The sequence below is a fragment of the Euprymna scolopes genome, chromosome 1 (genome assembly GCF_053919585.1).
Source record: "Euprymna scolopes isolate OS-2025 chromosome 1, ASM5391958v1, whole genome shotgun sequence".
Lineage (NCBI taxonomy): Eukaryota > Metazoa > Mollusca > Cephalopoda > Sepiida > Sepiolidae > Euprymna > Euprymna scolopes.
Genome location: NC_136482.1, coordinates 61444088 through 61516176, shown reverse-complemented (window position 1 = coordinate 61516176; position 72089 = coordinate 61444088).

Genomic DNA, 72089 nt, shown 5'->3' with positions numbered 1-72089 from the left:
TGCTTTGAACCATTCAGTGGTTTCATTTGCGTACTGTTCAGGAGGGAGAGAAAAGATAATTCGCCATGGGGCGTCTCTAATGAGATTCCTGACGGATTCCCAGTCAGCCTTTTTATAATATCTCGTTGTTTTGAGCAATGGCTCTTCAGTTTCGGCTTTAGAGTTTAGAGCGATTATAACCCTTATCACTGCATGATCAGCGTTCCCAAGTGGGCTGTGGGCATTGGTTACGCAAGTATCGAGAACTGTAGTCATAAACAGATCTAGAAGTAATGCGTGTTCGTTTTGCTGATCTGGGAAACGGGTTGGAATCGTAACCATCTTTGATATGGAATGAGATAATGAGAAGCTATGTGTTGTGCTAACAGCTTTGTCGGTGTAGGTAGAAAATCCAAGCCAGTTGCTGTGGTGGACATTGAAGTTATCAAATGCATGCACATGTGCGCTAGTGTCGAGGGAAAGTGCTGTATCTCTGCTGACAGAGACTTAGTTTATTAGGGAAGAGTCCTGGGTCGAGGGAGAGTGGCAAAGAAAATAAAAGTAACTAATGTTATGTTGCATGTAAAGTCTAAAACCTTGATCGTCCCATTCTAGTTTTGTTCCTCTAGTCAAGGGAGGGTGTTTCGAATAGACTCCAAACTCGTGCACATGTCTATCAGAGTCCTTACGTCAGAGTGTGAGATATCCAGGCATATTAATTTAGTTAAAGGCGATGGAGGAGTGTAGATTTGTCTCACTTAATGCTAAGATATCCGGGGTGTTTGTATGGAAACTGCTTCAACATCATTTAAATTTGTTTTAAGCCCACGTATAGTCATAAATGCAAGCCTCAAGGGAGGAGACAAGTTGTTGTTTTTTTTTAGTTGGCCTGGTTTAAGCGTAATTTTTTATTGTACTGTAATTTTTGTAAGAGTTTCAGTTTAGGTAAGGGGCAATGAACAAGAGGTTATGCAGACTACCAGACATGAAACACAAGTAGACCATCAGCTGACATTTCATCTAATAGGATTGTGACCACAGGAAAGCCCACCGGGAATGAGTTCAGAGTCCCTTTCCATGCGCGATATTGCACTACACACATTCAGATATTATACAACGTTTGATGGAGCAGCCGCTCCAAGTTCCACCAAGGGGTTAGGGCTTCTGTACTACCAGTTGACCAGGAACTGTCAATGCGCTACTCTCAACCCATCATACGATGGTCAACCCAATCTACGTGTACTGCCATTATTGCATTCAAGCATTCCCAAGTGTCCAGTTTAGAGGGATGGGATGTGTCAGAAGTGTGGAGGACATCATTCACTGCCCAAGTCATGAAACAAGATCGACAACTGAGTATTTCTGTCGAATGCCTTGGTTCGACCTTTACGCCTGGCTAATAGGCAAAGAAGGAGTATGAAGGCCGGGTGAAAGACAGTGCCTATCTACTCCTTAAGCAGATTAGGTTTTCAGACCAATAATTTGTTTGAGTCACCAGCTCTAGGAAAGTTGTCATCCAAGACTTAAGAGGCCTTCCTCCCATTAGGTTTTGCTTAAGAGTTTTCCTTCTCCTAGACGGATGACCTAGATAGATCTCCTGGTCCATCAGCACCGAGAGGGTTTGGCACGTACCTGACTCCTTAACTAGGTGCTTCTGCGACCACGCCTTGGTAGTTAATGTTACTGGGTGAGTTTGTAAATGTCATATATATACGGAAATATTACACTTCTCAAAGTGATCAAGGGACGTTGCTATTTCATTTTTACTGGAAGAGGGTGTGAGTAATTATATGAATTATTCTTTTTCTTTAAGAATTATTGAAAACACTTTTTGAAAATCTTTTAAAATTATTTTGTGAATATTATGTATTCGATACGTTTTTATGTTTAAAATATTTTTATTTTGATTTCAATCATTTTATTTTCATATTTTCATAAACATATATTTATTATATAATTTCAAATAAAGTTTTATTTTTGTTTTGTTTTTTTCATAAGATGTATACGGTTAATATTGGCTTCGTCTCGAAGCTCGTATTTATTTAGAAAGCTGTCCATAATTTGTTTGGACGTATACATAACATTTTTATTATTTATTATTTTTAAAGCAGTAATCTACGTACAGCGTGTTCCGAGTTAACTAACTCTCATCAGCGTAGCTCGACTATTTTTTAGGGATCGAACTCCAGACTGGTGTTTACCACAGTTCGGCGCCTTAACCGTTAGGACACGACCCCTAGATGACTTTACTGTTCATTTTTATCGCTTATAAATTTACATTTGTTGTTGTTGTTGTATATATATATATATATATATATATATATATATATATATATATATAGTGTTATAATGGAATAATTCCAGAGGAAATCCGGGTATGAGAGCTCAATGTGGTAAACAGAGCAATAAGATAAAAAATATAACACGGAAATTACATAATTGTCGATGCAATAATTTATTTCAACCTTATGGTATTTTCAAGCATCTAAATCAAACAATTACATTTTTGATACTGAAAAAAAGGAAAGAAAAGATCGGGGTTCGACCCTCAAAAAACAGAGGTGGTGGTAGTAGCAATCCACTTAATACATTTTATAGAGAGGGTGGTAGGGATTTAAAAAAAATAAAAATTAAAAATAACAAATAAAAATATTAGATTAGACACTTATAAGCGGCAGCTCGATGTAACCATAGATACACACACACACACACACGCAACACATATACATACACCTACACCCACATACACACACACACGCCTCTAAAATGTACGTTCTTACACATAAATGCCTTGACACGCGTTTACTAACCTAGGAAGAAAGGGGCGAAAGTATACGGATATATAGTGAAAGAAATAGAACAGCGCGTAATGGAAAAAGAAGAAAAAAAGAGAGGAAGAAAAAAGAGGAGACAGTGATCAAATGTTAACTGTCATATTAGTCTAGAAACTCTGAGAAAGATAAGGGAAAGAAAATGGATGTTATACACGCGTCCTATAGTTAATTGAGTCATGGAAAGTAGGTCTATTAAAAGATAAATAAAAAATAAGAAAAAAATAAGAAAATAAAAATAAAAATAAAAAGAATATTATATACAAAGTTTTAAAACTATCTGTATGTTATTATGTAAAAAATCAGTTAGAAATTAATATTATCTTATAATTCATTTAAATATTGTATTTGTAATATAATACTATGAATTTAAAAGAATTGAGTCTTATGTATTTAATATTTTATATATTTTCATGTAAATAATTTTATTGGTGATTATAGCGGTCGTTGTAATTAATATTTCAATTCTTAATTTGATTAAGAAGTGGAAAATTGTAATATTGGCCGCCCCCAATTCGATAGGACGTATCTAGTTTCGGTTAATATATACTTTTATTCACTCCGTACAACAAAAGTATTCTCATGCACGCATAAAGAAATAAGTAAAATAATTATATTTTTGTGTTGATTTGTATCAAATCTAATAATATCTACAGACCAAATACTAAAACTAGATATTATTAGATTTGATACAAATCAACACAAAAATATAATTATTTTACTTATTTCTTTATGCGTGCATGAGAATACTTTTGTTGTACGGAGAAAATAAAAGTATATATTAACCGAAACTAGATACGCCCTATCGAATTGGGGGCGGCCAATATTACAATTTTCCACTTCTTAATTAATTAAGAATTGAAATATTAATTACAACGACCGCTATAATCACCAATAAAATTATTTACATGAAAATTTATAAAATATTAAATACATAAGACTCAATTCTTTTAAATTCATAGTATTATATTACAAATACAATATTTAAATGAATTATAAGATAATATTTATTTCTAACTAATTTTTTACATAATAACATACATATAGTTTTAAAACGTTGTATATAATATTCTTTTTTATTTTTATTTTTATTTTCTTATTTTTTTTTCTTATTTTTTATTTATCTTTTAATAGACCAACTTTCCATGACTCAATTAACTATAGGACGCGTGTATAACATCCATTTTCTTTCCCTTATCTTTCTCAGAGTTTCTAGACTAATATGACAGTTAACATTTGATCACTGTCTCCTCTTTTTTTCTTCCTCTCTTTTTTTCTTCTTTTTCCATTACGCGCTGTTCTATTTCTTTCACTATATATCCGTATACTTTCGCCCCTTTCTTCCTAGGTTAGTAAACGCGTGTCAAGGCATTTATGTGTAAGAACGTACATTTTAGAGGCGTGTGTGTGTGTGTATGTGTGTATGTGGGTGTAGGTGTATGTATATGTGTTGCGTGTGTGTGTGTGTGTGTGTGTATCTATGGTTACATCGAGCTGCCGCTTATAAGTGTCTAATCTAATATTTTTATTTGTTATTTTAAATTTTTATTTTTTTAAATCCCTACCACCCTCTCTATAAAATGTATTAAGTGGATTGCTACTACCACCACCTCTATTTTTTGGAGGATCGAAGCCCGATCTTTTCTTTCCTTTTTTTCAGTATCAAAAATGTAATTGTCTGATTTCGATGCTTGAAAATACCATAAGGTTGAAATAAATTATTGCATCGACAATTATGTAATTTCCGTGTTATATTTTTATTTTATATATATATATATATATATATATATATATATATATATATATATATATATATATATATATATATATGATTCGCTTAAGAGAGTTTTTCTTTCGGAGAAAGACTTTATTCTCGCCTTGAATTTACACGTCCGTATCCTGCTACGAGAATTTCCTTCCACGACCGCGTGGTGCCTCTTCTTTTCATCAAATATGACGTTAATTTTATATAGGTTTATATATATATATATATATATATATATGTATATATATATATATATATATATATATATTGTCTGCATCTCTTTCCGAAGTATGCGCGCTTATTTTACTTTACATTTCTCTACTCTTATGACCGATAGGCCCTCTGCTATTTTAGAAACTTATTTATGGAAAGCTATTCCTAAATTATTGTTAGCTATATTCTTTTCCACTTATGTCAAATTCAAAATTCGTTTATGTTGCTTGATACCCAATTCTCTTACGACTCAATATGTAATTATTATATTTTCTTAATACTTGTTTTCTAATAAACATTTTCTCCGAAGAAATGTATCTCGGACATCTACATTTAAAAAACAACAATAATTATAATATTGATACTACTAATAATAATAACAGTTATTATCATAATAGCCATAACAAGAACACTAATAAAAATAATTCTGATTTCGCTTATGAATGTCTCTCTGGTAAGGGATGGGATTCTTTTCCAGAGGATTTCCCTTAATCCCGGCTTCAAACCAGGAGCTTCAAAGATCAAGAAATTTCCTAAGGATGTTGGTGGTACCTATAATTGCAGAGGTGTGATGGCCGCCTAAAACATCGGGGATTTGTAGTTTTTTTCAATTGTCCTTACAGACGACTTGATACTACTCATAGTGTACCAATTACGACCGGGAGTATTTGTGTTTTAACCCCGTGTATACGCCTTATCTCCAAAGCCAATGGAGCATAATTGCTCAACTTCCCATTTTCCTTATCTATCATATTCCTGTCCCAGTTTTTTGAAACCGTGTCAATGACGACCAAATCCGAACGATTATGTTCCAATTGCTTGGTCGTTATGACACTTTGTCCCACCATACCTCTATCTTGCCATCCTCACTTGTTCTCACTTCATCAGGCACCTCCTCAAACGATTTTCCAGCACACTTCACCACAACCCTCTTACACACCTCCCAATATATCCGGAGTCCCATGCGATCGTGGCGTTTTGCAGTACTATCTCCATGCCAGCCCACTGCACCCTGCTGCAAGGTGCGCAATTGATTCTGAGGTCTTACCACAAATCCGGCATTCTGCAGCAATTTCCTCTCCTAGAACCAGTTTTTTGACCAATCGTGTTCCTAATGTCTGCTCATGTGCTGCACAAAGAAAAGCTTCAGTACTCTAAGCCAGATACCCAGCTCTAAGCCATTGCTATGATCTGAGCGTAGCATGGATCGATTACAGAAAGGCTTATGATGAAGGTTGCTGAGAATGTGGTAGGGATTCTGGAGATTAGTATGGCTCAATGGAAAACGGTGCTGACAGTAAACAGAGCAGAGATGGGACAGGTTAGCATTAAACGTGGGATATTTCAAGGAGATTCGTTATCGCCAATTCTTTTTGTAATGATAATGATGCCACTGGGCATCCTCTTGAAGAGAGAAAAACTGGGGTATAACTTTGGATCTGGTGACAGACGCCTCAATCATCTACTGGTTATGGATGATTTGAAAATATTCGGTAGAAATGAAAAGGAAATGGAGAGACTGGTAGAATTTTTCTTGTTTTGATATCCATGGCATGCAAATCCTTGTCAGGCCATTCTAAAATTCCCACACTGTTGACCACTTGTAGGGCTGTTTAATGATTTTCTTTAATTTTGTTCGTTCGTAGGCTTAACTTCAACTTTGATGTCACAACCCTATGATGAGTAGACACACCATAGAACTGCTATAAGTTTCACAGTTATGAGAGGTATTGATCCACTTCTTATTCAGATAGTCCAGCTGTGCCTTGTCTTGGATCGCATTGGATGGGCTACATTTAGTATGGACTTTGGGACTGGCTGACAAACTGAAAAGCCAGTTTTTCAGGGCAGTGGTAGAGTCTGTCCTTATTTACGGTGCTACAACCAAGATACCCACCAAAAAATTGGAAAGAAAACTAGACGGCACATACACCCGTATGCTAAGAACAACATTAAATATATCTTGGCAAAATCACCCCACCAAGCAGCAACTTCATGGCAACCTAGCTGCCATATCTAATACCATGAGACAAAGACGCCTACGATTTGCCGGTCATTGTCTGAAGAGCAAGCATGCATTGGTGAGTGATGTATTGCTATGGACTCCACGACACGGACGCACAAGCATAGGACGACATAGATCCATGTACATCCAGCAAATAGCACACAACGCCAACTGTGAACCTGAAGATCTGAGACAGCTGATGGAAGACAGGAATCTCTGGAGAGGAAGAGTCACATTGGTCCAGGCAATGAGCACGTCATGATGATGATGATGATGATGATGATGATGATGACGATGATGATGATATAAACATATAAATACAAAATCAATATTAAAATATTTGTCAGTTTCTAATTAAGTTCCAATTTACTCGCCACGCAACGAAGACAGACACAAGGTCAGTTAATATGAGGGAAATCCAGATTCCCTCAAAACATCAATCTGGATAGAAACAAACATAAAACTTGTCTCGGTCATGAAGGACTTCTCCTTCACTGACAAATACAGAAAAGGTAAAGTGACGCATCAGAATATCACACTGTAATCTTGGCCTAAAGTCCAGGGAAAGAAATAAAAAACGTCTTAAACTGGAAAGTTTAACAAAATAATGTGTCACTCGGACAAGAAATGTAATTGAAAATAAAAACCAACATTTGTGAAGGATTTGTTAGCTTAACCAATTTTTTTTTTATATTTAAATAAGTGGACAAAAATACTTAATACGTTTTTCAAACGTCACGTTTTCTGTTAGTGACGTCACTCGTTTTAAATGAAACTCAGTTTTGTTAAGTTTCACACCCCTTAAGAATTACAACAAACAAACAAACAAAACTAAATGTCATATTTAAAAGTAATTTGATGTCAAAAATCTAAGGCATAACATTTTCAAAAGCCAATAATTATGACCCACTTACCGTAAATATGGGGTCAAACGCCTTAACAAAAAGAAACTCCCTTAATCCTATCTCTAACCCTAGGTACGACTTGAAAGCCTCCTCCTCTTAAAACTGTTTTTGCCCTAACAATAACACTAAGTCTAAGTGGAAAGAGTTCATTGTTAAGTATCTAAAAAAACCCTTTCTTAAAGAAAGTGCACATTATCATTCATAAAAAAATGAAGCCATCTGTCCTAAAACGCTAGAATGGTCTCGAAATGGTGAATTATTTTACATTAAATTTATGGTTTACTAACTTTCATTTTAATTTCTAAAATTATTTTGTTTTGTTTCTACCAAGTCTTCAGGTTGTTCACACATAATTTTCCTTAGCTCAAGCATTAACCCAAATCAGAGTGGCAACCTCCTCACCCCCTCATAATTGCACAAAGACCCTTCTAAAATTACCCATAATCGTATTCAGAAAAAAAAGCGCACAGGATTTATCTCTGAGAGAAAAAAATAGTTAACTGCCCTAAAACGACAGAATAGCTCAAAATGGGGAATCGTTTTACATTAAAATCTAAAACAATACTTTTATCTTTCATTATTAATATAATAATATTCATTAATACGTTTATCTTTCGTTAAAGTAGTTTAAATGTATTCACACGTAATTGCTTGCAAAAGTAAACTAGCATATTTTGGAGAGGTTGTCAGATGGGGGGGGTAACGGGATGTATTAATCTACAATAATACCAAATAAATATTGCAGTATATTCATTTTTAAATAGTCCTAGATTTCGATTTCAGTTATTTGTACATATAATGCATTACAATTCAGCTTTGAGTTCTTTAACTTTTTTTCTTTTAATAGATACATGGCATTTTTAAGGAATTGCAACATATTTATGTGTATTTACTGCAGATTATTTGGAAACGATTAATGTTTGGAGATTTTCAGTAGCATATTCTAATTACTAGCACAAAATACACTTATATGGTATATTTTATTGCTTAATTTTCTTTTTTAACAAAGATACAGCACATTTACTGAAGAAGTAGTGTAAAAAATGTGACAAAACGCAAATGATCTTAAGGAGGGGAAAATATCAAAACATGTCAGACGCAAAAATAGTCCTTAATTTTTATTGGATTTAAAACATTTAAAAATATTATTTCTTAGCTCATCAAGCTCTTTCTATAGACACCCATATATAAAAATTTTAAGCTATTTCAATTTTTTCGTGAGTATTGCTTTTTTGTTTCGCTCTTTTTTAATGTTTTAAATCAGATTCTAATACTTAAATATATAACTTTACTTTTTCTACTGAGTAGAATATTGAAAAAAACAACTTGTTACATACATGCAAAATCACATTCATTTTTTTTTAAATCCAAATTATTAACTTAAAGAAAATGTAATCTTAAAAAGAAAAGATACCAGTTAGAAAAGCATTTCATCCAAGGCATGAAAATTGTTAAAATTGTTTAAAAATAAAGGTACAAGATGCAATTTGCAATTTATTTATCTTAAAAGTTCACTGTATAAATTTTACAAAACAGGTATAAAAATTTAATTTAAATTGAATCAAAAAATTACCTTCAGTTTGTTTTATGTAATGTACATTTTGTTGCACTTTAAAAACATTATCTTTCATCTAGCAATTAATGATATAGATATAAAAGTTTCAATGAGTTTGTTTGTATGAAAGCATAAGTGCATGTGTGGTTTCTACACACATGGCCAATATAGAACTTGGATGCAAAAATAGCTTCATACAAGGCTATTCACATAACAAGTGGAGATACATAATATTTTGTAAGCTTTGCTGAAAACACTATTTCCAGTAAGAAAGTATTTCTTATCTGGTAACACTCTAATTGCTTCGATAAAATTCGGTAAGACAATTCTAACACATCAAATTTATTTTACATGGGATTAACAGACTATAAAAAGTTTTCGAAATCTAGTAGGCGATATTTTGTCTATCTTTGAGGTGTATTTGGTCATAATAAAGATTTGCTATATAATAACTACCGGGTATATCTATACTCGATTGTTATTTTTATAGCAAATGCTCGATTGAGCTTCGCACTATCAGTAGTAACCATTTCTATTCTCTATATGTGCCGAAAATTCTGTATACCACGTAGCAGCATCCCACCTTACATCAACATGTTTTTGTCAAATGTAATTTAAACATATTCCTGATGAGCTGTGTTCTTAAATACATGTTTCCCATCCAATTTTCATCACGATCGTTTATTATGGTAATTTTACCCGATCTATTAAAACCAATAAAACCCATCAAACCTAATCGTCTATCAGCATTTGGGCCTTGATAGGGGATTTCGTGTAGGAAATAAGTAATTATTAAAATAATATTTTATGGCCGTATTTAATCTTTATTAAATTATTATTGGCCGTATTTAATCGAGATTACTAACCTTAGTTTTCAAGAGACGTGTTCAGTTTGCTGGACATTTTACATGTGCCACAGATAAGCTTGTTCTATCGTTTTTGCTGTGGAGTCACCCATCATTTCACACTCGATCACAAAAGTTCACTTTCCAGATAGGTAAAACTAGATACATTCACCTCCATAGAAAGACTATAATAAGGAAAAATGATTATATTGTACAGAGAATAATATTTCTGTATTCAGTTTCTACATTAATCTAACTCAAAGATTCATCCCGTTTTCCAACCTCAATAGCATGCATCAGTGTAAGGCAAGGGCCTTTTTAATGAAGAAGAGGTGTCTATAAAGAGAAAATATTTTAGACAGAAAAAACTTAGTTAATATAAATATCATATCACTGTAAGAAAATATTCGAATAAAAGTGCTATTCGAAAGTCAGACTATGATAAATACTTTGGTGTAGTTTGCTTGAAGCATTGTTAGAGAAGAAAATGCATTTTTAGACGGATAGAACAATGCAGAAATGTACAGTCATTGTAAGAAGATGAATAAATAAATGCATGAATAATAAATGATTTAATATTAATGCAAAAATTTCTGCAATTTACATCCGATATATATGATTCATTTCTCCACTGAGGAAAGAATCTTGGGAAATAAATACCACCCACAGTTAAAGGTCAGGTAGATAAATGAATAAATATATATTAAAAAATGTAAAATATAAAAAAAGAAAGAAATTTAATTATTTATTATTCATATATTTATTTATTTATCTATATAAAAAATATCCAACGTCAGTACTTTACTAATTAAATTATATTTTTCGTAAAAAAAGCATGCACCCAGGAGAAAACATGGAAATAATGGCGAGTTAAGCGCAGATTTCTAGTATTTTCATATAATGGAAATAGATTAACGATCGTAATTTTAAATTTGTAAGCAAGATTCGATTTCCAGATCTTATCCATTTTGTATAAACCATGCCTCTTTTAATCTTAAAGCTTTTCTCAGAGCTCCTTATGTATGACCCTTGATACGTCTTTTAAGAAGATTACTTAATCCATCATTGCGAAGCACCCATGATATATGAAACCTGATCGAGATTACTAACCTTAGTTTTCAAGAGACGTGTTCAGTTTGCTGGGCATTTTACATGTGCCACACATAAACTTGTTCTATCGTTTTTGCTGTGGAGTCACCCATTATTTCACACTCGATCACAAAAGTTCACTTTCCAGATAGGTACAACGAGATACATTCACCTCCATAGAAAGAATGTTGGATGATATGACAAATAGGGATCATTGGAAGCGTGTAGATGGTTCTATCTGGGTGGAGGATGGAGGATAAGGATGATGAACGATCGTAAAATAAATCAATATTCCGATGCAGTCTATCGTTAACTAATCAAAGCTTTTAGGAATTCGCGTGGCCGGATCTATTACGCCATTAATCTCAAGATGTATATGCGTATGTCTCTGTTTCCTTGAAGAGTATATTTTTAATTATTATCCAAGAATATATTTAAGGAGTTAGTTCTTACAGCGTAATAAACAGCGATTAATTTGTGTAATGTTTATTTTCTATTTTTGAACATTGGACTGCATATTAAGAACTTCCATGCGTAATCCCTTTTAAACATTCCCTGGTAGATTGCAAACTATGTTGCAATGGGCGTATACTCAGCAAAATTCAATCCTTCAAAGACAAGAGAAATATCCAGGTTGTCTTTGATGGTCGTACATAGAAAAACACGATATAGTTGCGGATGTGCCACAGGCGTCAATCTCTGGGCGTCAATGAGTACTAATATTCATAAATGACTTCCCTGATAAAACTTTCAATGATGAGAATATTTTCTGATGATACCATACTCTATAACAGACATGAGGTTAAAACAAATGAACACAAATCTAAAAAAAAATGTTAAAACTCTAGAGGAAGATCTCCAGTTTATCATGGAATGTGGCCGTAACCGGTTAGTAACGTTCAATGGTTTCGAGGAGTAAGCTTATTTCCTTTAATAATTACAAGACATCTATTTTTTACCAATCATTGCTTTAGCTAAAAATACACTTCCTGAAAGCACTTCCATCCAGATCGTAGGGTTAACATTCACAAACAGCATTAATTAAAACTAACATATTGAGGCATTTGCTATGGTTGATACGAGGATATTGGCCCGTCTCTACCGAGCTTAAATCTACTCACACCTGAGAGTATCCTGCATTAATACAAGGCAATAGTTTGCACATGCAGGGAGTGTTGTTGCCAGATTTCGGTTGGCGCATCCTCCTCTACTCTTTCGCTCCTAGACAAAGTTAAAAAAAAAGGTGCGCCAACCTGTTAGATCCTGATCTATCAACTAAAATCAAACCTCTTTCCCATCACCGAAAGGTAGCATGCTTCTGTTTAACAAGTATTTCGATGTCGCCATAATTCCTCAGTCATTTAAAATAATTATCCCAGATGAAAGATATTGCTTTTTAAATCTCATTCATAAAACGTACTGTCTGTTTGTCTGCCTCTATATGTTTAAACTTTATCTCTCCCGGAACTAAAAGTCGTAGAACAGCGCTAGATACCTCAAATAATTGTATTTTCATGGAGCGTCTTTGATGTGTCTTTAGCCGTTTTAAAAAGATTTTTAAGGGGTGAAAAGGGGGGCAAAATGTAAAGCATCCTTAACTATTTTAAACGTTCATCCTAGTTTATTTGTCATCAGTTTATATGCGTGTGTCCTTGGTATTGTGGTAACTTCACCAGCTTTGAATGCTCTAGTTTTGATTTCGCTTTTTATTCTAGCTAATGGCACCCAAATAATTTATTTTACTTTTGTAATTACGACGCTATCATAGTATGTATTAAATGTAGAAAAATAAAAATATCATTTTAAGCGTATTTTACGATCGCGGAAAGCACCTTAATAATAAAGGCTTTTTTTTCTGAGATTGGATGCTGGTGCGTATTTTGATTATAACGCAGCCCAATTAATCTGAAAGAAAGAGAACAAGACGAATTAGGTGTTAATTTAATACTTGGTGCTCACTTTTGAAAATATTTGTCTGAAAATCTGATTATAAGTAATATAACAGTACCAGAAATTGCCAGTGCTTATCGTTTTCGGTCACTTTAAAATTCATTTTTTCTGAGCGAACTAGGATAGTGCTACGAGTGGATAAATTTACTTATGTATATAGTAATGATTAGATGGCTGTGACAATTTGTATATTAAATTATAAAGATCCCAATATATATATATATATATATATATATATATATATATATATACCCAATATATATATATATATATATATATATATATATATATATAATGTTTCGGAGTAATCACTTATGAAGTGCCGAAGGAAAAGTGTTAATGAATGTAGCATGGTAGTGTAGTAATAGTTAATGGTGTAATTTGGGTATGTATCGGGAAGGCTCAACAAGAACTTGTTTACATTAAATTCGAAATTTTGGGCGTTTTAATCAATCAGGAAGCAAGTCATCAGAACTGTGTTCATCAGATGGGCAGTTCTAGAAATAAACAAATGTTTGTTTATGAAATGTGCGTTTAAATTAAGACACAGGTACAGAGTAGAGGAAATCCTATGCAATGGTTTTAGCTAACCGGGTGTTTTGTGTAAACGTTTGGTAAAAATGGACCATAGATTGCAGGTTAGACGAGTACTTCCCATGAAATTTACTGTGGAAAAGAAGTCGCAGGGAAGTGAAACGGGCATCACTTTTTAGATTGTGTAGCCGTTTTTACTCTGTCAAACAATGATAGGACTCGAAGTGCAACGTCAGCCTAATTGTGGCAACAGATATCCATTTCAGGGCGTATCTAGCTTTTATACAGGTAGAGAATTGCATCGACTTTGAGATACTTACTAGAGCAGTAGAGTGATCCAACCATTTTTCCATGGATCTTTACAACAGAATTGATGTAGGTGTTCCATTTAAGATCAGAATTGAAGGCAACTTTTAGAAGCTTATCAAAGCTATGCAATTTAATTGGGGCGTAGTGATGGCTCAGGACAATTATGGTGAAATGGATCCTTGGTTTTAGATGCATTAAAATTAACCAGACAGTTTTTCCCGTCGCATAACGTTCTCAAGTTCACAAGATCAGAAAAGCATGGGTTCTTGCTTAACAAAATTAAGAAGATAATTATTGTACCCAAATATTTAGTATTATTTTTAACATAAAATACTTACACCCTAAATGTGATTATTTATATATTACTTTAATCCTTACGCTTATTATTACAACATATTAATCAGAGAATTAGTTTTGAGGACATATAGAATGAAGGCTTGTATGACTTTTACAGTACTTCTCCCAGTCTGCATTATAGGAATGTTCTACGTGTCCACAAATTATACAAAAGAGTAGTGCGAAGTCAGTATAGTGTTTATATATTTCATGTATACCAGTTACGTCGAAAATGAGGAAAAAGCAGAAGGTTTGCGTAGATTGTGACCTTTTTTATCAACCACCACACTGAACTGACAAAATCTGCTACTTGTAGTGATTAGTTTAGTTGTGTGTAATACATTTCTACGTTTAACAATTTTCTTTTGATACATCATCGTATTATTGTACGATTACATCTTGATATAATAGACATATCATGCAATTTATTAGTACATAAAACAGGGTGAAACTAAATACATCTGATTTTTAGACATTGTGTGGCTTTAGTGTTTTGAAATTAACTGTCACCAATCGTGTTGTGCAAAGTAACAAACCACACGCGCAACAGGATTCTAATAAACAAATGTAAACATCGATCGCATTGTTTTATATAAATGCCTTGGAAATGACAGCTTTTTTGTTTAATGTCGATGTCTTAGAGATGATGCCATAAAATAATTTGGGAAGAGACGACCTCTGCACCTAAATATGAAGTACTATTTTGATGCGCAATATATATTAAGTTCATAAATTAAAATATCATATTCTAAGCACTCTCCTGGTCTTTGTCTTATAAAGGTTTGGCGTGCACATGTATAATTTCATTGTAAATTCCTATTGTATATGTATACGTTAAACCATATATATATATATATATATATATATATATATATATATATATATATACATATATATATATATATATATATCACATTTCTGCGGATAATTATTTTACCTAAAATAAGTATATACACAAATATAAATATGCATATATATATATAGTCATCCATATACAGTACTGTGTCTCTCTTTCACAGCTCATCAGTTCGGCTAGACAGGCAACTACCTCAAGCCAGGATTGAAACCCGACCGTCTGTACGACTACCAAAGCTCCTAACCATTACGCTAATCGGCTGCTCTTGATCGAATCGTAAATAAACGATGATTTGAAAACGTCCGAAATACCTAAGCTCGATGTGTTTACACAAAGAGCGTCGCTTTATACGCTAATGGTAGTTCGTGTATCATTTATCAACATGCTCAACTGAAGATGAGGAGCATCATAGTCATCCACATAGAATATATAAAATTATTTACTATAATAATTAAGTACCTTCAGATAATAGTGTTTCATCCTTTGGGAATCATCAGATCAGTGTGTCACGATGTACGCCAGTCGAGAGATTCGAATCCCAGAAACAGAATCATGTCTGGCTTCATTAGCAAGGACCGAACCATTCGGCTACCGCCAACCCTAAGAGATACAGTTGAATTAAACACTTATTCTTATTAAAATCTTTTAACGTCAGTCAGGGTTATCTAATCATTACCTGACGATCTACGTATATGGGCTAAGTTGACCGACTTATTACAACTAAAAGTGCTAAACGATAAGAAGCAATTTTCTTAAAGGGTTGACCTAATTATTTACTATAATAATCGAATACGTACAGACACTAGTGTTTCATCCGTTCGGAAATCTTAAGTGCATGGTGTCTCGATAAACGCCAGTGTATATATATATATATATATGTATATATATATATATATATATATATTTATATACTAAAAAAAGTACCCGTCGTTGACTGGGTTCAAAAATAGCCTACAGAAAATGGACTCCGATTTATGAAAGTATGACAGGTTATGAAAAGGAAGGGTTGTAAAGAGATAGCTTCGAATTTGGGGGTATCAAAAGAAAGCAAAATATGATTAAAGTAAAAATAAAATAGATAAATCGCATAATTAATTATAACATACCTGCTCACACTGAAACACTTATCACAATATTCTGTGGATTTATATTAAAAAAAAAAAAAACATGTTAAACTTTGTGACATATTTCCATTCTATGGAGGTCAGACGCGAACGAACACCCTATAATTTTATTGTACCATATTTCTTCAAACTGAAACATAATTAACAAAGTATACTTACGCAGATAGATATGAAAGGTCTTTATTAAAGTATGTGCCTATTTCCATTCTATTCAGTCCAGAAGCGAAAGCAGACCCCACAATTTTATTATACCGTCCCTATTTAAGTTAAAACATACTTATCAAATTATTCTTATGCAAATCTATATCAAAACCACTAGTAAACTTTTTTTTAAAATTCTTTTTATTTCCATACTTTGTGGACCATGCCGGAACGCAGATCCCACAATTTTAGTGAACCACCGTTCTGCCAGATCAAAGATACCCATTACTATGTCTCGATACATGTTCTATCATTATATGTAATCATTTTTTTTTAAATAGTCAACCATATAGGAGCCTATTCGTGACCAGACACACACGCAGACATTCAGCTTTATAATATAATATAATATAATATATATATATATATATATATATATATAATTATTATAATAAAAAATAATCATTACAGACCCTTAAAGAAATTCGTTTCTTATCGTTCAGCACTTTCAGTTGAATAAAAGTCGGGCAATTTAGCTCTTATGCATAGATCATCGTATAACGATTAGATCACTGTCTGACTGGCGTAAATGAACATTAAGATGTTTAAATTCAACGTTATTTCACACGGTTAATATTAGCCGAATTGATTAGATCTTCGCTAATCGAGCCGGAGATGTCTCCTGTTGCGGGTTCGAATCGTTCGACTGATATTAATCGTGACGCCTTGCACTGAAGGTTCCCGAAAGCATTAAACACTAGTGTCTGTAGGTATTTAATTATTATAATAAAAAATAATTATGACATCCCCTTTAAGAAATTCGTTTCTTATCGTTGAGCACTTTCAGTTGAATTAAAGTCGGCCAATTTAGCTCTTATGCATAGATCATCGTATTACGATTAGATCACTGTCTGGCTGACGTAAATGAACATTTAAAATTAAGATGTTTAAATTCAACATTATATCACACGGTTAATATTAGCCGACTTGATTAGGTCTTCGCTAATCGATCCAAAGGTGTTGCGTGTTCGAATCGTTCGACTGGTATTAACCGTGACACCCTGCACTGAAGATTTCCGAAAGGATGAAACACTAGCGTCTGTGGGTATTTAATTATAATAATAAAAAATAATTATATATATATATATATAAATATATATATATATATATATATATATATATATATATATATATATATATATATATATATATATATCTTTTTCTTTCCCTTTCCAAGCTAACTTTTGGTTTTTATGGCATACGGTACTTTAGAATTTAGTTTTCTTGTCTTGGAGTCTGTAAGTTAAGAACCTTAGCGATGGTCAGCTAAGTACTGGCCGGTGCCTTTTAATCTACATCCACCCACACACACATGCAACACACATACAACACACACATACACACACATATTAATACGTATATCCAAAAGCGAATCCATGCTGTACGCTTTTTTTTTTCCAACACACATACTGAAACTAGACAATAACTCTGAAACTACGTAGGAATAGAGCTAAGAATTACATTAAGGTAAAAAAACAAGACAAAAATAAATACAATGAAATAAAAATAAAAATAAAATTAAATTAAAACAAATAAAATTGAAACAAATAAACAAACAAACTATGAATAAATATAAAACATGAAAGTTATCTAAATACCACATGTACCTATATACATATATCAATATACTTATAAATGTCTAGATTTTGCCAGACCCGCGCATATATACACACACACACACATTACAGACATACAGAGACGAATAATAGCGTTTTTCTTTACTCCTGTAGCGTGGTAACCCCTTCGTACATTCAATATTATGCTATCACAGTCCAGACGGGTGTACATATATATATACATACATACATATATACATATATATAGATATAAACACACACACATATACACACATACATATATATATACACACACATATACATATATACATATATACATACACACATATACATACACATATAACATATATATAAACAACATTCGGACATTCATACACTCTTGCAGTCTATATTGTTACAACAATCATATACGAGACAGCCTATTCTAATAGTTCAGAAAATATATATGTATATACATACATCTACATACAATACACACAGAAATACATCCATATCCAAACATACACACAGATATATAGATACACATATCTATAAAAATATACAAACATACCAGCATACCTAAAATACACTTATACATACATACTCATACAAATATAGACATATACATATATATCTGTACCCTGCCACCAAATGATACATCTAAAGTAGAGACAGACATGAATACATTTACCATATAAATTCCCTTTTTCTATCAAACTCTACACGCATAGTTATATTTCATAGCCCCACCCGCTTGTTACATTTTCCTAAGTTATAGGTTTTTTCGTAAAAATTTACACTACGTAAAAGTTTATATTGAATTCAGCATGAAGTTCATAGGCCTATCCTCATATTAAGCAAACACTCTTTCGATGGTAAGGCAGATATACATAAGATGTATCACGATACAATAATAATATATAATGACACATGACAGAAATCAGAGTATTTAGGTTATACAAACCGAGTATATAGGCTTATATATTGTAGTACTTACCTTCATCTTTGTTTATTCACCCTAATTTCCTTTTTCTTTCATTCACACTTCATTCCTTACTTTCTTTCATCTATATATTTCTTTTTTTTTCTTTTTTTTTATAAATTGCTTTCCCTACCCGGTTATACAAAGATCCTATATCCATACATGCACACATCCAAAAACATCGATATGCATGCATTATTACGAGGTTCACTCAAAAACAATCTATTACTCGTTTGGTCACAAATATACCTTCATACAGTTACTTGCCTTACCATCGAAAGAGTGTTTGCTTAATATGAGGATAGGCCTATGAACTTCATGCTGAATTCAATATAAACTTTTACGTAGTGTAAATTTTTACGAAAAAAACCTATAACTTAGGAAAATGTAACAAGCGGGTGGGGCTATGAAATATAACTATGCGTGTAGAGTTTGATTGAAAAAGGGAATTTATATGGTAAATGTATGCATGTCTGTCTCTACTTTAGATGCATCATTTGGTGGCAGGGTACAGATATATATGTATATGTCTATATTTGTATGAGTATGTATGTATAAGTGTATTTTAGGTATGCTGGTATGTTTGTATATTTTTATAGATATGTGTATCTATATATCTGTGTGTATGTTTGGATATGGATGTATTTCTGTGTGTATTGTATGTAGATTTATGTATATACATGTATATTTTTTGAACTATTAGAATAGGCTGCCTCGTATATGATTGTTGTAACAATATAGACTGCAAGAGTGTATGAATGTCCGAATGTTGTTTATATATATGTTATATGTGTATGTATATGTGTGTATGTATATATGTATATATGTGTGTATATATATGTATGTATGTGTGTATATGTGTGTGTGTTTATATATATATATATGTATATATGTATGTATGTATATATATATTTACACCCGTCTGGACTGTGATAGCATAATATTGAATGTACGAAGGGGTTACCACGCTACAGGAGTAAAGAAAAACGCTATTATTCGTCTCTGTATGTCTGTAATGTGTGTGTGTGTATATATATGCGCGGGTCTGGCAAAATCTAGACATTTATAAGTATATTGATATATGTATATAGGTACATGTGGTATTTAGATAACTTTCGTGTTTTATATTTATTCATAGTGTGTTTGTTTATTTGTTTTAATTTTATTTGTTTTAATTTAATTTTATTTTTATTTTTATTTCATTTTATTTATTTTTGTCTTGTTTTATTTACCTTAATGTAATTCTTAGCTCTATTCCTACGTAGTTTCAGAGTTATTGTCTAGTTTCAGTATGTGTGTTGGGGAAAAAAAAAGCGTACAGCATGGATTCGCTTTTGGATATACGTATTAATATGTGTGTGTATGTGTGTGTTGTATGTGTGTTGCATGTGTGTGTGGGTGGATGTAGATTAAAAGGCACCGGTCAGTACTTAGCTGACCATCGCTAAGGTTCTTAACTTACAGACTCCAAGACAAGAAAACTAAATTCTCAAGTACCTTATGCCATAAAAACCAAAAGTTAGCTTGGAAAGGGAAAGAAAAAGATGTTTATTATCTTCAAAAGACCTCGCTCATCCTTTTACCGTATTTTATGACTCCCACCCAGGTTGCATGCTAACTTGATAAACGAAATAGGAAAATGTATTTGGTGGAAATATCACTTTCGACGGTAATTATTGGCCTGAAGACGTAATCCCCCAACGTGGGTGATTACAGAAACATGTATGCACATATGTAGCCATTAATGTTTGTATAAATAAAATTAATATACCTGCTCTGTTCACTCATTGAGCACTATTTTGGTAGACACATGTTGTTTCATTGAATGTACTTCTAGGAAACTAAACTCTACTGGCTATATATATATATATATATATATATATATATATATATATATATATATATATATATAGCACTTAAATGTATCCCGAACTCTGTTATCTTTCTCTTATGTACCAACTGACATCACGAGACAAAATGCAATTTTTATTTAAACAAGATGGCTCTAGATGCCACACATCTCACAGATCACGGACACGAGATTATGCCATGTTTGTGGAAGAGAGAACAATAAGCAAATGCGTGTAGGTCATCAGGTTCCGCGGACATGTCGTTTTTAAAACCGATGGTTTATGCAAATAACAATCACAATCTACGCTAACTAAAGGAGAACCTTACCAACGCCATCAGGAGAATGACCAGATAAAATCAACAGGCAAGCGTTGTAATACGTGTTAAAAATTTAAGGATGCCAACGAGAAGCACTTCTAGGATCCTTTCTAACACTACATGTAATTTAAACACTGCCACAGTTTATTTTAAAAAAAGAAACGTCCTCCTCTTTACTATATTTTCTAGGATATTTTAAGAGGTCGACCATATAGAAGGGGCGTACAAAAAGTACTGCCCCTGTCCCACTTTCAGGTGTCTGATCGGGCTGAAATTTTGCATATGCAATACTTTATATCTCTACAGGTTAGGTGACAAATTACAGCTTTGAACAAATTGTGTTTTCTGTTTTACAGGTTTTTGAAGTAAGTCAGGTGTGAAATGGAGATTGTTGAATGTCGAGCACTGATCCGGTTTTTGTATTTGAAAGGATGCACACCACAGGAGACTTTTCATGAAATGAAAGAAACTTATGGTGATAACGCCCCATCATATGACCTTATAAAACGCTGGCATCCTGAATTGAAACATGGCCGGAAGTCTGTGGAAAAAGCTCCCAGACCTGGTCGTCCCCCTACTTCCATTGATGAGGCATCTGTCCGTCAAGTTTAGTCTGCCATTTTGGAAGATCGGCGAATTACTATTCGCCAAATAGCCCAAGATGTCAAGATTAGTACAAGGTCTGTGGAAACTATCATTCATGACCATTTGCATATGCATAAGTTGTCTGCCAGTTGGATTCACAGGTTGCTCACACCTTTCCAGAACGAGAACGCGTCAAGTGCTCGATGATGAATTTGGAGATATGCCAAAAAGATGAGTCAAAATTTTTCAAAAGACTGATTACACAGAATATAACCTGGTTCCATCACTATGATCCAGAGGCCAAAGTTCAGTCAATGCAGTGGCAGCACTTGGACTCACCACCTCCAAAGAAGGCAAGGGTGCATCCCCCCGCTGGCAAGGTCATGCTCACAGTCTTCTGGGACTTGGACGGCGTAGTGATGACAGATTTCCTGGCAAAGGGTACCACGATTACAGGAGCCTATTATGCTTTACTTTTGAGGAAATTAATGAAAGCTTTCAAAATCTAGAGGCGGGGCAAGGTCAGCAAAGGTGCCCTCCTCATGCAGGACAACGCTCCTGTCCACAACTCGCATGCTGCCAGATCAGAAGTACGGGCGTGTGGTTATGAAATCCTTCCCCATCCTCCATACTCACCTGGCCTTGCCACCTCTGACTTTTACCTCTTCCCAGCCATGAAGTTGTTTTTGAAAAGAAAGTGTTTCCCAGATGATGCAGCTTTTATTTCTGAAGTCACATCGTGGTTGGTGGACCAACCTGGGGTGTTCTACAAATACGATCTCCAGAAAAGTTAATCGGTCGATCTATCGATACTATTTAGTTCATCTGACTGACAGTAACATTTATACTTTAAACCTTATTTTATCAGTCAGTTGATATGTAATATTTTAATTTAAAGGCATATTTTGCAGCTACTGGAGGTTTTCTTTTTACTTAATTGAATTTCAAACACCGTTTTAACAGTTCGACAGCTGTGATTTTAAATCATTTGGCAAGCTGTCATGGGATAACGTTTATTTTGAAACATTTTATTAGGGCCTGATTTCTCATGCTTCACGTTAAGAAAGTGTGTGTGTTTTTGTTTTTGCTCCCGATCAATCAATTACATTTTTTTCTTTTGGAATATCATCATGACAGCTCTATAAACCTATAAAATACTATTTTAAATAAAAACAAGTAATTTTGAACACATATTTTCACCAGTTTTATTTTGTGTTTTACTTTATAAAACAGTATATTAGCATAATGATTTGTCACTATTTATCTGATGACAAAACATTATCAGCATTTCACTCTTGAGACAAAATGTCATAAACGACCGAATCCTTCCTATGATGAATTGGCGATATGAAAGAGTTGAGATTAAATACAATAAGAGTGAAAACAACAGATAAACAGGATTATATACAAGTCTACGTGATAAGACATTTCCAACATAACAATATATTACGTTTGTTGCTCGCTTGATAGTTTTGTAGTATTGCGAACGGGCATTTCATTATTAATACAACTTTTTATAAATTCTGTATTTCACATTTTCGTTTTATGAGCATTTTTTCAGTTTGCTGCCAGTTAAATTTTAAGCAGGAATATATATTTTTTTTTATTCTTGATGAGTATTTTGTTTAGAAATATAAAACTCGGTAATTCCATATACAAAGATCTTAACAAGCTCACCTTTCAAAATATATGTAAATTAAAGTCTCAACTTATTATTCAATTGTCTCCAAGCTGAGCTGTTTTGTTGTATTATTAAATTTCATCCCCAAACAAGACACAGTGACCCTTTAAATACCTTAGGCAGGATAAAATTTCTGAAATTAGCACAAACATGGATTTGTTTTATCTACCTTCGAAGCAAAAAGAACTAAAAGTTAAAAAAAGTAAAATTAACATATACACGCATGTGCCTTGAATTCGAAAGATGAATTTATCTCCTATAAATAGTTACCAAATATGGTTATCCGTGTTGCTGGAACTGCTGTGATGCTGGTGTCAATATGAGTGTTATTCTAATTCATCCTCGTTCTAAAAAATACTAACTTTGTTATTTCTTCTCTTTTAAATTTCTTATTCCATTTTGTAATTTGTAATTATGTGTATTTTAATAATTTATATATGCAGTTGTCTTTATTTTTGGTTCCTTACTAAGGAGTAAATTCTCACCCAGCAAAGCAATGTAACGTTCTCTTTCAGCTTAAATAAATGATTAATTCCACGCTCTGTACTAAGGAAGGTTAGAAATAAAAATAACTTAGACAGGATAAATTTTCCGAAAGTAGCACAAACGTGGATTTATTTTTTCTACCATAGAATCAGCAAAAATTTATTTAACTAATATACTTAATATCTACAATTACCATATGCCCTCTTGTATTGATAAAGAGGCATCGTTGATATCTGTACCAAACCACTGGATATAACTTATAATTAACTGTTACTATAATTGTAACTGAAATCTTCAGTGACTTAGCTGTGTCACTAGGACTATTTTCTGTATAGATACAATATTTTGTCCATGACCTTAATGACTGGCTATAAATACGAATTCCGAATCACCACGTAATAATTGTTTTTCCTTACCTCCAAGACGACTGCCTATGTCTAACCTGCATTCTAAATAGGGGAAACGAAGGAAAACAAATTTTCTTTTCTCCCAAGCTAAAAAATTACTTGAAACCATAAATCTTAATGAAACTCTACCGTATTCTGTAAGTTAATAACCCCTTCCCTTGAAAGCTTACAGTCTGCTCCCCACCCTAGCCTTCACTAATACTCTACATTACACACACCTTAGTTGTGGAGTCCTTAGCCTCCAGCTCCTAACCTTCACATGCTAACCGCCTAACAGTCATCACTTAACATCTATACGTTTCTACCTCTAATGCATGCATTAGAGTTCATTCTTATCCAGTTTGGTACATACCAACCAAAGTACGCACTCAGATGCTAAGCGATCTTCATTACAAAATGCCTCTTCCTAGATGGTTTTGAAACGATCAATACAAAACCAAATCTGATACTCCCTGTTATGTAAAACGCTCGATGACTCTTAAATGAAAACTGAAATTATCTTCCTTTAATAGTAGAGAAACACTAACACCTACAACTTCTCTCAATTCGCATCTACTGAAAACTTGCCCAAATATATATTTACTTAATTATATATACGGAATACGCCATAATTTAAAATTTGCCTCCAGTTATACCCGTACTGTACTGCACCTACATCTTAACCCTCCTGTCATCTACAATATACAGTGACTGGGAAAAATTATCAGCTCAATTCCTAGTACCTACTGAAACTATAACGTTATCCTGTTCATAAACTAACATATAAATTAAAAAAAACGGAAAAATAAAAAAAATAAAAGTCTTAATCCACACTAACGCCTTTCTAACAAGCCTGCTCACATAGTTGCTTCCACTTTATGAATTTTTTTATCATTAGTAACAATGATATAGCAATGCCCCTAAATCACTTTGAGGAGTGTAACTATTCATTAGATATATAACCTCTACAAACAAAGTTGTAACATTAACTAACCACGAGGGATCGCAGAAATACCTGGTTTAGAACCCAGGCGCGGAGCAAATCCTCTCAGAGCTGATGGATCCTGTAGATCTTCTCAGATCACTCGCCTAGGAGAAGGAAAACACTGAAACTAAACCTAAGGGTAGGCAGCCCTCTCCAGTCTTGGATGACAACTTTGCTAAAGCTGGTGACTCAAACAAATTACTGATCTGCAAACCTAAACTGCTTAAGGATTAGAAAGGCTCTGTCTGTCACCCGGCTTCCATACTCAGAGACGATATCGCAGTGATTCGACAGAAACACAGTGGTGGATCGTGTTTCTTGTCTAGGCCAATGAACGCCGTTTTCCCAACTTCCGAAACACCCCACCCATAACAACTGGGCACTTGGGAGTGCTTGAGTACCACATATGCCTGTGCAATTAGATTGGGGTGATCTTCTTCTGTTGGGTTGAGGGTACCGGATTGACAGTTTCTGGCTGCTGTTTCCGACTGGTAGTACAGAAACCCTAACTCTTTGGTAGGGCTTAGAGCGACTGCTCCATCAACAGTTGTATGATATCGGGATGTTTGTAGTTCCATGTCGCCCATGGAAAGGGACCCTGCACTCATCCCCGGTGGGCTTTCCAGAGGCCTAAATCCTAGTTGAAGAAAAGTCAGCTGATGGTTTACTTGTGTTGCATGTGTTATACTCTGCATAACCTCCTGTTCAGCTCGTCTTTACCTAAACTAAAATTCTTTAAAAAACATGATGGCAGTGCAATCTAAAAATAAGCTAAAACCAGGCTTAGGGTCAAACAAATCCTATCTGCCTCCTCCCTTGAGGCTTGCATTCACGAACATCCGCGGGCTTAGAACTAATTTAGCTGATGTTGAAGTATTTCTCCTAACAAATACCCCGGATATCTTAGCACTAAGTGAGACTAACCTACACTCCATCCCCTTTAACTACTTTAACATGACAGGATATCTCCCACGCTGCCGTAAGGGTACTTACAGATATATGCACAAACTTGGAGTCCACATTCGTAATACCCTTCCCTTAACTAGAGAAACACCCCTATAATCGGACGATCAAGCCTTTATGTGCTTTGCCCTTATCATGCAACACAACATTAGCTACTTTTATTTTCTCTACCGCTCTCCCTCGACCCAGGAGCGCACCATAATAAACAAAGTCTCTGACAGCATAGACACTGCACTCTCCCTCGGCACTAGCGCACAAGTACATGTATTTGGTGACTTTAATGTCCACCACAAAAAACTGGCTTGGATTCTCTAATTACTCAGATGCAGCAGGCAGCACAACACATTGCTTCTCTATATCTCACTCACAACTGGTTACGTTCCCAACCCGTTTCCCTGGCCAGCAAGGAGAATACGCATCGCTACTAGATCTGTATTTTACCAAAGCTCCCGATGATTGTATAACGAATGCCGAGAGCCCACTTGGGAACGCTGATCATGCAGTGATAATGGTTGAAATCGGCGTAAACCCTAGACCCAAAACTGTAGAGCCAGTTCTGAAAACAACGGGATATTATAAAAAGGCTTACTGGGAAGCCATCAGGGACCTTATCAGAGATGCCCTATGGGAAAATATTTTTTCTCTTCCTGCTGAACAGTGCGCAAATGAGACCACTGAATTGTTCAAAACAGCAATAGAAGCACATGTCCCCATGCGAAAGTTTTATAGCAAGCCCCACTCTCCTCAATGGTTTACTTCGACTTGCGCAACGGACATTGCTCAAAGGCAGCATGCATACCGCAGACTTAACTGACATAAGTCTAGTTACAACAGACAGAAGTATATAGAAGCTAGAAGTGACGTTAAGAAAGAAATAGCGACAGCTAAAAGAGAATTTACTGAAACCACTAAAAAACGCATCGAAGCACAAAAATTAGGAACTCCTGACTTCTGGAAAATTTACAACAATGTAGTAAATAATGGGCAATCAACAATTCCCCCACTAACCAACAATCACGAGGTTGTTTGCTCAGCGACCAACAAGGCTAATATACTTTCCAGTCGGTTTGCCTCAAACTCCACACTGGACCCTTCCAATTACATTCTTCCGATCTACATGCCACCATAAAAACCTTGATATTTCAAAAGTATCTGAGCCCTATCTTATCCCAGCTGTGCTATTAAAGTGCTCCGCTGAAGTAGCTCCAGTTCTTTCCAAACTCTACAACAAATGCTTTAATTAATCTTGCTTTCCTGCCTGATGGAAAACTGCTTCTGTGGTACCAGTATTCAAAAATTCTGGCGAAAGAACTGACCCAATAAATCATCGCCCAATTAGCCTCCTCCCACTTTTTGCCAAAATATTAGAGACCATAATTAAGCATGCTCTAGTCCGTTATCTTACAGATGCTAAAATTCTGACTGAGAAACAATATGGATTTAGACAAACCCGTTCCACAGCAGGCATCCTCACTGTAATCTCTGAACGTATATACCATTCACTGGACAAAGCGGAGGAGGGCAGAGCGGTAGCTCTAGATATATCCAAGGCTCTTGAAAGTGTATGGCGTGAGGGTCTCCTCAGGAAAATTAGATCATAGGGAATCACTGGTAGAATACTTAACATAATTAAATCCTTTTTAGATGAGAGAAAAATCCAGGTTGTGCTCGACGGTCGTGCATCTAAACAATGTTATAAATGTGGGAGTGCCTTAGGGGTCTATCCTTGGACCGCTATTGTTCCTAATATTTATTAATGACCTCCCCGACAAAATTTCCTCTGAGATGGGTATATATGCTGATGACACCACACTCTATAACAGGAATGACAGGAAAACAAATGAACACATATCTAAAGAAATGGCAGAAACACTAGAGGATGACCTTCAATCTGTAGTGGAATGGGAACAAAAATGGAAGGTCACATTCAATGCTGCCATGACTAAACTGGTTTCCTTCAATAATTACAAGAAACCTTCCCTGCCACCAATAGCAATGGCCAGTGACTCTTTATCTGAGAGCACATCTTTCAAACTGCTTGGCCTATCGTTCACAGGAAACATGAATGGGTACAATTATATTGTAAGCATTGCCAGGGCCGCTGTGAATAAGTAGGTACTCTCTACCGTGCTAGGAAACTACTAATACCCGAAAGTACCCGTCCCTCTATAAGGCCACCATTCGCCAATGTATGGAGTATTGCTGTCACATTTAGGCTGGTGCATCTGCTAATAGTCTGTCGTTCATAGACAAGGTTCAAAAGAGAGTAACCAATCTGATAATCTTGAACTGGCATCTAAGCTTCAGCCTCTGTCCCATCGATGAAATGTCGAATCCCTCTTATTGTTCTACAAACATTTTAATGAAGAATTCTCTGGCGAACTGCAGACACTTGTGCCCCCACGACACCCTCGATAAACCTGACAGTCAGCTAAATCCCACACCCACACAGTAGAGTTCCCTAGATGTAAACCATATTTCTGCTCCAGTAGTTTCTTGCCCAGAACCGCTGACTCTGGAATTCCATTCCAGGTCCGTGCTTCCCAAACTGTTCTGACATGCAGAAGTCCAAGTGTAACGTAAACCGACATGCTGCTGCCCAAATCCCAACATAGTGCCCCAGTAGTTGTTGTCCCTGATAGTAGCCCCCTACACCACAGTGGCAATGTGCCTTATTTGGGGTAAAAATTAAAAAAAGGGCATTAGTTGCAGGGATTCTATGTAGGGAGCTGGCAGCAAGATGTCTGTTCACATTACTGGAACTCATGCATGTAAGTACGGTTTGGGAAAGATGAACCCGGAAGAGAATTCCAGAGTCTAGAAGTTATAGGGGACGAAACTCCTAGAGGTTTTCCTACATCTAGATATCTATACTGTGTAGAGTCGGATGTTCTGCTTGTCGGCTCTGTCGGGGATATTTTCGTCGAGAGTGGTACAAGGGCTAGTAGTTCGTCGTACCATCCACCATTAAAATACTTGTAAAATAGGCAGAAGGGTGTAACAGATCGTCAGATTGACAAAGGCTTACGCTTAGACTACAGTTCAAGACCTATCAGGTTGGCGACTCTCTTTGAACCCTGTCCAGAAGTGAGAGATTAGTAGCAAAATGTGACAACTATACTCCATACATAAGCGAATGGTGACCTTTAAGATGAAAAGGATATTGTCAGGCGTAAAGTAACTTTCTAGCTCGGTAGAGGAGCCCAAATTCTTTGCGGTAATACTCTCGATGTATTTGTTTCAATTCATGTTCCCTGTGAACATTAAACTGGACGGTTTGAAAGAAGTACTTTCATGTAATGTATCTTTAGCAATAGCTATGGGCGTCCAATATAGACTTTGAGGAAAACCGACTGGCAAGCATGTAAGCCTTCTTGTTTGCCGTTCAAACAACTTCATGATTGTTGAATAGTAGGGTTATCCTCGATTGCCATTTCTTCCTACAATGTTGTAGACTTTCCAGAAATAACGAGTTCCTAATCTTTGCGCTTCAAAGTGTTTACTGATGGTGTCGGTGTATTCTCTCTTGGCTGTCTCTATTTCTTCCTTACAATTATTCTAGCTTCTATAAAATTTCGTCTGTTTGTACTTGATATATGTTAGATAAATCTGCGATATGCATGTTGCCTTGGAACAATTAGAGAGACTGAGGTTTGCTATAGGATTTCCCTGTGGGAACATGTTCTTTAATTTCCGCTGTAAACCATTCAGTGGTCTCATTTGCGCGTCGTTCTGCAGAAAGATAAAATATATTTCCCTATGGAGCATTTCTGATGAAATCCGTGATGGCTTCGCTATAGGTCTTCTAATAATGCATTGTCATTTTGAGTAATAGCTTTTCAGCTTTGGCTTGAGAACTTATATATATATATATATATATATATATATATATATATATATATATATATATATATATATATATACTAGGTGTACCCACTAGCCGACGTTACCATGTAGAAGCGTACCCGCCCGATAAAAATCATAGTATCGTTGTTGTTGTTGTTGTTGTTGTTGTTGTTTTTGTTGTTGTTGCTGTTGTTCTTCTACTTCTTTTTCTTCTTCTTCTTCTTGCTTCTGTTGATGATGATGTCCTCCAATCCCAAACCTCCTCATGTTACAAACGGCTTTCGGAATAGAGACTCCCAACTCCACATGATAAGAACGGCTATTAGAACAGGTGTAGAGAGGTGGTGTAGTGAGTGAATTGAGCAACCAGAGCAGGGAGCATAAAACAAAAAAAAAATAGAGGCAGTAGACAGCCTGGCTTCGCGACAAAAGTAGTTCCTTTAAAAGCTTTAAAAAACAAAAATAAATTAAATGATTAAATGATCGTATCGGCAGAGAGAGAGAGAGAGAAAGAGAGAGAGAGAGAGAGAGAGAGAGAGAGAGAGAGAGAGAGAGAGAGTTTATTTCGAAACATTTTTCTTGGCGCAGTGGATAGCGGGCTTGCCTTATTGTTAAAGGAGTATTCTCCTTTAACCCCCAGCCGCCATTATTATTATTTTTCTTTTTTCTTTTCTTTTTTTTTTTTTTGAAACATTTCTTTGGAGATAATTTTTCTCCTCCCTCCCCCATTATTTTTTTATTTACAATTGTTTAAGAGTATTTGCACTTAATGATCCGCGGTATTTTTAAATACTATTTCCAGGTTCCATTCAAGTTTTACGGTATCATATTACGTGAGCCTTAGATTCAAGAATAAAAGTTGCGTTAATTGCAAATTAGATGAGTAGAATCATTTCAAGAAATTTCCGCTGATTTACTATCGCAAATCAAACTAAACTACACCCACCATCAATGTCTAATCATTTTAACATTTCTTATTTTCTACTGTGCGGTAATTACTCAGACATACAGATGCGCAGACGGTTTATTAAAAGCATCCTCCCTATGACTAACGATGCGAAATGAATCATAACACCAAAACTTTGTGGTCTTTAGAATATTCTCACAACATAGCGTTACTCACTTATATACTCGTTCTACGTCGGACTGTATAATAATCAATTACGTGTCTGAGAGCATAATTGTATCAATCTCTCTAGATACAAAGCTGAAAGACATGGTATAATAGATCACACCGGCGATGTACCAGAACAATATGTAAATAATACTTATGAATGGTTCAAAGCAGGGATTGATACACAGGTTTCCCACGTATGTTATACAACACACCCCGCTCTTCCTTATTGATTACGCCTACTTGTGTAGCTGTTATTGCTCAAAAGGTAGCATGCATTCCGAAGATTTACTTGACATTATTATGAAACCTCGACAAAATTGTAACAGTGAAATAGACGCGAGCAGGAAAAATCAAACCCACCAGTAGACGTACTGGGTCGCAGATATAAGAAACTTGCGATTTCATGAAAATTTATAACAGTTTAGTAAGCAATAGATAATCAACAATTTTCCCTATAATACTGTGGTAATTGCACTCTAACTGAGAACATTAATCTGCTTGCTTGGTGGTTCGCTTCCAAACTTACGTCAGACCAAACGGGCAATTCTCTCCCAAATTTAGCTTTGCGGAGAGTCGCATACTCGATCATCTGAAAACCATTTCTTTGACTGTGATATGATAAAAAAAGCTGTCCACTTTAAGGGCTCATGAAACGACTTCCTCTCTCCGAATACCCCTTTGTCCTAATTCAATCAAAAATTAGTCAACCAGCTTATAGATACCAAACTTCGTTCCGATAGACAGTTTGAATTAAGTCAAGCTCGATATACTACATGTATCCTAACTGTAATCTGTAAACGTCTAATGTGTAACGCAAATACATTGACAAATGTATGCTTAAATAATTGCCAGTATAATAGCAATGTTACTCATTGTTCGATATGCAAATATATTAAGTAATCTCTGAAGACGGAAACAAAATAATCATGTTCTGGGGAAAAATAGGTATATAAAAAAGATTCAGGAAGAAATATGGGCCATAAGAGTTTGAAAGACTCATTTATTTAAAAAATAAATAACATTTTTAAACGTAATTAAATTTGAAACATTCTGTCATTATGATAATAGTACCATATATTGATAACATTACAAAAAACAGTTATTACTCAAATTACAATTAATAAAACAATACAAATTTTAAAACATTTAACCCGTTATGCGTTTTCCTCCATTCGTAATCAAACTCGTCAGCCTCCTATTAACATAGGATGTTAATTTATGCACTTGTTGAGGTGTGATTTCAGAAGATACCTCCTTAATCCTCTCCTAAATGTCCTTTTTACTGCTAAATTGATGTCCACCGTCGTAAAAATCTCTCTTCAGAATCGACTAGGGGTTTTCTATCGGATTCAAATCCAGGCTCTGGGGTGACCAATCCAACATACGTTTTCTCAGATTTCGTGGTGAAGTCACCTTTGGTTTGCTACTATTGTACTTTTGTCTTCCATATTTGCCGTCAATGACGGTCGAGGATCTCGCTTAACATTTTTGACATTTTTAATGTAGACTTCTTCGCAGCAAGAAAGTTAATTTCACCCTTCTCTCTATCTGTAACATCTTCTAGTTCCATTTTCTAGGTTTGTTTCTCTCGTCAGGGGGAGGGTGGTACGAATGTAGACTCCAAGTCCGTGCATATGTCTGTCAGAGTCCTTACCGCAGACTGGGAGATAGCCAGACATGTTAAAGTAGTTAGAGGAGATTGGGGAGTGTAGGTTAGTCTCGCTTAATGCTAAGATATCCGGTGTATTTGTTAGGAGAAATGCTTCATCACCATCTTAATTAGTTCTAAGCCCACGGATGTTAGTGAATGCAAACATCAAGGGAGGAGGCAAGTTGGATTTGTTTGCCCTAGGCCTTGTTTTAGTTTATTTTTTGATTGTACTGTGATCATATTTTTAAAGAGTTTCAGTTAGGTAGTGGGGGCTGAACAAGATGTTATGCAAGGTATGAGACATGCAACACAAGTAGACCATTAGCTGACCTTTCTTCAACTAAGACTGTGTCTTCAGAAAAGCCCATCGGGAATGAGTGCTGGTTCCCTTTCCATGCGCTACATGGCACTACAAACATCCCGATAATATACAACTGTTGATGGAGCAGACGCTCTAAGCGCTACCATCGAGTTAGGTCACCTGTACTACCAGTCGGAAACAGAAGCCAGGAACTGTCAATCCGGTACCCTCAACCCATCAGAAGAAGGTCACCCCAATTTAATTGCACAGGCATGTGTGGTACTCAAGCACTCCCAAGTGCCCAGTTTTATATGGGTGGAATGTGTCGGGACTTGGGAAAACGGCGTTCATTGCCCTAGACAAGAAACAAAATCTACCATTAGGTGTTTAGTCGATTCACTGTGATAGTGTCTCTGCGCCTGACTAATAGGAAAAGAAGGAGTATGGAAGCCGGGCGGTAGACAGAGCCTATCTACTCCTTAAGCAATTTAGGTTTGCAGGCCGGTAATTTGGTTGAGTTACCAGCTCTAGGAAGGTTGTCATCCAAGACTGGAGAGGCCTCCTTCCCCTTTTGTTTTAGTTTCAGAGTTTTCCTTCTCCTAGACGGGTGATCTCGAAATATCAACAGCGTCCATTAGCCCTGAGAAGGTTTGCTCCGTGCCTGGGTCCTAATCCCGCATAAATATAAATTGTATTTAAAATAAAATTAAAAATTCATATTGTTTAAAATTATAAAAGGATTCGTATATATTGTTTAAAATAAATAAAAAATTGTTTATTATTAAAAAAAGTTTCCTATTTATTGTTTATTTTAGAAAAGGGATTTCTGTATATGGCTTTGTTTTTATTTCCTCAGGAATGTGAACTTAAAGCAAAGCGGAAACACGATTTCAACGCCAAGGCAAGACGATTTGGATTTTAAAATATATCTATAATTCTGTATATATATACATATATATATATATATATATATATATATATATATATATATATATATATATATATATATATTGTGTGTGTTATTATTCATATTAAACCCCTAGTTTTTTAATTTATTTAAAAAAGAATATACAACTTCCTAATGCATATATGCGTCGTGGAATTGAATTATTCTGCAAAAGATCTAGCTAATTTTCATAATCCTAACTCATTACTTTTAATTAATTCCCTAAACAGTTTTTTCGGGTTTCTTACAGGATGACAATATATAGTAAAATATTATGTGTAACTATATTCATGCAGATAAACTACATGAGTTGTACTTGCGTAATATTTGCGGAAAAGATTATAGTAAACATAAAGCTCTTTCTCTCTATATATTTTTATATACGCGCGCGTGTACATATATATATATATATATATACATATATATGCTTACAAAAAACTGCTTACCAAATGCCTTTGTTAGTTTTTATCTACATACATAAATATATGGTATTCAAACCATGCGAAACTTTGTAAAAATATGCACAAGTAGGAACATTTAAAAAAATGAAATTTTCTAGGTGAAAGTATAACAAAAGCATTACGAATATGCATGGCTATTTGTTCATATTTTAATATTTTATCCTTGCAGCAGACATTGTCATTGCTCAGGAAGTTACGTCTAAGAAATTAGTAAATCTTAAGCTAAAAGTGTTGTTTTCGATATTCGGTGGTGGCGCATGAGCTATTCTTTTAAATCTATTACTATATAATAAGTTTAATATAACTTACTAATAAACAGGATATTTGTATACATCAAAATACCATATTTTACGACCGGACAATAACAGGCAAACTTTAAGTATATATATATATATATATATATATATATATATATATATATATATATATATATATATATATATATATATATGCATGTATATGCATACATATATGTATGTATATATATATATATGTATATATATATAAATGTATATGCAAAATATGTTAAATATGTATAAATGCATATGTGTATATATATATATATATATATTAGTATATTTAGGCAGCATTTTTTCTTTTATGCAGGGTTCATTAAATAGCACAGATAACGCTGGCTTGTTTTTCTTGTAATTCTCCTTTTCTCTTTGTCAGACTATTTTCCGAACGTATTTTCCGAGTGAAAAAAGAAATTTCCCATAATCGCGAACGTTTTCGACCTCCATTGGTCATCCTCAGGCGAGTAGTAAAACATAAAAATGAAATCGAAAAATGAAAATATAAACAATAGTATCCCTTTCCTCGATATAGAAATAAAAGTCGACACCGATAAATTTACTACTCACCCATACAAAAAACCTACCAGTAAGGAATCATGTCTTCTTAATTACAAAAGCAAATGCCCTGATAGATACAAAATAGCTGTCGTAAAAAATCTCATCTTCAGAACTAAACGTAATTCCTCCACTAACGCAATATTCTATAAATCACTTTCGAACGTAAAACAAACTTTAATTGATAACGGCTTCCCAAACTACATAGTTGACCAGCAGATTAGACACTTTTTAACTACCATTAATAATAATAATAATAATAATAATAATAATAATAATAATAATAATAATAATAATAATAATAATAATCACGATAGCAGCGATAATAACATTGACATATATTATTGTAACCAGGTGCATGGGAATTACAAATTAGACGAAAAAATAATAAAAGATATTATACACAAATATGTCGTAACCACAGAAAAAAACTCTAAAATAAGATTTATTATTTATTACAAATAATGTAAAACTAGCCAATTATTAATAAAAAATAATCCTACATCCAATGGCAGTATGCTGAAAACTAGAAATGTCGTGTACATCTTTAAATGTCTCATAGGAAAATGCGTCTCAAAAAATAATTATTACTTAAGAGACGGAACTGACTGTTTTGCCCAAGCTTAAAACTACAAACATTTTACTGAAAGCTTTTGTTGCTTTTAATATTATCCACAACTTGTCTGATGGAACGGACAGCAGACCTATTAGTTTTTATTGACTCCTGTTTATTACTGCAAACGATATATAGTTTTGAAAGGGAGCCGATGTGAATTCCTATTTTTTTAATCTAATTGGGAAATGAATTAATACATTTGAACTTAATATAACCAATTTGAATTAGGCAAAGGACAAAGAAGTTTTACAAGTCTAGAATTAGTGTATTAAAAACTAAAATCAGGCGTATCTAACATATCACGATTGTATTTTTCATTTCCCACCGCAAATACACTATGTGAGAGAGGGTTTGCAGTTAGTTATTGCGCAACCATTGCATCTATCAGACTCCTCGCAACATAGCAATTCCTACAACAGCTATCAACCGTCTTTAAAGCACTATAACATCAACGATGACAAATATTTAGTAGAGAGACTGCTCAAACAAACAAAAAAAAACATATTCATTTTATCTCCAAGCTAATCCAGAACTGTCATCGATTTGAATAGCGAAATTATAAATACTGCGTTGTACCTTGGGGAATTTTTTGATTAAATTCTGTATTAGTGCGTAAATCAGCCTTCTGCTGTATGTATCACTTACATACCGGAGGGTCAAGCCATAGATTAATTCGTGTCCTGCAGTGTCGAGAAGCAGTTTCGTTTAAGCTCTTGATTGTTCTTTCCACTTCTTATTTGACTGACTTGACAAGCTGGCTGCATATTCTGAATTACATGTTCACAGCCTTGCGTTTTCTTTAGCGATCGATTATTCCTGTTGATATCCTGGAAAGTCGAGTACAATACAAGGAAATATCAACGAGATTTTTAAATTAAATTGTGAAAATAGTCAGTTTACCTTGTTTTTCCCAGCTTCAAATAAAATACTGCTAAAATCCTCGTACTGGTCATGTTATGCATAGAGTATTCTTGTTAGTCATATTGCTTTTTATAGCTTTTTTCACTTAAAGGTATGTTTCTGATAATAAAATGTTAGACTTATGTTTCGGTTTAACATTCTATAATTTGTTTTTGTCAGTGATTATGTTCGAGGAACGATGGCCTTAGATGAGGGGAATAGATATTTTAATTGTCGAAACCTATTCTAACTCTTATCTGAGTTTGGATCTTTAATAAGAAGAGTCTTTTTATATCTTTTTTTTCTGATGTCCAGTAAAAAATAATGTTCCTCTATATTGTTTGCATTTTTGAATTAAATGAACCAAGTGTTGTACAGAGGCATATGTTGCTTGATTTATCTATAAGGAATAATGGCATTTATTGTAACAACTGGCAAGAATAAACCACAAATTAGTGGGAAGTAGTTATATGCTGTGCGCTCAATGTTTATTTTTTATATTTTAACGTGAATTCTTATTTTTCTGGTGTATCGCGATTGCTTCTACGCTGTAAATCATTAAAAAAGTGCTGAAAAAAGTAAGATAGACATTTTCGAATGTAGGACATACACATTTTGTCTGACATATGATATGTACGTATATATATGTACGTATATATATATATATATATATATATATATATATACATAAGTACATGACAAAAAATAGACACCCATGGAAACAGTTTATTTCTATAAATATATAATTAAAAAAATAAAATTAAAATAAATGGTAAATTTAATAACTACTACTTGGTTAACATTCCTCTCGCTTTTTTATGCCAGGACTCTTTTATGGATGGTATTTATCAGTTGCCGATTATTATCTTTAGGTATTTCTTGTCTGTTCTGAGGCAATAATGCTAACAGTTTAGGCTTATAAGACAGCTTCCCTTTTCTTTTGGCAAAGAGTTTCGGTCTATTATGCGCCAAAGGTTTTCTATTGAGTTCATATCCGGATACTGATTCGGCCATGGAAGTGTATTTATCCCATTTTAGCTCAACCAATGTTATATCGCCCCAGCAGAGTGAACAGGAGCTCAGTCTTCCGTAAATATGAAGTTAACTTGGTTTATTTTACCACCTAAGAATATTGGTAGGAGTTCTTTATGTAATATTGAAGCATATTTAACAGAATTGATCTTTGTTTCGCACTCCACTAGGTCTGAGCAACCATCATGCTAAATTGAACCTCACACAATAACCAAGAAACCCCTGTGTTTCAGCGTTGGTTTCAGTCATTTTAAGTCAAAGTCTTACACCTAAGCTCAATACTTTTCGACTGTCAGGAAATATTAAAATATTGTGACTCATCAGAGAAAATTACGTTGGTCTAGAAGGTCATAAGTCTCTCCACTCTCTAACAAACCCAAGCTCTGCTAAACTTGATGAAGGCATTTTGGCAGTAGTAGTAGTAGTAGTAGTAGTAGTAGTAGTAGCAGTAGTACTATCAGTAGTAGTGGTGGTGGTGGTATTAGTAGTACCCCATCTTTGAAGATTATTGTCAGTTGTTCTGGGACTGACACCAGTTTGTGTTGCAATCGTAGAGGTATTTAACCAAGGATCCTCTTCAACATTTCTTTTCACAAGTACGGTGCTTTCATCGAGCCACCTGTATGATGTTTTCTGCCCCCGTTCTCCCATTTGTGATTTGTACGATCATCTATTAACAATAAAAAGGGGTATTGAAACATTTTCTTGCTATTTTGCATTTGCAAAGACAAACTTTATATTGACCCACGGTTCGTCCTCGCAGAAATTCATACAAAATTCGATGCTCCTTTGGTTTGTGTCATACTTCAATGTTGTGAGTATATATTTTAATAAGATATTTAACGTTATTTTAGCACTATCCTTATTTATACATATAAATAAAGATAAAAATAATCTCTGCAAACATAGTTATCGTAGGATCTATTCTTTTCGGTTATGTCTCTCTCTCTCTCTCTCTCTCTCTCTCTTTATATATATATATATATATATATATATATATATATATATATATATATATATATGACTATTAACTTATATTACATAAATTAATATAGGAAACTATATTTTTATGCGTAAACTTTAAGTATTTACTTTAACACTAGTCAATACATAGCTAGATCTAGGTAACGAGTTATAAAATATATAATTCAATTAAGCTACACAGAATATTCCGGGTTACATGAAAAATAACTTAATTATTACATATATATATATATATATATATATATATATATATATATATTTATAAATTACTATATATATACATATACATATATATATGTATGCATTTGTCTCTCTCTTTATATATATATATATATATATATGTGTGTGTGTGTGTGTGTGTGTGCGTGTGCGTGCGAGGAGCATAACCGATGTGTAAGCAAGAATCAACAGATAGGTTCCTTGCATTTTGGTTCATTTTATATAATTATTTGTGTCTCCAAATAACACATCTTCTGGGTGTTAGTCGTAACTTTCTATTTGTATTTATTAGAGTGAGTATTTATTGACGGAGAATTTTCGTCTGTACTGCTAACATGTATACGTAAATTTAAATGTTGCCGAAGAGATTTAATCTATTTATACTGATTTTAGCTTAGCCAAGCATTTTCTCTTCTAGCAAAATTTGTGTCTTTGTAAATTATGTTAAATTATTATTAGGATATATTATTGTTGATATGCACGACTCAATATTTCAACTAGACTTATACTAAAACTAAATACTAATCTGAATGCATTTTCCTTCCATGGCGAAGAAACGGCTGTGTTATTGACTTTTACTTCATCAAGGATTTAAACGAATCAGTAAATGATTGTAATATTATGGTTACTAACTACTCTATACATTAAACGCACACATATCTTACAACACGATTCAAATTCAGGGCATAACAAGCACTTTATTAAACGAAAATTTATAGTCACAAATGTAATGTTAGCTGTGAAAATTCGATTAGAAAAAATTCACATCATGTTATTAGATAAAAAAATATACGCAAAAAGATATGTTTTTATAAAAGGAATATATTGTCAAAGAATTGAGTGTAAACATTTTAATGGAACCTTTGCAGAACTAACAGTCCTAAGTTGACCAGAACAAAAGTATCTGCTCTTGTAAAATGTATTAAAAGACTAAGGATAGCATAGGCCAGAGCAAGTGTTCTGGGGGGATTCCTATATCTTATATTTACCTTTATATAACTATCATTATTTACATCTATGTATTGCGAACTTTGTCATTTCTTTAGTTTTATAAACATATGATTATTTATTAGACTTTCCCCTCAAGGAAAGATCTGTGTGGTACATATATATATATATATATATATATATACGCATATATATATATGTATATATATATTGTTTTAAATAAATAGCAACAAATAGTGTATTTCATCATTAGCTACAATTGTTCCAAGACTATTCTGACAAATTCAAACCTTATGTTGTTTTAAAATGTTCACAAGACCCAATTTTTCGTTCGACATATTGAATAAAAACACAAAAACAATGAACAGTATGGAATAAAATTTGCTTTCAGGAAAAACATGAGAAAATATTTAACCTATATCTCATCCTTCATATATATACATATATATTTATATTCATATATATATATATATATATATATATATATATATATTCATATATAAATGTACGGAAGCTATCCCAGTCAGCCTAGAGTATCGATATACAGTACGGTGGAGAGGTACATCTGAAGACTTATTGTGTTTCATTTTAATCTTAACTGATACAACTGTGTGATCTGAGGATCCCAGGCGAGAGAGAACGGCACATGAACATATCTCAGGGTAAGCTGTGAGAAAAAGGTCTAGAAGGCTTGCATACTGACCAGTAGTATCGGGCATAAGGGTGGGTTCGTGAAAAATCTGAGTGAGGTCCTAGGCAATGGCAAAATCATGACAGAACCTTTCCTAATCATCTGTCTTATTTGAATAGGGCAGCCGTTCCACATTATGGGCATTGAAGTCACCGCAAATGTGAATGGTAGCCGGAGGATGAGCAGACAGGATGAGGTCAATTTGCTCAGATATACACTTAAGGAGAGAATTCCTGCTGTTGTGGGGGCGGTAGAGGGTAAATATGAATGCGGCGGTGTAATCAAGTTCAACCAGGAGCACATATAAGGTATATAAGGGTCATCTCTGGAGATATCTCTACCACACGGGAAGCCATCTTTAATGTAGACGCATATTCCATGTCCATGGCGATCTTGGGGGCAAGATTAAGATTTTAAGTTCGAATATCCTTTTATTATGAACTCATCTAGGGAAGTAGTCGGTCCTATACCAGTTTCGCTTAGAAGGAGTAACTCCGGTTTCGTCTTCTGGAATTGGGTTTAAACCTCTGGAAGGTTGGAACGTAGACCCCTGATGTTTGAGAAGGAGACACGGTAATATGGGTCTACAGGATAGGGTTCTAGGTTTATTCGTGTTTTTTTGGGAGATATTTAGTGTTGAATTCTTGGGGGTTGTGGAACAGGTCGACAGACTTGGTTAGAGTAGGACAGAAGGGGAAAATAAGAGAGAGAAAGAGAGGATTTTTAGTTGCACATGATAAAGTAAATCCGTAACAATTACCCACTAGTATGCCATCGAGAGGCCCCACCAGAAACTACTGCATGGTCCAGAATCCATTCCCCAAACGGCAATACAACAGCCTCAGTACTTTGCACTTGTGGGATAGGGCAATCTCCTTATATGTTAACCAAGGTTCGGGTCCCTGACTACCAGGCGGGTAACTTCAGTCCAGATGAAACGTTTACCTCAAGTACCCTTACTAGTGACGTGGCCAGTGGGATAGACATAGTCTATAAAAATGATATCGACTCCAACCTCTGTAAAGCAAGTGATAGCTTTCATTGGTATGACATCGTACTATCGGCGATTTATAAAAAAAATGTCCGATATTGCCGAGCCGTTAATCCGATTATCGAGGAAACATGCACGATTTTATTGGGACGATGCATGTAAGGCTGCCGTTGATATCCTAAAAACGAAGCTTGCAGATATGGTAACACTGGTTTATCCCGTCTCGGATAAGGACTACCGACTGTATACAGATGCCTCTGATCATTCGATTGGGGCAAGTCTGTCACAAATGGTCTATGACCCAAATGAGGGTAAAGAGGTAGAAAACCTATTTACTTTTTATCCCACAAGTTGAGTAATACTCAAACCAGATGGTCAACGATGGAGAAAGTGGCATACGCGATACACTATGACCTGAATAAATTAAATCACTATTTGCACAGTGGAACGTTCACAATCTATACAGACAATATACCATTGGAGTATTTACATAACTCGCCAATACAAAATAGGAAGATACAGACGTTGACTTTAAGCATGGCTGGCTATAATTGCACCATACAGTACCTGAAGGAGAAAGACAACATCTGTGCGGATCTCTTGTCACACGCTGTAGATTCGAGCCAGGAGAATAATGATCACCCTGTTGAAATAGACAGTAGGTTTTAGACGGTGAGTGCAATAAACTCAAATAATTTGGAGCCAAAAGATTTTGCATCACATAAGGATGCTGAAGACTCATCGATAGCACACAAGCGTCCTACATTATCGAGTCTAGATGTATGTAAGAAGCAGAAAGTAGATAGGGAGATTGTAGATTTAAATATGCGAATGAAAAACTGTAAAGCGTCCAAGATGGAACGGAAAAAGTACATAATAATAGACAATATAGTATATTATTTGTTGCAACCCGACGACGAACCGATAATTAGGCTATATATTCCGTCTCATCTAAGAGAAAGGGTGTTAGTTCAATACAATGGTGATAATGGTCACATGGGCGTGGAAAAATGTTTCACGCAATTAAGAACAATATTTCTGGCCTGGTTTATTTAAACAAGTAATCGAATACATAGGCAAACGTATTCCGTGCCAAACAAGAAATTTGAGGAAACCGCAACCTCAAACGAAGGAGTGCGATTTGCTTCCTTTCCTTTCTCTAAACTAACGTTAGATGTTTCCAGGCCTTACCCCAAAATTCTATCAGGCAACCAATATATAGTGACTTTTATAGGTATGTACATTGGTTGGCCAGGGGCTTTTGTCGGTTTCTAATAAGAAGGCAGAAACAGTGGTGCATCTGTTGATTGGCGAGATTTTTCCCAGATTCGGGCACCACTGCCGCTTTTAACGGATAATGGGCCTGCGAACATGAACACAATAATGAAAAAGGCATTAGAGGACCTCAACGTGCATCATGTAACAACATCGTTCTATCACCCCCAGAGTAACGGCAAAGTTGAAAGGTTCCATAGAACAATGCATGACGTCCTAGGGAAGAAACTAGGGGGCAATGAACAGTCGTGGGATATATACATGAATTAGATGTTAGCGGCTGTCAGGTTCCATGTAAGCGAAACGACGAAATTTTCACACTATAATTTACTCTACAATAGAGATGTTGTTCTGCCGTTGGACAATATTCTAAGACTCCGTAGAATATACTATGGGGATGAGAATCACGAAATCACTCTAGAGGAAATGCACCGAACCTTCACTTTAGTAAGGAGTAATGTAAAGAATGCTAGAAAAAATGATAGATACATCTAAGAAGAAAACAAAAGCCGTCGAATTTAAGGTTGGTTATTTGGTGTATTATAAAAAAAAAAAAACACCAAAAGCGAGGAAAACTAGACGTATGGTGGAAACCGTAACGTAGTGACAGAAAAGACTAGGCCGGTTTGATATAGAATTACGGATCAATTAACGGGCTCTGTAACGAAGGAGCATGCATAACATCTCCGTGCAGCGTCTATCGAGGAGTGTGAGATTTCCACTACAGAGAGGCCGTTAAGAAAAGCTGCATTGTCTGTTCCAAAGGAATCTAGTGATTCAGACAGCAAATCAACCACAGACGAAGCTTATTATATAATGCAGAAGTCGCCATCAACGGGAAGGGTCGGATGAGAATCTGACGTACCGTTGATGGAACGAAAAATCGTGACACGGAGCATGACGGCGGCATGTGAAACCAATATAGACGAAATCAGCTGTCCGTATCCGTCGTATGCAGTGCACGAGAGTAGAAATAAGGACCAAGTTCTCGTAAATAGAGTTAGTACGAGGTTTAGTAGCGCGGATGAAGAATAGGAGAGAGGGAATTTCTTAGGATTGGTTAGACAAATACTCTGTATTTAGGTAAATTAAATAAACTGTGAACACCGTCCTATTCAATTAAAGTAAAAACAAAAGATCCCTTATCTCCAGGGTTCAAGCAACTGACATCTTAGGGTAAGAGAGAGCTGCTTCTCATTTCCAAAAAGTAATTGGAATGTAAAGTTTAAAAAAAATTGAGCAGAAGCAAGCATAGTCTATCGGATGTCGGCTGCCTCAATGTCAATATTTAAAATTGGGTTGAAAATACCACCCATGTTATTTGAAATGAAACAAAAACATACTTTGAGAGAGACCCCGAGAAAAAGAAATGACAAAATGTGTGTGTGTGTGTGTGTGTGTGTGTGTGTGTTTGATAATGGATTCGTGTTAATAATGTTAAATTATGTCCACAAAATATGAATATGAAAAATAAATAACTAAACTGCATTAATGGTAGTGAACAAGAAAAAATAAATGAAAACGATTTATTCTGGTACAGAAAAAGAATTCGTTGAAAAAAAAAACAATAATAATAAATAAAATAAAAAAAGAGAAATATGTATGAAATCTAGAATTCAAAAAAATATTATATGCATATATAACATTTTTTTGGGTGGCAGGGGAGGAGAGACAAGTTGCGGATGAACTCAAAATCCGGGCACACAAAAATGGAACCCGAGAATTGGATGACGTGGTCCTATGACGCAAGTCGTTGTATGGATCAGACCGTTGTATGGAGCAAGGTTCGAATAAACTTAAATCATGACCGACCAAATTGAAACCGGGAATGAGATGACCTGGAGATGACGTAATTCGGTCGCAGATAAGAACAAAAGCTCACGCCGGGCTGATCACAATATGGGTCAATGACGTCACTTGGTTTATGGGTTACCAGGTCGAAAGTCCATGAAAGTGAGATGGTAAACAAAAACACGGCAGAGACGCGGAGACGGGAATGAGAGACAGACGAGGAGGAACTGCCAGTTACGTTCGCAACCTACACCTCTCCCACCCTCACCTCCACCACCTCCACCGCCGTATTGTGTATATATGAATGTTTGTTAAATAAACCAAGTTTGTTTATAACAGAGTGTCTCGTTATTCATTGATAAATTAACAGCGGTCATTCCAATCACTAGGCAATATACAACAAACATATATGTATAAATGCCAAACACACTATCTATCAATCTATCTATCGAGATATTCAAAAACCTCTTATAGTTAAATTACAGGTGGTGCTCATGTAGTAGAATGCACCCTGTCGCTAGATGAAACACTAATACTCTTCCTAAGACGAAGAACAGCAACAATACAGAATATACGTCATGTTCATACCACCCAGTATAACACACACACACCCACACAAACACACTCACACACACACACACACACACACATATATATATATATACATTTATATAAAGCGATTTGTGTTTATTATATAAGTTTTCCGCGGATATTATGCAAAAATAAATGATGTAAAATATGTGCATGTATATAATTACACATAATAGTTAACTAAAAATGATCATCACAGAAGAAAATCGGAAAAAAACCAATAGGAATTATTTAAAATGAATGTTTTTTTTTTGTTTTTTTTACAAAGGCATCACCACATTATCAAGGCCCAGAGGCCACTCAAGGATAAGGGTTAAAGAGTGCACAGTAGAAGTTGGTCAATATAGTAATCATTAGTAATGAAAATTTGGTAAATTTAATAACTTATATGGAACGGCTCATCAAGAACTTATTTACCTTAGACTTGAACACAACCATATTGTAGTCAGCCGGAAAGCAGGAAAACGGAAGACAATTCCACAGGCGTGCAGTTCTAAGAAAGAAGCTTTGTTCATGGAATCTATGTTTAGGTTTAGGCACAGATAAAGAGTGGGGGAAATTATTGATAGTGTTTACAGCTAGACGAGTGTTTCTTGTGAAAGTTTGGCGAGGGGGGACCATAGATTGAAGCTCAGTTGAACACTTTCCATGAAAATAACGATACATCAGAGACAAACTCGCAACATCTCTTCTGTGAGATAGAGGTTGTAAGGAGGAGAAAAGGACATCTCCTACGAGGCTACGAAGTCTATTTTGAACTCTATCAAGGCAGGACAAGTCCTTTCTAGCAGCTCCTGCCCAGATGTGGCAACAGTATTCCATCCTTGGACGTACCTGGCTCTTATATAGATAGAGAATAGCATCAGCAGTGAGATATCTACTGGATCGATAGAAAGATCCCACCATTTTTCCAGCGGCCTTGGCAACAGATTTGATATACGTGTTCCATTTAAGATCAGGAGTAATGGTCAAGCCCAGAAGCTTGTCAAAACTTGAGGCCTCCTGAAGACGAGAGCCATTCATTTCAATTGATGACAAATGTGGATTAAAATGTTGATGATGTAAAGAGAGAAGCTTGGTTTTAGATGCATTAAAAGTAACCAGCCACTCCTTTCCCCATTGTACTACATGCTCAAGATCAGAGGAGAGAGAATTGGAGAGTACTTGCTCGTTTACTGTCTTAGATGTGGTACCATAAATGGTAGTGTCGTCAGCATAAATGTCTACAAATGATGTAAGGATATGATTTGGGCCCAGGATGGATCCCTGAGGGACACCGGCATTAATACTGTGAGCTTCTGATTTTTGCCCCTCAACTACTACTCTTATGAACCTATCAGAAAGAAATGATTTAATAATTGAGAAGACTTTTCCAGCTATACCATAGCTAGCGATCTTATGAAGTAAACCTTTATGCCATACCCTATCAAAGGCTTTAGATATGTCAAGAGCAATTGCCCTAGAAAGATTGCCACCGTCGAGAGATTTGCTAATCCTATGCGATATAACTGTAAGGACATCTGCTGTAGATCTAGCAGAACGGAAACCATATTGAGTGTCACTAAGAAGGTTATTTTTGTTGAGATGTTTGATTACTTCTGTATTTAACACATATTCTAGCAACTTACTCATGACGCACAGGAGACTTATTGGCCTGTACTGTTTAAAAGATAATGGAAATTGGTTAGATCTTTTACAGATTAATGCAATTCCACGGTCCATATACACCAACGTTTGTATTTTCTTTTTAAATAAAATATAATAAGGTTGAATATAAATATCAATACACAATAAAAAACAAATTCATAGATATTTGGAATCACCACATTAGTAAAAAACAGAGTAAGTTCAAGAAAATAGCTATTTTAAACACAAATAAACTTACAAATTTACTCTGGCCGTTCGATATATCTCATTTTCGTCTCCTTTCTTTTTCTTTCTATCTCTGTTAGCTATTATGTGTGAAATATTAATGTTTGTTTTAATATATGATTGTGGTAAAATTAGTGTGTTCGATTGTTTTACATATGTTTTATTTATATTTCCTTTTCCACTGTTGAAAAATAAATATAACATAATAGACTAAGAAATATGGAACAGAAGAGAAAGTGAATGCTAAGTATATAATTTACAAACAATGAAAAATAAAAGACGATTAATAATAAAATGATGATAATTCTATTACATAAAGTTAAATCATTTCGGAACAGAATAAATAAAACATCTAGGGAAAAGCATAGAAAGGTTAGTTATTTCTATATTTTTTGTGAAACTTTTAAATAAATTTTGAATATATGACCACTTTTCTGCTTTCATGTCATTACAAGTGTCCATCGATTTATTTCAAGTATATGGAAATGTAGGTTTAAGGTAATAAAATGATATTTTTACTCTATAAGTTTATTTTTATAAAACAAAGAAAATAATCAGTAGCAATATAAACAAAAACAATTACGTAATTGTTATTATTTTGTTCAAGTAAACATTCACTTTTCAGCAGAACTTTCCTCTTCCAAGATGGCAAGGAGCAATAATAAATGAATAAAGTGAATCGGAAGATTGTAGATGTTACACCGCCAACATCTCCGTAATCCGCCTTCAACGTCCACCTTTTGACGAAAATGAAGCTTTAACTTAATTAACTGTCATTATCGAAACTGAGCAGAACTGTTAAATCTGGCAGAGATCTGGGAACAATGTGGCCATATAAAGAGATCATGATACAGTAGTGTATATAATCTCATAATCCAAGGAAAGCTGTCGTAGCCTTGGCTGAATAGGATGGGGCATTGTCATGCATGAAAACCATTTGGCGTCGATACAACAATTGTATGTCATCAAACCATAACTACAAATGGTCATTTAGAAATAAAGTATGAGCTTGTCTTGTCAGGTGAACACGTTTTGACACTCATAAAAAATCCAAGTTGTGCATCGGAGATTATTGCAGCATAAAACAGTGAACGTACAACACCCGGTATGCGACAGAATTAATAAGGGGCGGGGACTCAAGTCTTTAGCTCATCTATCTGGTCCATCAGGAGTTACTCTGGCTTCAGCGGAGAAAAAGAAATTTTACAATTTTTTTTTAATGTAATTAACTGCTCACTTCGAACATCGAATCAGCTATTGCAAAAAACGGTAGATCAACATTTAGGTAATTAGCCAATAATAGATAGAGACGTATAAAATAAATACATAAAACAAATAAATACGATGTACATAGCTAAACAGGTGCTGGCGCAATTTCTGGTGAGAACGAGTATAAAGAGAGGGTGAAAATTATTAGACATTTTTCAACCATAAATAAAATACTTTATATCGGCTTTTAAATCAGACATATAGACGTTTTTCATTTTGTAATATTTAAAATAAATATAATACGTATTTTTCTAAAAAGTTTGGAATTTTTTTTGATTTCCCAACAAACACAGCGCAATATATATACATATATATATATATATATATATACATATATATATGTATATATATATACATATATATATGTATATATATATATATATATAGTGATTTAAAGGTTATGAGGGTTTTGAAGCAGGAACAACGAGGTTACTTTTTGTATTTAATATTTTTATTGTTATTTTTTATGTTTCAAGCGGACCTTCACTCTTAGTCACAAAAAAGTATCGAAATGAAAGAGAAAAAGAACACCGTTGAAAGAACTGGATATTTGTAGCGTGGACAGCGTTCATTCCTAGCAATCATGTTCGAAATATTATATATATATATATATATATATATATATATATATATATATATGTATATATATATATATGAACGAAAAAAATTTAACAGAGATATACATTTATTTTTTAAACGAAAATATAAGTATTGTTTTAAACGAATATATATATATATATATATATATATATATATATATATATATATATATATATGTATATATATATTAAAACAAAAAAACAACGAAACGAACAAAAAAAAAGAATTCATGTTTAATATATTCGTAAAGATGTTGGAAAGATGATGCAAATATTAAACGGGAGTTGCAACACATTAAAAATCACGAAGCCATAGAGAAACAGCCCGTTTTAGAAAAACTATCCCAGTTTCAACACTTTTCTATTTTCATATTTAATTTATTATATCAAAGATAACATATTTATAGAAATGCAAATAATATTTTGAATATTTTTTATTGTGTTGTGTGTGAAATGTAAAACCTGGAGAATGTTTTGTGCGAGAAATTGTTTTTGATTTGACATTACTTGTGTTTTCATGAGTAAATAAAGAAATAATAAACTTTAATTTTTAGATTTCTTTGAATACAGCTTTTTGGTCTTAAAAATAGCAAATGAATCATGTATGGTTAACCAGGAGTGCACAGTGAACGAGACATGTGTCTCAGCATTTAGCTTCAAATGTCTCAAAGGGACGTAAAATCCAGGTGAAAATGAATAAGCGGTGCAGTTATAGGCCTTAACATATGTAAATTGTAGTTTTGAACCAAATAAAGAAATGACCACGTCCATCGTTTGCTCCCCTACTTATCCCAAAAGCCCCCAAGACTTTAGCATATTTAAACTTGAGTTTAACACCATGCGAAACTGCTAAATAGACATAAGCAGAAAATTTAGAACAGAAATGGTACACTATTCACAAAAGCGGAGTGTTTTTATTAGCCCTAAAAGAGCCACTTTGGCACTGGCAAGAGGTATCGCGAAATATAGACAAACGAAATTATATAGAAATCAGTTAGTTTAATATTTCAGAAAGTTTTATAAAAATCCAAGGCATCGATTTTTTTAATAAGCACAAAAATATAAATTTTAGCCATTTTCACCCGGACCGACGGACGAAGCGGCGAACGGTCGAATGGACAAGGATGAATTTACAGTCCAGCTTCCTTTGGTTGGGAACCAATACACTTTTATTGTTTGTAAATTTTGAAGTATTTATGTGATAATACTTGTGTCATATCGAAACATATAATAATCAAGATTATTCAATAGAGATTTAATAAAGTAATATGTTCTTATAATGCAAAAAACAAAAACATTGCGAAACGACATTGATGTACCTTATCATCAAGTTTTACATATCTCTCTAAATATTAAATGCGCGAAAGTTACTCAGTTATACTAAAACAGGAAACCCCGTATCGTAAAAATTTTATATCGATTAAAATAAAGTCTCTGTTTTTTACGTCTCATTAGATTCGCCGCGTGATGGTTTTATTATTTATTAGTATTGGCTCACGAAAAGCTTTTACACACACTCCTTGAACACCACATGTGTTCTTCCCTAGGAGCTGAGTCACAACAGATTTTCCAGTACTCCCCGCCTCTTTTGATAAATTTGTGTTATCGCAAAAACTAATTACCATTGACTTCTCTTTGTCGGTTTCCATTAGTCTTTACTGGGAATTGACTGGCAATAAGCCTTACCAAAGTTTCAGTTCAATTCGTACTGTTGACATCTGTTCAGTACTCTCTCTTCTTTTTTCCATCCTCCTTGATCCTTCTTGACTATTTGGCATCACTCTAATTGTGGGGAAGGTGTGATGGAGCAATGGGAATATGGAACGGGATAGGAAACCTTTAGATATGCAACGTCAATGTTTTGTCTCTGCAGCATTCTGTCCAGTCCGTGCATTGACTCATTATGTTAATCTCCGCATTCAAGTGTTTTTCTTTAATATTCTTACTATTTTCATTATTTTTATTCGGTGTATCTTTACAGACATTCCTCTGATTCCAATTTCTCTCATTATTTTTTCAAAGGTTTTTGGAATTGTTCCTAGTGCGTTTCATATTATAGGCAGTGATCTTATTAATCATTCATATACCTTTCAGCTCTTTGGCTAAGTCTGTTACTGATACTCGATATGCGGGTTTGAGAAGAGTTCGAAAGCATTTGTTAATTATTCATTTTGCTATTATTATTGTTAATATTATTTTAATGTTGACTTAACATTTGGCCGCAAAAGAAAAATGAATTGTAAACATTATTTTGCTAACAATGTTAGAAACGCCATATTATTGTTCGAAATTAATGTAGTGGTAAGTTGTCTTCGAACCCTTAAAAAATTAAAACAACAAATCAATTTATTTGTTATTTACGTGAACGGTCAGTGTTTTATCGGTGAAGCACTCCCAAAATGAAATTGTAAAGAGAGGGAAGCAAATGTAGCAGAATCATTCTAAAAACTCTATATCAAGTATAAGGAACTAAATTCAGTAATCACCATTACTTTACTGAATGTAACAGAGTAATTCAGTTTTGAATAAGAATAACGTTTTTTACAAATAAACAAATAACAATTATAAACTAAGAATTCTAAATACACAAACTCATTTATTTAACAAAGTTCTATTCATTGTTTATTTCTAAAAAGGGGTTACTATTAAAATGGATGATACGTTTTATTGGAAAATATTAACTGATATCATGTATTTGTTTATTTGTAAACAAGTCCTGCTAACTTGAAACTGTTAACTTCTGTTAATATTCAGTGACAAAAATATTAAATAAAAAAATGGTAGAACGTTATTATTAAAAAAAATCGATGTATAACAACATGCATGTTTCAAATAAAAATTCTATAGCAAAATTTAAAGCCAATCACTAAAGTAGTTTTTAAGATTACATATTAGTAACATATAAACGGTTACATTTATATATATATATATATATATATATATATATATATATAAAGAGAGAGAGAATAAAATAATTACATGGATATAAAGACAGAAAACAGAACACGCAAGTCATGGTAATATATATTAACTATTTAAAATGTGTATGTATTAATCTAAAAATGAATCCGTAGAAAATAAATTTAGTGGAGATGTAGGTATGGAAATGAGAAAACTGCATAGGTAAATAAAATGAGATTATAATATATAAACGATATAGTTTCGTTCTAAATATAGAGGAGAATACCATTTCAGAGAAGTAAGTACATTATCAAATAATTACTAGCGGCACAATAGTTTTGAGTACTAATATATATTTGCGAAAGTTTCACAAGGTCAGTAAAAGATCGTCTTATTTTGCTACGAATATTATCCAATTATTTTCACACGGGTATAATCTGACCTTCCATGAATGTGCATACATCAACGATTACACACACAAACATATCACAGGATACAGATGCATTGACTTGTATACATATAATTCCATATACATGCCTATATGTGTGAAAGTATGTTTACCTTTATGTGTGTGTCATTTTCTTTGTATGTGTATGTTTGCGTAACATAATTTGATGTTTATGGTTATTCGAAAGTCCTCTTGGGATACAATCCAATGCAAATTTCGAGGCATATTTTCCATATTGTTGCCAAGAATCATCTTTCATTCATCCAAGGAGGTGGATTGTCTAGGATTCTATCTTTTCTCGAATAGCTGCCAATTTTGCTGAAGGGGTATTTTAGTACATTTCCGCAGAGTCAACCTTTCACCCTTATATCAGCTCGGTAATTCTGCAGCGAACGAATAACAAAAGAAACGTTGCCTGTTTTATGATATTTTTCCGCTAACTGTATGAAAACAGATGGTATGAATGCTTCTATTCAATAGGTGTTTTTCTACGCGTGTCTCTGTCTAATATATATATATATATATATATATATATATATATATATATATATATACATATATACATATATATATATGTGTGTGTGTGTGTGTGTGTCTGTTTCGTATACATATATATGTGGGGGTGCATGTTTGTGTGTAAATATATATAAACTGGAAGAAGAATTAGTTGCTGGTCGTGTTTACCTGATAAAACAAATTCACGTATCTAAATACTAAATATCTATTGTGTTTATATTATATAATATCCAATACTTTTATATAAAAAGAGATGTATGTACAGGGTAGCGGTTGGTTGATTCAAAACGTTCAAAAGATCCTTTAAACCAATCGTTCCCTTGCTGTCAGACCAGCACAAACCTCTCTCCCACCATCACAATGATACGCCTCTATGCAATTTCACAGGTACTTCCACGAAATATCTTCCGACGAACCCACTTTATTTTTACTCCCTGAATGTAAATACCATTTACTGACTTAACGGACAGTATAATGCCAGTCTTCCACCCGGGAGATGTGTAGATAGTGTGAACATCTAATGTAATAGGTTATCTGGATTAGATCGGTTTTCTTTGTATTTTGTTACGTGTTACTTTCTTATGGACATCGCACTAGTTTAGACATGAGGAGAGTTATTGTAAGAAGGTTAATTACCGTTAGTAGACAGGTAATTTCTTCCCAGAAAACAGCAATGTTTGTCCATGACATATAATTATCGCTCAAACAATGTTATAGCTAAATATCATTCATGAAATGTGATAAGGGTATCATAAGTTACGAGGTTACTGAAAGTAGATCTACTTTCGCCTTTCTACTCTTCGACTTTTAAAACATGTAAACCATTAAATGTAATGTGTGCAATAATCTGGTTGAAAAATTTCACATATAGCAACTCAAATGGATTTAACAATTAATTACAGTTAACCTATTCGTTTTAGACCTATATTGAATAAAAGTAAAACCAAGAAAATTAATTCAAATATATTTCACAGTAATTTATCGGAGTGCAGTTCAATCCTTGGTGTCTTTATAATAGTTTTTCTATTTTGTTGATTACTATAATTTTTACATTAGATTAAAGTAAATTATGTTCACGCATTGATCAAAGACTACATACTGAATGCCATACATAGACTGGCTTAGTTTCAAAATATATATGCCTATATTTTTTTTATTCTATTATTTTTATTAGTAGTAAAATTACAAGATAAACGCCAATATAAACAGAATAAAAGCAAATATCACTCTCCCTTGACAGTAGCGCACAAGTACATGTATTTGGTGACTTTAATGTCTACCACAAAAACTGGCATGCATTCTCTACTTACACAGATTCAGCGGGCAGCATAACTCATAGCTTCTCTATATCTCACTCCCTATCACAAATTGTTACGTTTTCGACCCGTTTCTCTGATCAGGAAGAACAACACGCATCACTTCTAGATCTGTTTTTGATCACAGTTCCCGATGATTGTATAACGAATGCCGGCAGCCCACTTGGGAACACTGATCATGAAGTGATAATGGTTGAAATCGCCCTAAACTCTAGGCACAAAACTGAAGAGCCAGTGCTCAAAACAACGATATATTATAAAAAGGCTGACTGGGAAGCCATCAGAGATCTTATGAGAGATGCCCCATGGGGAAATATGTTTTCTCTTTCAGTCTGAACAGTGTGCAAATGAAACCACTGAATAGCTCAAAACTGCAATCGAAGCGCATGTTCCCATGCGGAAATTTTATAGCAAGCCCCACTCTAGCCCTATGGTTTACTTCGACTTGTGCAACTGCCATTGCTCAAAGGCAGCATGCATACCGCATATCTAACCGACATAAGTCCAGTTCAAACAGACAGAAGTACATAGAAGATAGAAGTAACGTTAAGAAAGAAATAGTGAGAGCTAAGAGAGAATTTACGGAAACCACTAAAAAACGCATCGAAGCACAAAAAATAGGAACTCGTGAGTTCTGGAAAATCTACGAAAGTGCAGTAAATAATAGGCAATCAACAATTCCCCCACTAACTAACAATAACGAGGTTGTTTGCTCAGTAACCGAGAAGGCTAACATGTTTGCCAGTCGGTTTGCCTCGAACTCCATACTGGAACCTCCAACCACCCCCTACCTGACTTCCTATGCGGACGGACGCCACGCTAGACGATCTGAAAATCACCTCTACTCAGGTGCATGCTATCATTAAAAAAAACCTTTTAAGTATGTGGACCTGATCTCATTCCAGCTGTGCTATTAAAAATGTTCTCAACCGAAGTAGCTCCAGTTCTCTCCAAACTCTACATCAAATGTCTTAATGAATCTTGTTTTCCGGGCTGCTGGACAGCTGCTTCTGTGGTACCGGTATTCAAGAATTCTGGCGAAAGAACTGACCCATTAAATTATCGCCCTATTAGCCTCCTTCCACTTTTTTATCGTTAATTTTCCTTTTTGTTCTGATATACCCCCCAAACACACACACCTACAAATACCCGAGCAACACCGGGTACCCCCCGCTCGTTAGATACATAGTAAAAACTTACTGAATTTTCTAAGACTAATTATAAATGCCCGTATAATACAGTTTTGAAACTTATTAAAAGCACATCGTTTATATTTATGTGTGTGCGTGTTTATATGTGCATCTGTTTAATCGTTATTAAAGTATGTCTCGTAAAGTACGATACGGATTTCGAATTTTTAAAAACTTTACTAACATTGCGCACTATTTGAAGAGCAATTCCTCTGCTGGAAAAACATGGATTATGAAATCACGCGATATTGAGTGTCGATGTTCTACGATCGCTTGATCGTCACTAAAACTGGTATTCTTTGTTGTTTACGGGACTTTGTTAGGTTGATTTTACATAAATGTTTTGATCCAAGTAGCATGGCAGGAAGGGAAAGAACAATAATGGTTGTGGTCGAATCTATTATATATATATATATATATATATATATATATATATATATACATACATATATATATATATATATATATATATATATATATATATATATATATATATATACATGTATATATGACATTGTTGGTGTTAAAAATTTAATTATGGCTAAATACAGACCAATCACCATGATGCTTAGAAAAATAAAAAAAATAAAGGTTGGCTAACCAGGTTTCGTTCCTCGCTCAATAGAGCTAAATCGAGGAAAATACGATTTTAAAAATAGTCATGAATATGGCGGGAAGTAAACAAACAACGACTAATAAGCGGGCGGAATGAAATTACATAGAAACCAAATGAAGTACTAAAATATGTTCTTATTGCTTGACAATCAAAAACTCCTCGCATAAGCCTGATGGATCTTAGCGTGGATGAAACGCGGAATAGTCTGTGTAGCTTAATCGCCATGTATATTTTATACCTTTCTACCTACCTCTACCTATGTATACACCACTGTCTGCATGTGTGTGAGACAAAGAGAAAGAGTGTCCTATGAAATCAGAAACGCCAAGAAGGACTTTTAAAAAATTTAGCAGGAAGGTACTTAGTGCGTCTAAAACTGTTCTTACGGAGGTTTTGTATTTAAATGTCTCCGATATGTATGGATATTCGATGATCGAAAGAACGATACAAAATCGTATTCTGATCAAAGTAAACATTACACTTAACATCCAAAGAAACGTTTTATCGCGGCACTATCAGTATATTCAGCTTAATGAAACCATGTTACTTTACTTTTCCACGCCCAACTTTAATTCCTGTTTTTATGTAAAAAATGTTTTCATAAGATCCACAGTTCGTTGATAACAAAAAGAGCCGTCTGAAGTGGATGTTTCCGAAAAATGAACAATGCTACTTTGCATGTAGATCTTTATTAGAGGAATGGTTTACATATAATTTTATAACGTCAACAGTAGTTTATTTACAGTGAAATGAATAATACAATGTATTGTGAAATAAACCACCGCAGGAAGCCTTGTGACGTTAGCTCACGGTACAATGCGAGAGTACGTTCCTAACTAGAGCAGGAAATCAATCGAGTTCATTAAAAATGGACGATTTCACTTATTTCAATGGCAATAATATTAGATTTTATTTGGTTTTCCTTATTCAATCCCGGAAAGTGTCATGTTTTATATGTTACGAGACTGTTTCCCATGCATGTATTTATGTGTGATCACCTACTTTTCAATGAGTTAGAAAACATTTTACCCGATGTATGTTCAGAAATAATTGCAAATAAGGGACGGCAGAAACATCTTTGTCTCTTCCCAGACAAATTGAAGACATACCCTCAACAAAAGGGACGAATACCATTTCATGGGGTGTAACATTTTGACAATTAGAGAACACGTGTGACCTGTATTTGGTCTTGTTGGACAGAAATCTTCAACGAAAAAATTTCCGCAGTCCACACACTTCGAGTTACTTACATCAACCTGTATTAAAGAATGCTTTAAATTATCGCCCCATTAGCCCTCTCCCACGCTTCACATAAAAAAATTTGAGACCATAATTAACCAAGCTCTAGTCCATTACCTTACAGATGCTAAACTACTGACTGACCAACAATATGGATTTAGGCAAGCCCCTTACACAGCAGACATCCTACCTGTAATCTCAGAGCATTTATACCATTCTCTGGACAAAGTGGGGAGGGTAGAGCGGTAGCTCTAGATATATCTAAGGCTTCTGACAGGGTATGGCATGAATGTCTTCTCAGGAAAATTAGATCATACGGTATCACTGGAATAATACTTTACATAATTAAATCCGTCTTAGATAAGAGAAAAATCCAGGTTGCCCTCGACGGTCGTACATATAAACAATATGATATAAATTCGGGAGTGCCTCAAAGGTCTTTTCTTGGAACTCTATTATTCCTAATATTCATCACTGACCTCCCTGAAAAAAAATGTCTGTTTAGATGTATATATATGCTGATTACACAACGCTCTATAACAGACACAGCCAACAGGAATACAAATGAGCACATATCAAAAGAAATGGCAGAAACACTAGAAATGATCTCCGGTCTGTAGTGGAATGGGGACAAAAATGGATGCCGACATTCAATGCTGCCAAGCCTATACTTGTTTCTTTCAATAATTACAAGAAACTTTCTCTACCACCAATAACAATGTCCAATTTTTTTTTTATTACATTTTCACCCCAAACAAGGCACATTGCCACTCAGGTGTAGAGGCTACTATCAGGGTCAGCAAATACGGAGGCACTATGTAGGGATTTGGGCAGCAAGATGTCGGATCATGTTGCACTTGAACTTCTGCATGTCAGTACAGTTAGGGAAGCATGATCCTGAAATGGAATTCCAGAGTCTAGCGGTTCTGGGGAAGAAACTACTAGAGTAGAAGGATATTTTGCATCTAGGGATCTCTACTGTGTGGGGGTGGGATTTAGCTGCCTGTCGGGTTTGTCGAGGGTGTCTGCGACGTGGGGGCACAAGTGTCTGCAGTTCGTCAGAGCATTCACCATTAAAATACTTGTAGAACAAGCAGAGGGATGCAACGTTTCCTCGATGGGACAGAGGCTGAAGCTTAGATGCCAGTTCAGGGCCTATCAGATGGCGACTCGTTTTTGAACCTTGTCTAGGAGCGAGAGACGCACCAGCCCAGATGTGACAACAATACTCCATACATGGGCGAATGGAGGCCTTATAGAGATACAGGATACTTTCAGGTGTCAGTAGTTTTCTAGCACGGTAGAGAGAGCCTACTTTTTTTGCAGCGGCCCTGGCAATTTTTTCAATATAATTGTTCCAGCTCATGTTTCCTGTGAATGTTAGGCCAAGCAGTTTGAAAGATGTACTATCAGACAGGGAGTCACTGGCCATTGCTATTGGTGGCAGAGAAGGTTTCTTGTAGTTATTGAAGGAAACCAGTTTGGTTTTGGCAGCATTGAATGTGACCATCCATTATGTCCCCATTCCACTACAGATTGGAGGTCATCCTCTAGTGTTTTTGCCATTTCTTTAGATATGTGTTCATTTGTTTTCCTGTCATGCCTTTTATAGAGTGTAGTGTCATCAGCATATATACCCATCTCAGAGGCAGTTTTGTGGGGGAGGTAATTAATAAATATCAGGAACAATAGAGGTCCAAGAATAGACCCCTGAGGCACTCCCGCATTTATATCACACTGTTAAGATGTTCGACCGTCGAGGGCAACCTGGATTTTTCTAAGAAGGATTCAATTATGTATTCTACCAGTGATACCGTATGATTTAATTTTCCTGAGGAGACCCTTGTGTCATACCCTGTCAAAAGCCTTATATATATCTAGAGCTACCGCTCTGCTCTCCCCCGCTTTATCCAGTGATTGGTATATACGTTCAGAGATTACAGTGAGAATGCCAGCTATGGAACGGGCTTGTCTAAATCCATATTGTTGGTCAGTCAGAAGTTTAGCCTCTGTAAGGTGCCGGACTAGACCATGGTTAATTATGGTCTCAAATATTTTGGCGAAAAGTGGGAAGAGGGTAATGGGGCGATAATTTGATGGGTCAGTTCTTTCGCCAGACTTCTTGAATATTGGTACCACAGAAGCGGTTTTCCAACAGCCCGGAAAGCATGATTCATTAAGGCATTTGTTGAATAGTTTGGAGAGAACTGGAGCTACTTCGGCTGAGCACTTTTTTAATAGCACAGCTGGGATGAGATCAGGTCCGCATGCTTTGGAAGTGTCAAGATTTATTATGATAGCATGTACCTGAGCAGGGGTGATTTTTAGATCGTCTAGCGTGGCGTCTGTCCGCAAAGGAAAGTCAAGCAGGGGGTGGTTGGTAGGGTCCAGTGTGGAGTTCGAGGCAAACCGGCTGGCAAGCATATTAGCTTTGTCGGTTGCTGAGCAAACAACCTCGTGATTGTTGGTTAGTGGGGGAATTGTTGATTGCCCATTGTTTACTACACATTTGTAGATTTTCCAGAAGTTACGATTTCCTATTTTCATATTTATCTGAAAGTAAATCTTTTAGGCTTCTCGGTATAATGTTCGCAGGAAACAAGAGTTGGAACAATTACATTGAGAATATTGGCAGAACCGCTGCGAAAAAGGTAGGTTCTCTCTATCGTGCTAGACAGCTACTAACGCCCGAAAATATCCTGTACCTCTATAAGGCCACCATTAGCCCATGTATGGAGTATTGTTGTCATATTTGTGCTGGCGCATCTGTCACTCGTCTATCGCTCCTAGACAAGGTTCATAGAGAGTTGCCAATCTGATAGGTCCTGAACATTCATCTAAGCTTACGCCTCTATCCCATCGACGAAATGTTGTATCCTCTGACTTTTCTACAAGTACTTTAACGGTGAATGTTCTGACGAACTAAAATCACTTGTACCGCCTCAGCGTGAATACCCCGACCAACCCGACAAACAGCTAAATCCCACCCATCAAAGTAGAGATCCCTAGTTGTAAGAGCGCCTTCTACAGCAGTAGCTTCTTCCCCAGAACCGCTACACTTTGGAATTTCCTTCCGGGTCCACCTGTACTGACATTCAGAAATTCAAGTGTAACGTGAACCGACATCTTGCTGCCCAACTTCCTGCATATTAACCCTGATGCTTATGTCTCTAATAGTAGCTCCCTACATCAAAGTGGCGATGTGCCTTGTTTGGGATGAAAATGTAATAATATATATATATATATATATATATATATATATATATATATATATATATATATATAATTACATCACGATTACATTATACGTAGCTTAAATATATTTACATGCATATCAGCACTGCTGCCCTTAACAGAAACACAAAAACACATAAGTTAAGTCCATACAGAAACACAATTCAATTCCTCGGGTGTCCAATAAACATAGTAATATATGTCCTTAACTTAGAGAACAAATAATACATCAGCCTAGCTTAAAATGACATATGACAAACCGATAATAACGTCTTTAAAAGTGCTTGCATCTTCATAGCTTCCAATTATAAAAAAACATCGTTTACATGAACAAAATTATTTAGAAAACACATTGTAGCTTGTTTTTGAATTTGAATAAATAGGTATAATAACAAATTCAAGCCTTGAGGCAATCGCACAAGATTATACGACATTATTTGTATTGGAACAATTCGACGTCGTATCTGCGTATATTTTCGTGTTTTTCTTCGAGTGTTTTTTTCTGTTTTCGCTTTATATTAGAAAATGTTTATCTGAATGAATGTGCGCTTGTTTGTCATACATGTATTAGTGTGTGGTGGCCTTCTTTAAAATTATCAGAATACATTTTATTAGGTGTATGACTATAATGAAAAGTACCGGATGAGTAAAACATCTTTATGTCTTGTGAGAAAACGAAAGACATACCATTCAACAGAAGACACGAATGTCATTCGATGGGGTTACAAAAAAAAAGCCAATCAAGGAATACAGTTGGCCCATCTTCAATATGTTGGACGAGAGCTGCAACGAAAATTCCACTACGAACAGCAGACTTTAGAATGTCGTTCCAATCTTTATAAGATAGGACGCTGATACAGTTCTATCTATATCTTAATTATTGTTATCGTTTGAAGTTGTTTCTAAACACGTTATACCATGTATCTACAACGTAATATGCGTGCATGGTCTTTTGTCACGTATCTTTATTTAAGCCACACATTCAGTTCTTATATTATAAAGCCTCCTTTAAAACAATGCGATTTTTCATATTTTTCTGGCTTTATAATTTCTACATAAAATTCAAGTTTAATTATAAATCATTATTCCGTTATCAAAATCAATAGTCTTTGCTACTTCCATAGCACGGTAACAATGTAAAAATGTTAGTAACTAACCACTGTAGCCAAGAATCCGACGAAGCCCGGACCATAATATTTTTATTTAAACTCTTGTTGACGAAGTAAGAAACAGGTAAAGAACAAAATAAAAATATTGTATTCTAGCTGCTTTACACGGTTGTTAAATTTTTTCTCGTCCGTTTTAATGACAATGATATTGATCTTACATGCATATTCACTACGCGTTAAAGAAAGTAGTGTTTTCGAACGTGTTATTTGCAGTGCGATTTTCCTTATTAGATTGGTTATTTAATACGAAATGTTTTTTCCTTGATGTAAAAAAATAAACCGCTGTTATTTTTGTATAGTCGATTTTTTTTAGAGATTAGACTGGAATTTCCTTCTTCTTGCAACTTGGATCTTTTTTAATTTAAAAAGGTGCGTATGTTGTAATTTCTAAGTGATTTTCTTTCATTCTACTAGAGAAAAATCAATGGATTTTCTTGTAAGGGATAGTTTTTTTGTCGTTGATGTAAAAAAAAACGCTGTTATTTTTGTATAGTCGAATTTTAAAAAGATTTTTCTTGTAAGGGATAGTTTTTTTTTTACCTTCCCCGCATTTTCTTCGTTTTGTTTTCTTGCAAGAGATAGTTTTTTTACCTTCCCCGCCTTTTCTTCGTTTTTTTCCTACAAGAGATAGTGTTTTTTTTTACCTTGCTCGCCTTTTCTCCGTTTTGTTTATTCTTGAAAGAGATACGTTTTTACCTACCTCGCCTATTCGTCGTTTTTTTTTTCTTGCAGGAGATAGTTTTTCTTTCCTCGCCTTTTCCTCTGTTTTTTTATCCTTGCAAGAGATAGTTTTTTTTGTACCTTCTTCGCTATTTCCTCGTTTTTTTTCTTGCAAGATATAGTGTTTTACATTCCTCACCATGGCTCATTTTTTTAATTCTTGCAAGAGATAGTTTTTTTACCTACCTGGCCTTTTTTCGTTTTTTCTTGCAAGAGTCACGTTGATTTATGATTTTAGTTTAAATTCTTATAATCGCTTACTTGCAATTCTTGCATTGTCTGTGTTATACAGATTTTGGTTCCTTTCATAGTTTTATAGAATCTAACGCCGACACTGTTATGCGACACAAAGGTAAACTTGTGTTTCTCACATCTGTTTTGGAATCATGTTTGCCCCGATTAAGCAAATTGGGGTGATTAAATTAGTGTTTCAAGCATGTGTTGTTGTCGCCACGGTGAGGCGACACTGGGCGTTTAAAGTTATGTTCCCCGCGTCAGTATTCTGAATAATTTCGTAGCCACAATTTAAGTGGTTAGGATAAAACAAGAACATGCGGATGGAGTGAAAATATATATTGAAGGTATTGAAAGTAAGTAAGATACAATAGTTATTGTGGTTGCGGCGATGGTGACAATATACTTGCTACTAACTTCCATTTAGAGAATGTAAAAGCACACCAACCCAGCTACTTCTTGTATATGACACTATATTGTACGCGGGATTGTGTTAAATTAAATTCAGACCATCCTCAATGAGATTTTAGAAATATAAGCAATAAATTATTTACTTAATTTTTAGTTTTCTCATTAAATTTACGTATATGGGGTAATTTTATATTCGGAAATGCAATTAACTTAGTTGATATTCTCGTCTGCTATTTTTGCTTACTGCAAAATATATTCGCATATTGTCTATTTCCAAAAAAAAACATATAAGAACCTGGTTAATGTGTCACAAAAAAAGAACAGGGGAATACAGTTACAATATGTCTTAACAGAAATATAACAAGTGAGGTTCTCAGTCAAACTACCTTGATTGGTTCACTGGATATGGATTCCAGTCATACGGCTTTAGAAAGAGTTTGTTATGCATTTTTTATTTTAAAACATGATTATACTTTTCAGTTAATTGTGTGCCCTTATTTTAGCTCATTTCTAGCTGAAAAGCAAACAGCATGCATAACCTCCGTGCCTTGATAAGTGGTGATTCCTGTGAAAACATATCTCACGTAGGGGAGATAGAATTGTGATATGAGATTTGCTAACACTTGCATTGCATTATACATAATTCCTGTATGTAACCTCATAGTTATTTTTCATACGGTAACTATTGATAGGGCTCAGAAATCCCATATATGTAATTTAATTATGATATTAAATATTAATGGCATTTTTAATAAATATAATAATAAATATTTCAGTTTTCATTTTGCCATAAATTGACTGATATCGACTTGAAATTGTCAATATAAGAAGGGTCCACCTAAAAAAATCGGAGGGCACAGCAACAGAGAGATCGCAATGGTCAGAGCAAATATTAAATATACGCCAGAAAGTAAAAATCGAAAACCTACTGATTAACAGTAAATCCTAATACTTTTAAACTGCATCTTAATGCAATAAGACATCCTTTTTCCAAATTATTTTCTTAAAGTTACACTTTTTGGTATACTAATCTTCCCCGGTTTCCAAGAATACAGCAAAATGAAAAAAATAGAATTACAATATGATGGAAATATGTAATCTTTTACCGTCACATTTTAAGCTCAATAGGGGAAATAGCGGGAGAATTTATCTACCTGGAACCCTGCTATATATTTAAGCACGGACAATTACTTTTTTGTTTACAAATAACAGCGTATACGAAATGGTTTCACTGATTATCTTTTTATTGCGAAAGAGTTTTATGTTTTTAGTGTTCAACTTATTTTTTTAAGTGTGTTTATGTTTTCACTTTATACTATCTACATTGAAACACATGTATATGAAAGCAGAACTGTGTTTTCATTTTATTGGCCCAAAAAGATGTGTTTGCTGATTTACGCATGCACGTCGAAAACATATTATAATATTTACATACATTCACAATAACCACACGTGTGGCAATTCTAACCGGAAAATCCGAAAACAGAAGCAAATGATATTACATAAAGGCAAACAATGCTGTGTCATCTTTTAGTGGATTGAAATCGACGGTACTGATGATGGTCTAGTTTACTGTAATACATAAATAAATTATGCCATGTTATTGTAAAGTGTGCCTTTATCATCAAGCATATTTCGATGATCCTTTAGAACAAATCTTATTCATTTATCTTTGGTGTATTTTCGCCTCGTTTTGCGTCACAACTTCTTTGTTGAAATTACTTCTTACTTCTTTTTTACTTTTAGAAAAAAGAAATACAATGACTTTGATGCACATATTTAGATATGATAAAATATTAAAGATAAAGACATTGAACGTTATCGCTAAGTCGTAAATATTATCTAGAATAATATTCATATAATGCGGTTCGGTCAGACTTAACAAGATTGTAGACAGAATATATAATATCGTTATATTTTCAATTTTATCTCAGTGAGTAAAATAACACTCAAATATATTAAACATTTTTCTTCAGCAAATTAACTCATCTATTCATTTCTAATATTCATTTATTTCCAGCTCAATTAATATTTGAAGAATCTAACTAATAGATACTTTTGATAGGAACATAGTGTAGTATGTGTCCGAATACTACACGCAGCATATGTTTCCTCGTTCGATATTATTTACATTATGCAAAGTTTTATTCCATACTGAGTGTTCTGTCTTACGTAGCTTGATGTTACACACATTAAAAAAAAGAACCAGTTGTCTAATTCCCTGTCGCAGACAGAGACATAAATCCGTACTGAGTAAACAAATGCATAATAAAATTATATTTTGTTATTTATATGGATTATTTTGTTGTTCTTTTGTTGAAGACTCTGTTGTTATTGTCTGACTATTTAGTAAGTATTTCGCTTATGCAATTTTTGTAATGAATTCAAAAGAATACTGCGCATCGCGGCAGTAAGAAAAAAACGATTTTATTCTCGTACATACAAAGGTAAGCGTTAATAATGTAATTGCAATAATCGGACGTTAGATACTTGACCGTTTGAAATGTACTCAATTTATCTCCCGGATGTGTTCCGGTCTTTGAACGCGATCAAATGTTCTTGCACGCATCGTTACCTCGGGAATCTAGGAAGGATAATTTAGTGATAGATAAAGGTCTCTTTCGTAACCGTAAATCAAAATCATACTGTCAGATTACCTGAAAAGGATAAGACGTTTACTTCACCAAGAGTTAGTATTTTAACAAGACGTAAGTCAGTATATAATAACTATTGTCTTCTCCTAGATTTATTATGAAGTTTACACTTTTATTTATGTTCTAATTTTTACTTTCAACTTAAAACATCTATTAAAAATACATATTCGACACATTTAAGCTCTTATTTAAATAAGTTAAAAAAATAAATTCTTGGAATATAACATTGTCGGTGTATATTAAATGTACAACAAATTCCATATAAATTTTACAGACATATTTTGTGGTCATATTATGTGCATTTATTACTATTTAAAAAGGTCCAATAAAATTTAAGTAAAGTAATACTAATGCAGTAATATTTTGTAAGTTTAGTATTCCCTTTAATGAAACTAAGAGAAAATAAATGTAGATTACATTACGTCTAAGCATTCAACTGGTTTCTCAAATTTACTATCATTGGTATATTCAATTGCATGTGTATACTATACACATTATATGATTGTGCTTAAGTTTACACAGTCTGAGATAATTCAGGATTATCTCTAATATGTATATTAAATGTGTTGGATGTGTACGCCTGAGTTCCTTTCGTATGGACTCCGAAACAGTTTTTATTTAAGTTAACACTTTTGTACATTGTTTCCGGAAGAGTTTTAACATCGGTAATATATATGAATTCCTCAGATATGTATAGAAAATCTATAATCGCAAAATTTGATTAAAGAAAAACAGCACGATTTTTAAATAAAGCTTATATCCTTATATATCCTAAAATCATAAAAATATAACTTTAAGAATTTTTATTCCTATAAAAGCAGCATGTCTGGGCATATAAACTCAACAATGTTTGTTGATAGCAGGGGAAGGCGTTCGAAATGAATATTATTGGTTAGAACACGAGAGAATCAGGATGATTGACGTTTGCATTTAGAACCATTATTCAAACTTTACTATATAAAGTAGTCTATAACAGTGAAATGTTTGCAACAAAATATCGTTGAGTAAACACTGAGAGGAGAAATGTTCTGCTTTTTTCGTGTGAAGGGCGGTGGGTTCTCGGAGAGTATGCTATGAATCGATTTGATTGAGAAATATTATATTTAATCAATTTCGATGAAAATAAAATGTGAAACATGCGTTGTTCCTCATGACATTTAATTTTGGGTAAGTTGACCGGGTCTACTTCTAATATATATATATATATATATATATATATATATATATATATATATATATATATATATATATATGTATATGTATATATATATGTATATATATATGTATGTATGTATATATATATATATATATATATAAAGGATATTAAAACAATAGTCTAAAGAGCTGAGTGTATTTCAATGTAACAGTGAAATTACTAGTTTAATTAAAATACAGGAAAGAGAAATTGCTCGTTGTAATTTAGATATATATATATAATAAGCTCGATAGGTAAATATCCTAGAGCTAATTCAATATTAAGTAATGTGATTGATAATTGAAAATTTAACAATCAAATTATAATTAAATTGTAATAATTATTGTCCGTAACTTGATGTCTACCACAATAAAAAGCACTGTTTTCCGAAACGATCGTACAGATAATTGATTTTGTTGTTGTTCCTTCTTGTGAAACGGATTTTTAATTTAATTATAATTTGATTTTTAAATTTTAAATTATCAATCACATTACTTAATATATATATATATATATATATATATATATATATATATATATATATATATATAATAGATTAATAGAAAATAACACCTGAAGGTTTCTCCTGTATAAATTCATATCTTTATTATACTGGTGTGTTTCCAGCAAGATCGAACACATTGTGATATTTGTAAATAATTACTACATATAAAATTCAATGCCAATCTTACATATTTTCAATCTCAAAACGAGGCATACATTCTACATTATAAACGCTTTCAAACATACAAAAGAAATTGATATGGAACATTCCTTGTTTGGTGATTAATAGCAAATATATAAAAGTCGAAACAATAGGAATTATCTGAATTTTCACTATCCATTTGTTTTATTGCAACGTTTAATAATAATAAAATTAATGAAATATGTTTATGAGGTTAATAGAAATCTTACATATTCAAACATATAAACCTGTGGACATTTATATGCATAGATAAAGAAGGTATATTCTCATTGACAATATTTTGTTAACACAAATCTCTGTCTTTAGTGATTTTTACGGTTTACATTACTAAAATACTTTTATATGCTATGTTAATACAAACGCCTTCAGGAATAGTCAATTAAGTTATACATATACATCGATTGTTGTCTATTGTTTTGCTTTTTTGTTAAATCTCACATGATATTTCATGCTTCAACAAGTATGGTGCCAAGTTTCACTATTTATTTTGTTAGCTGAAAGTAATGCATACCTTGATCTTTAAAGACGTATTGTGTCTTCGTAACAAAACCTAGATAATTCATAGTGTTTCGTAAATTTTATTTGTTTCACAAAGGTAAAGTCTTACTCTTATTTCAAGTGACCGCAAGATATTTCAATGCATCATTATATTAGCAACAAAAGCCGCCATGTATTCATAATTGTATTACTTTGGAAACTGACTTGGATTGTATAACCATTGTTGTTGAAGCAATTATAATCATGAGACTGCTTGTTTAACTATTTAAGATATGTATTGATTAGTTGTCATTCTTGTAGTGGAATGAGACACGTAAGGTATATCCTAACTGTACACTAGCTGATATTCGTTTTAATTATGGCTTCCCGGCATATCAGCATTTATGGGCGCCTTTAAAATGCAAATAATATTCTTACCCTAAAAAATTAGTTGTACACAATTAGATCTACGGCATATTATGATTCGTATATACAAAGAAGTATTCTTTACCATGCATATATTTTCATGCAAATATGTTTGTAAATTAAAACTGTGTTTTGATAAAATTGTAATTTGTCATAGCTGATTAGATAGTCTGTTATTAGGTGAGTACATCGTGCACATAGACAATGGATTAAAAAAATTGCAAGTCCTAATTTTGCGATTTAGAATGTCACGAGTATATTATTTCCAAAAAAGAGAACAAAAATGTAACTACATCGACCTCGAAGCATATTTCATCATGCATCTTACAATTAACAAGCTATACCTGTAAAGTTGGAATTAGGATAATGCCCAGATAACAGGTAATTTAGTGCATATTTATAAATCAATGGTTATAATATATATATATATATATATATATATATATATATACGTTTTTATTTTTTATTACCGTATCTTTCTGTTAAGTTACGTGCGCATGTGTGTACCCTTGGCCGCGACCGCTCGCTGACCCTCTCCACACAATTAACAACAAAATAAAAACTAAAAGTAAATAAACCGAATCATAGCCCCCCCGCCTCCAAACATAAGCGAACACCCAACAGATCAAGAGACACTTACCAAGAAATCAACTCACCAACGAGACGCTAAACACTTTAACACTAAGACTCGAATTTTAAAGTAACCAGCCCTCCTCCCACCCCACATATGCCCCTTAGCCTCATGTATCACTATGCCCTCAGCCACACCAGAAATGAACCTCCCAGACCCTCCCCACAAGTTCCTTAAACCCCAAAACTAAAACATTATCGACATACCAAACGTCTGAGGGCGCTACAGACGGCCAAAAAAAAAACGGCCGTGTAGCCGAAAAAATAATGTAACTTAACGGAAAGATACGGTAATAAAAAATAAAACGCACATTTGCTCTAAAACAGTATTGATCACTTTCTTTAGTTTTTATTAATTACCATCTCCACTATATATATATATATATATATATATATATATATATATATATATATATATCATACATATAAAAACAGATATATAGCACTAACACTACAACTACTGTTTAAGCGAACGATCTGAAGAGAATTATGGAAAACTTACTAATCTATAATGCGCCATTCTTATTTCACAAAAATATACCAGGAAAAGGTCTTCAATTTCTTCTCAGAAATAAAGGATATATTTTCCGTATAAATAAACTCGCGGCTATATCGAGAAGTCAGTTTTCTTTTTCACCTTTACCTCATGTCTGTGGCGTAATTCTTGTTTGTTTGTTTTCATTAACCGTCTCATATATTTACCAGAATATGAATATTAGCGTGTGTATTAGAGAATTCAATTGTTGTTAATTTTGGTGGAAGTTTGAATAGTCCACACAAATGGACTATTTTCCCGTATCGCAGTTGACCAGTGTGATTAGGTATACAAGTCGAAGAAGCCGTAGTCGAAAAAGCAGTTTTTTCGACTGTTGATGTTTATACAAATAACATGCATGCGCTACAATAAAACGGCTGTTTCAACGTTTCATTGGATATTCGGAAGTTATAATATACCGGAGGAAACTATAGATAAATGTATAATGGTTTTTTAATAAAGGTAAATGTTGATACAGCTAGAAATACATTGATGAAATAAATAGATTGGTGATATTGTCTTTCAGTTGATGTTGGGAATAAACATATAGATAAATAGATAACACGATTATGCGTAAAAAAAAATTGGACCAATTAGCAGGATTTTAGGAATAAAGATTCCACAAAAGACCATTTTTTTTTTGCTTTTAATGATACAAAATCCGGTTATTTTCCCAACTAATTGTAGTTACTGAGGTTGACTGCACTGATTCAACTGCCCGCAGTGTAATATAATTATAGCATATGCTTTATTATATATATATATATATATATATATATATATATATATATATATATATGTATATATATATGTGTGTGTGTATGTGTGTATATGTGTGTATATAGGTGTGTGCGTATATATATATGTGTGTATATTTGTGTATATATATGTGTGTGTATATTTGTGTATATATATGTGTTTGGTATATATATGTGTGTGCATATATATGTGTATATATATGTGTATATCTATGTCTATAAATATATGTGTGTATATATGTGTATCTGTAATTGTATATATATGTATGAATACTTATACATATATATATATATATATATATATATATATATATATATATATATATATATATATATATGGGGAGGCTGAACGTGTGTAAAAAAAATTGTATTTTTCCTTCTACACAAATGTTCAAATAATGTGAGGAAAGTTTTATTTTTTGTCGTCTATTTAATTATATGTGTCAGTTACACTTAATTTAAATGTTACTCTTTTAAAATGTAAGAGGCGGCTTTGTTCAGTGGTCAAATACAACTAGATATGACATTTTAGTTAGTTCAGATTTCGTATATATTATTATAGAGTCGTGATTTCAGTAGTAGAAAATGTAGTTGGGTGCCATTGACTATAATCGAAATTGAACGCAAAACTGTAGCATTCAAAGCTGGTTCCGTGACCACTGCCCCAACTTTACACGTATATAAACTGAATAAAGATATACTAAAATGAATGTGTATAACGTTTTTTTTTCAATTTCGACCCTTTTTTGACCCATTTTAACCTATTGTAACCGACTAAACACTCATCAGAGAATGGATCATAAAAAATTCCAATCATTTGAGATCGTCAGTGCTTACCTATTACTTTTTGTTTCGGCGGAGAGTTTCAAAATTTGGAATTAGACAGACACAAAAACATAGTGAGTTTTATAAATTAGATAAACGGGAAGGAGGGTTCGGTGTGCCCGGACGTAAAATACATATGGTATTTTAATTCGTTCCGATTTTGATATATATATATATATTATTATAGAGTAATGATTTCAAAGGTAAAATTCATGGGTGCGTTAAGCTAGAATCGAGAGAAACAAAGTAAAATTTAAAGCTGGATACTTTCCAACTGTACCAACCTGACCCACATATAAATTGTAAAAAATTACAGATTAAAAAAAATAACATAAATGAATGTACAAAATGTATTACGATTTGTTTAGTTTTATACTCATTTTTGACCCCTTAAATAATTATTTAAACTGGCTAACGATCCATGAAAAACGGGCCGCAAGAAAAAAAACTTGCGACTGTAAGTTTCGGTAGAGATAGGGGTTGAGAAGATAGAAAGAGACCACCAATTAATTTCTTTTATAGTATTAAAAACACTCATTACGATCAGAATTTAAGACATAGGGTCCGACCTCCAGTAAAAATAGAGTATTTTGTCTTAATTGTTACATTCCCGTTACGTGTCATTAAATATAGATCAGGGTGCGGTAG